This window comes from Gorilla gorilla, chromosome 8 (genome assembly GCF_029281585.2).
Source record: "Gorilla gorilla gorilla isolate KB3781 chromosome 8, NHGRI_mGorGor1-v2.1_pri, whole genome shotgun sequence".
NCBI lineage: Eukaryota > Metazoa > Chordata > Mammalia > Primates > Hominidae > Gorilla > Gorilla gorilla.
The window spans coordinates 77,223,966-77,296,054 of NC_073232.2; positions in this window are offsets into that span (position 1 = coordinate 77,223,966).

Here is a 72,089-nt window from a genome sequence, read left to right on the forward strand (position 1 = left end):
TTCACAAACAGAGTGTTTCCAAACTGCTCTATGAAAAGAAAGGTTAAACTCTGTGAGTGGAACGCACTCTTCACAAAGCCGTTTCTGAGAATGATTCTCTCTAGTTTTTATACGAGGATATTTCCTTTTCTACCGATGGCCCAAAAACGCTTGAAATCTCCACATGCAAATTCCTCAAAAAGAGGGTTTCCAATCTGCTCTGTCTAAAGGAAGGTTCAACTCTGTTAGTTGAACACACACAAATCAACGAAGTTACTGAGAAATCTTCTGTGTAGCATTAGATGAAGAAATCCCGCTTCCAATGAAATCCACAAAGAGGTCCAAATATCCACTTGCAGACTTTACAAACAGAGTGTTTACAAACTGCTCTATGAAAAGAAAGGTTAAACTCTGTGAGTGGAACGCACACATCACAAAGTGGTTTCTGAGAATGATTCTCTCTAGTTTTTATACGAGGTTATAGCCTTTACTACCGATGGCCCCAAAACGCTTGAAATCTCCACATGCAAATTCCTCAAAAAGAGGGTTTCCAATCTGCTCTGTCTAAAGGAAGGTTCAACTCTGTTAGTTGAACACACAGAAATCAACGAAGTTACTGAGAAATCTTCTGTGTAGCATTAGATGAAGAAATCCCACTTCCAACGAAATCCTCAAAGAGGTACAAATATCCACTTGCAGACTTTACAAAGAGTGTGTTTCCAAACTGCTCTATGAAAAGAAAGGTTAAACTCTGTGAGTGGAACGCACACATAACAAAGTGGTTTCTGAGAATGATTCTCTCTAGTTTTTCTATGAGGATATTTCCTTTTCTAACGTAGGCCCCAAATCGCTTGAAATCTCCACATGCAAATTCCTCAAAAAGAGGGTTTCCAATCTGCTCTGTCTAAAGGAAGGTTCAACTCTGTGAGTTGAACACAAGCAAATCAAAGAAGTTTCTGAAAATTCTTCCTTCTAGCATTAGATGAAGAAATCCCGCTTCCAATGAAATCCTCAAAGAGGTCCAAATATCCCCTTGCACACTTCAAAACCAGAGTGTTTCCTAACTGCTCTATGAAAAGAAAGGTTAAACTCTGTGAGTGGAACGCACACATCACAAAGTAGTTTCTGAAAATGATTCTCTCTAGTTTTTATACGAGGATATTTCCTTTTCTACAGTTGGCCACAAAATGCTTGAAATCTCCACATGCATATTCCTCAAAAAGAGGGTTTCCAATCTGCTCTGTCTAAAGGAAGGTTCAACTCTGTGTGTTCAACACACACAAATAAAAGTACTTTCTGAGAATTCTTCCTTCTAGCATTAGATGAAGAAATCCCGCTTCCAACGAAATCCTCAAAGAGGTCCAAGTAACCACTTGCAGACTTCACAAACAGAGTGTTTCCAAACTGCTCTATAAAAAGAAAGGTTAAACTCTGTGAGTGGAACGCACACATCACAAAGTGGTTTCTGAGAATGATTCTCTCTAGTTTTTATACGAGGATATTTCCTTTTCTACCGTTGGCCCCAAAACGCTTGAAATCTCCACATGCAAATTCCTCAAAAAGAGGGTTTCCAATCTGCTCTGTCTAAAGGAAGTTTCAACTCTGTGAGTTGAACATACACAAATCAACGAAGTTACTGAGAAATCTTCTGTGTAGCGTTAGATGAAGAAATCCCGCTTCCAACGAAATCCTCAAAGAGGTCCAAATATCCACTTGCAGATTTTACAAACAGAGTGTTTCCAAACTGCTCTATGAAAAGAAAGGTTAAACTCTGTGAGTGGAACGCACACATCACAAAGTGGTTTCTGAGAATGATCCTTTCTAGTTTTTGTACGAGGAGATTACCTTTTCTAATGTTGGCCCCAAATCGATTGAAATCTCCACATGCAAATTCCTCAAAAAGAGGGTTTCCTATCTGCTCTGTCTAAAGGAAGGTTCAACTCTGTGAGTTGAACACACACAAATCAAAGAAGTTTCTGAGAATTCTTCCTTCTAGCATTAGATGAAGAAATCCCGCTTCCAACGAAATCCTCCAAGAGGTCCAAATATCCACTTGCAGACTTCACAAACAGAGTGTTTCCAAACTGCTCTATGAAAAGAAAGGTTAAACTCTGTGAGTGGATCGCACACATCACAAAGTGGTTTCTGAGAATGATTCTCTCTAGTTTTATACGAGGATATTTCCTTTTCTACCGTTGGCCCCTAATCGCTTGAAATCTCCACATGCAAATTCGTCAAAAAGAGGGTTTCCAATCTGCTCTGTCTAAAGGAATGTTCAACTCTGTTAGTTGAACACACAGAAATCAACGAAGTTACTGAGAAATCTTCTGTGTAGCATTAGATGAAGAAATCCCACTTCCAATGAAATCCTCAAAGAGGTCCAAATATCCACTTGCAGACTTTACAAACAGAGTGTTTCCAAACTGCTCTATGAAAAGAAAGTTTAAACTCTGTGAGTGGAACGCACACATAACAAAGTGGTTTCTGAGAATGATTCTCTCTAGTTTTTCTATGAGGATATTTCCTTTTCTAACGTAGGCCCCAAATCGCTTGAAATCTCCACATGCAAATTCCTCAAAAAGAGGGTTTCCAATCTGCTCTAAAGGAAGGTTCAACTCTGTGAGTTGAACACACGCAAATCAAAGAAGTTTCTGAAAATTCTTCCTTCTAGCATTAGATGAAGAAATCCGGCTTCCAATGAAATCCTCAAAGAGGTCCAAATATCCCCTTGCAGACTTCAAAACCAGAGTGTTTCCAAACTGCTCTATGAAAAGAAAGGTTGAACTCTGTGAGTGGAACACACACATCAGAAAGTAGTTTCTGAAAATGATTCTCTCTTGTTTTTATACGAGGAGATTTCCTTTTCTACCTTTGGCGCCAAAGTGCTAGAAATCTCCTCTTGCATATTCCTCAAAAAGAGGGTTTCCAATCTGCTCTGTCTAAAGGAAGGTTCAACTCTGTTAGTTGAACACACACAAATCAACGAAGTTACTGAGAAATCTTCTGTGTAGCATTAGATGAAGAAATCCCGCTTCCAACGAAATCCACAAAGAGGTCCATATATCCACTTGCAGACTTTACAAACAGAGTGTTTACAAACTGCTCTATGAAAAGAAAGGTTAAACTCTGTGAGTGGATCGCACACATCACAATGTGGTTTCTGAGAATGATTCTCTCTAGTTTTATACGAGGATATTTCCTTTTCTACCGTTGGCCCCTAATCGCTTGAAATCTCCACATGCAAATTCCTCAAAAAGAGGGTTTCCAATCTGCTCTGTCTAAAGGAAGGTTCAATTCTGTTAGTTGAACACACAGAAATCAACGAAGTTACTGAGAAATCTTCTGTGTAGCATTAGATGAAGAAACCCCACTTCCAACGACATCCTCAAAGAGGTACAAATATCCACTTGCAGACTTTACAAACAGAGTGTTTCCAAACTGCTCTATGAAAAGAAAGGTTAAACTCTGTGAGTGGAACGCACACATCACAAAGTGGTTTCTGAGAATGATTCTCTCTAGTTTTTCTATGAGGATATTTCCTTTTCTAACGTAGGCCCCAAATCGCTTGAAATCTCCACATGCAAATTCCTCAAAAAGAGGGTTTCCAATCTGCTCTGTCTAAAGGAAGGTTCAACTCTGTGAGTTGAACACACGCAAATCAAAGAAGTTTCTGAAAATTCTTCCTTCTAGCATTAGATGAAGAAATCCCGCTTCCAATGAAATCCTCAAAGAGGTCCAAATATCCCCTTGCAGACTTCAAAACCAGAGTGTTTCCAAACTGCTCTATGAAAAGAAAGGTTAAACTCTGTGAGTGGATCGCACACATAACAAAGTCGTTTCTGAGAATGATTGTCTCTAGTTTTTATACGAGGATACTTCCTTTTCTACCGATGGCCCAAAAACGCTTGAAATCTCCACATGCAAATTCCTCAAAAAGAGGGTTCCAATCTGCTCTGTCTAAAGGAAGGTTCAACTCTGTGAGTTGAACACACACAAATCAAAGAAGTTTCTGAGAATTCTTCCTTCTAGCATTAGATGAAGAAATCCCGCTTCTAACGAAATCCTCCAAGAGGTCCAAATATCCACTTGCAGACTTCACAAACAGAGTGTTTCCAAACTGCTCTATGAAAAGAAAGGTTAAACTCTGTGAGTGGATCGCACACATCACAAAGTGGTTTCTGAGATGATTCTCTCTAGTTTTTATACGAGGATATTTCCTTTTCTACCGATGGCCCAAAAACGCTTGAAATCTCCACATGCAAATTCCTCAAAAAGAGAGTTTCCAATCTGCTCTGTCTAAAGGAAGGTTCAACTCTGTTAGTTGAACACTCACAAATCAACGAAGTTATTGAGAAATCTTCTGTGTAGCATTAGATGAAGAAATCCCGCTTCCAACGAAATCCACAAAGAGGTCCAAATATCCACTTGCAGACTTTACAAACAGAGTGTTTACAAGCTGCTCTATGAAAAGAAAGGTTAAACACTGTGAGTGGAACGCACACATCACAAAGTGGTTTCTGAGAATGATTCTCTCTAGTTTTTATACGAGGAGATTTCCTTTTCTACCGATGGCTCCAAAACGCTTGAAATCTCCACATGAAAATTCCTCAAAAAGAGGGTTTCCAATCTGCTCTGTCTAAAGGAAGGTTCAACTCTGTGAGTTCAACACACACAAATCAAAGAAGTTTCTGAGAATTCTTCCTTCTAGCATTAGATGAGGAAATCCCGCTTCCAACGAAATCCTTCAAGAGGTCCAAATATCCACTTGCAGACTTCACAAACAGAGTGTTTCCAAACTGCTCTATGAAAAGAAAGGTTAAACTCTGTGAGTGGATCGCACACATCACAAAGTGGTTTCTGAGAATGATTCTCTCTAGTTTTTATACGAGGATATTTCCTTTTCTACCGTTGGCCCCAAATCGCTTGAAATCTCCACATGCAAATTCCTCAAAAAGAGGGTTTCCAATCTGCTCTGTCTAAAGGAAGGTTCAACTCTGTTAGTTGAACACACAGAAATCAACGAAGTTACTGAGAAATCTTCTGTGTAGCATTAGATGAAGAAACCCCACTTCCAACGACATCCTCAAAGAGGTACAAATATCCACTTGCAGACTTTACAAACAGAGTGTTTCCAAACTGCTCTATGAAAAGAAAGGTTAAACTCTGTGAGTGGAACGCACACATCACAAAGTAGTGTCTGAGAATGATTCTCTCTTGTTTTTATACGAGGAGATTTCCTTTTCTACCGTTGGCGCCAAAGTGCTTGAAATCTCCACATGCATATTCCTCAAAAAGAGGGTGTCCAATCTGCTCTGCCTAAAGGAAGGTTCAACTCTGTGAGTTGAACACACACAAATCAACGAAGTTACTGAGAAATCTTCTGTGTAGCATTAGATGAAGAAATCCCGCTTCCAACGAAATCCTCAAAGAGGTCCAAATATCCACTTGCAGACTTTACAAACAGAGTGTTTACAAACTGCTCTATGAAATGAAAGGTTAAACTCTGTGAGTGGAACGCACACATCACAAAGTGGTTTCTGAGAATGATTCTCTCTAGTTTTTATACGAGGATATTTCCTTTTCTACCGATGGCCCCAAAACGCTTGAAATCTCCACATGCAAATTCCTCAAAAAGAGGGTTTCCAATCTGCTCTGTCTAAAGGAAGGTTCAACTCTGTGAGTTCAACACACACAAATAAAAGAACTTTCTGAGAACTCTTCCTTCTAGCATTAGATGAAGAAATCCCGCTTCCAACGAAATCCTCAAAGGGGTCCAAGTATCCACTTGCAGACTTCACAGAGTGTTTCCAAACTGCTCTATAAAAAGAAAGGTTAAACTCTGTGAGTGGAACGCGCACATCACAAAGTGGTTTCTGAGAATGATTCTCTCTAGTTTTTATACGAGGATATTTCCTTTTCTACCGATGGCCCCAAAACGCTTGAAATCCCCACATGCAAATTCCTCAAAAAGAGGGTTTCCAATCTGCTCTTTCTAAAGGAAGGTTCAACTCTGTGAGTTCAACACACACAAATAAAAGAACTTTCTGAGAACTCTTCCTTCTAGCATTAGATGAAGAAATCCCGCTTCCAACGAAATCCTCAAAGAGGTCCAAGTATCCACTTGCAGACTTCACAAACAGAGTGTTTCCAAACTGCTCTATAAAAAGAAAGGTTAAACTCTGTGAGTGGAACGCACACATCACAAGGTGGTTTCTGAGAATGATTCTCTCTTGTTTTTATACGAGGAGATTTCCTTTTCTACCGTTGGCCCCAAAACGCTTGAAATCTCCACATGCAAATTTCTCAAAAAGAGGGTTTCCAATCTGCTCTGTCTAAAGGAAGGTTCAACTCTGTGAGTTGAACATACACAAATCAAAGAACTTTCTGAGAATTCTTCCTTCTAGCAATAGATGAAGAAATCCCGCTTCCAACGAAATCCTCTAAGAGGTCAAAATATCCACTTGCAGATTTTACAAACAGAGTGTTTCCAAACTGCTCTATGAAAAGAAAGGTTAAACTCTGTGAGTGGAACGCACACATCACAAAGTGGTTTCTGAGAATGATCCTCTCTAGTTTTTATATGACGAGATTTCCTTTTCTAACGTTGGCCCCAAATAGATTGAAATCTCCACATGCAAATTCCTCAAAAACAGGGTTTCCAATCTGCTCTGTCTAAAGGAAGGTTCAACTCTGTGAGTTGAACACACACAAATCAAAGAACTTTCTGAGAATTCTTCCTTCTAGCATTAGATGAAGAAATCCCGCTTCCAACGAAATCCTCTAAGAGGTCCAAATATCCACTTGCAGACTTCACAAACAGAGTGTTTCCAAACTGCTCTATGAAAAGAAAGGTTAAACTCTGTGAGTGGAACGCACACTTCACAAAGTCGTTTCTGAGAATGATTCTCTCTAGTTTTTATACGAGGATATTTCCTTTTCTACCGTTGGCCCCAAATTGCTTGAAATCTCCACATGCAAATTCCTCAAAAAGAGGGTTTCCAATCTGCTCTGTCTAAAGGGAGGTTCAACTCTGTTAGTTGAACACACAGAAATCAACGAAGTTACTGAGAAATCTTCTGTGTAGCATTAGATGAAGAAATCCCACTTCCAACGAAATCCTCAAAGAGGTACAAATATCCACTTGCAGACTTTACAAAGAGAGTGTTTCCAAACTGCTCTATGAAAAGAAAGGTTAAACTCTGTGAGTGGAACGCACACATAAAAAAGTGGTTTCTGAGAATGATTCTCTCTAGTTTTTCTATGAGGATATTTCCTTTTCTAACGTTGGCCCCAAATCGCTTAAAATCTCCACATGCAAATTCCTCAAAAAGAGGGTTTCCAATCTGCTCTGTCTAAAGGAAGGTTCAACTCTGTGAGTTGAACACACGTAAATCAAAGAAGTTTCTGAAAATTCTTCCTTCTAGCATTAGATGAAGAAATCCCGCTTCCAATGAAATCCTCAAAGAGGTCCAAATATCCCCTTGCAGACTTCAAAACCAGAGTGTTTCCAAACTGCTCTATGAAAAGAAAGGTTAAACTCTGTGAGTGGAACGCACACATCACAAAGTAGTTTCTGAAAATGATTCTCTCTAGTTTTTATACGAGGATATTTCCTTTTCTACCGATGGCCCCAAAACGCTTGAAATCTCCACATGCATATTCCTCAGAAAGAGGGTTTCCAATCTGCTCTGTCTAAAGGAAGGTTCAACTCTGTTAGTTGAACACACACAAATCAACGAAGTTACTGAGAAATCTTCTGTGTAGCATTAGATGATGAAATACCGCTTCCAACGAAATCCTCAAAGAGGTCCAAATATCCACTTGCAGACTTTACAAACAGAGTGTTTACAAACTGCTCTATGAAATGAAAGGTTAAACTCTGTGAGTGGAACGCACACATCACAAAGTGGTTTCTGAGAATGATTCTCTCTAGTTTTTATACGAGGATATATCCTTTTCTACCGATGGCCCCAAAACGCTTGAAATCTCCACATGCAAATTCCTCAAAAAGAGGGTTTCCAATCTGCTCTGTCTAAAGGAAGGTTCAACTCTGTGAGTTCAACACACACAAATAAAAGAACTTTCTGAGAACTCTTCCTTCTAACATTAGATGAAGAAATCCCGCTTCCAACGAAATCCTCAAAGAGGTCCAAGTATCCACTTGCAGACTTCACAGAGTGTTTCCAAACTGCTCTATAAAAAGAAAGGTTAAACTCTGTGAGTGGAACGCACACATCACAAAGTGGTTTCTGAGAATGATTCTCTCTAGTTTTTATACGAGGATATTTCCTTTTCTACCGATGGCCCCAAAACGCTTGAAATCTCCACATGCAAATTCCTCAAAAAGAGGGTTTCCAATCTGCTCTGTCTAAAGGAAGGTTCAACTCTGTGAGTTCAACACACACAAATAAAAGAACTTTCTGAGAACTCTTCCTTCTAGCATTAGATGAAGAAATCCCGCTTCCAACGAAATCCTCAAAGAGGTCCAAGTATCCACTTGCAGACTTCACAAACAGAGTGTTTCCAAACTGCTCTATAAAAAGAAAGGTTAAACTCTGTGAGTGGAACGCACACATCACAAGGTGGTTTCTGAGAATGATTCTCTCTTGTTTTTATACGAGGATATTTCCTTTTCTACCGTTGGCCCCAAAACGCTTGAAATCTCCACATGCAAATTTCTCAAAAAGAGGGTTTCCAATCTGCTCTGTCTAAAGGAAGGTTCAACTCTGTGAGTTGAACATACACAAATCAAAGAACTTTCTGAGAATTCTTCCTTCTAGCAATAGATGAAGAAATCCCGCTTCCAACGAAATCCTCTAAGAGGTCCAAATATCCACTTGCAGATTTTACAAACAGAGTGTTTCCAAACTGCTCTATGAAAAGAAAGGTTAAACTCTGTGAGTGGAACGCACACATCACAAAGTGGTTTCTGAGAATGATCCTCTCTAGTTTTTATACGACGAGATTTCCTTTTCTAACGTTGGCCCCAAATAGATTGAAATCTCCACATGCAAATTCCTCAAAAAGAGGGTTTCCAATCTGCTCTGTCTAAAGGAAGGTTCAACTCTGTGAGTTGAACACACACAAATTAAAGAACTTTCTGAGAATTCTTCCTTCTAGCATTAGATGAAGAAATCCCGATTCCAACGAAATCCTCTAAGAGGTCCAAATATCCACTTGCAGACTTCACAAACAGAGTGTTTCCAAACTGCTCTATGAAAAGAAAGGTTAAACTCTGTGAGTGGAACGCACACTTCACAAAGTCGTTTCTGAGAATGACTCTCTCTAGTTTTTATACGAGGATATTTCCTTTTCTACCGATGGCCCCAAAACGCTTGAAATCTCCACATGCAAATTCCTCAAAAAGAGGGTTTCCAATCTGCTCTGTCTAAAGGAATGTTCAACTCTGTGAGTTCAACACACACATATAAAAGAACTTTCTGAGAACTCTTCCTTGTAGCATTAGATGAAGAAATCCCGCTTCCAACGAAATCCTCAAAGAGGTCCAAGTATCCACTTGCAGACTTCACAAACAGAGTGTTTCCAAACTGCTCTATAAAAAGAAAGGTTAAACTCTGTGAGTGGAACACACACATCACAAAGTGGTTTCTGAGAATGATCCTCTCTAGTTTTTATACGACGAGATTTCCTTTTCTAACGTTGGCACCAAATCGCTTGAAATCTCCACATGCAAATCCCGCAAAAAGAGGGTTTCCAATCTGCTCTGTCTAAAGGAAGGTTCAACTCCGTGAGTTGAACATACACAAATCAACGAAGTTACTGAGAAATCTTCTGTGTAGCATTAGATGAAGAATTCCCGCTTCCAACGAAATCCTCAAAGAGGTCCAAATATCCACTTGCAGATTTTACAAACAGAGTGTTTCCAAACTGCTCTATGAAAAGAAAGGTTAAACTCTGTGAGTGGAACGCACACATCACAAAGTGGTTTCTGAGAATGATCCTTTCTAGTTTTTATACGAGGAGATTTCCTTTTCTAATGTTGGCCCCAAATCGCTTGAAATCTCCACATGCAAATCCCTCAAAAAGAGGGTTTCCAATCTGCTCTGTCTAAAGGAAGGTTCAACTCTGTGAGTTGAACACACACAAATCAAAGAACTTTCTGAGAATTCTTCCTTCTAGCATTAGATGAAGAAATACCGCTTCCAACGAAATCCTCCAAGAGGTCCAAATATCCACTTGCAGACTTTACAAACAGAGTGTTTCCAAACTGCTCTATGAAAAGAAAGGTTAAGCTCTGTGAGTGGATCACACACATCACAAAGTGGTTTCTGAGAATGATTCTCTCTAGTTTTTATACGAGGATATTTCCTTTTCTACCGTTGGCCCCAAATCGCTTGAAATTTCCACATGCAAATTCTTCAAAAAGAGGGTTTCCAATCTGCTCTGTCTAAAGGAAGGTTCAACTCTGTTAGTTGAACACACAGAAATCAACGAAGTTACTGAGAAATCTTCTGTGTAGCATTAGATGAAGAAATCCCACTTCCAACGAAATCCTCAAAGAGGTACAAATATCCACTTGCAGACTTTACAAAGAGAGTGTTTCCAAACTGCTCTATGAAAAGAAAGGTTAAACTCTGTGAGTGGAACGCACACATAAAAAAGTGGATTCTGAGAATGATTCTCTCTAGTTTTTCTATGAGGATATTTCCTTTTCTAACGTTGGCCCCAAATCGCTTAAAATCTCCACTTGCAAACTCCTCAAAAAGAGGGTTTCCAATCTGCTCTGTCTAAAGGAAGGTTCAACTCTGTGAGTTGAACACACGTAAATCAAAGAAGTTTCTGAAAATTCTTCCTTCTAGCATTAGATGAAGAAATCCCGCTTCCAATGAAATCCTCAAAGAGGTCCAAATATCCCCTTGCAGACTTCAAAACCAGAGTGTTTCCAAACTGCTCTATGAAAAGAAAGGTTAAACTCTGTGAGTGGAACGCACACATCACAAAGTAGTTTCTGAAAATGATTCTCTCTAGTTTTTATACGAGGATATTTCCTTTTCTACCGTAGGCCACAAAATGCTTGAAATCTCCACATGCATATTCCTCAGAAAGAGGGTTTCCAATCTGCTCTGTCTAAAGGAAGGTTCAACTCTGTGAGTTGAACACACACAAATCAACGAAGTTACTGAGAAATCTTCTGTGTAGCATTGGATGAAGAAATCCCGCTTGCAACGATATCCTCAAAGAGGTCAAAATATCCACTTGCAGACTTTACAAACAGAGTGTTTACAAACTGCTCTATGAAAAGAAAGGTTAAAATCTGTGAGTGGAACGCACACATCACAAAGTGGTTTCTGAGAATCATTCTCTCTAGTTATTATACGAGGATATTTCCTTTTCTACCGATGGCCCCAAAACGCTTGAAATCTCCACATGCAAATTCCTCAAAAAGAGGGTTTCCAATCTGCTCTGTCTAAAGGAAGGTTCAACTCTGTGAGTTCAACACACACAAATAAAAGAACTTTCTGAGAATTCTTCCTTCTAGCATTAGATGAAGAAATCCCGCTTCCAACGAAATCCTCAAAGAGGTCCAAATATCCACTTGCAGACTTTACAGAGTGTTTCCAAACTGCTCTATGAAAAGAAAGGTTAAACTCTGTGAGTGGAACGCACACATCACAAAGTAGTTTCTGAGAATGATTCTCTCTTGTTTTTATACGAGGAGATTTCCTTTTCTACCGTTGGCCCCAGGGTGCTTGAAATCTCCACATGCATATTCCTCAAAAAGAGGGTTTCCAATCTGCTCTGTCTAAAGGAAGGTTCAACTCTGTGAGTTGAACACACACAAATCAAAGAAGTTTCTGAGAATTCTTCCTTCTAGCGTTAGATGAAGAAATCCCGCTTCCAAAGAAATCCTCAAAGAGGTCCAAATATACACTTGCAGACTTTACAAACAGAGTGTTTCCAAAATTCTCTATGAAAAGAAAGGTTAAACTCTGTGAGTGGAACGCACACATCACAAAGTAGTTTCTGAGAATGATTCTCTCTAGTGTTTATACGAGGATATTTCCTTTTCTACCGTTGGCCCCAAAGTGCTTGAAATCTCCACATGCATATTCCTCAAAAAGAGGGTTTCCAATCTGCTCTGTCTAAAGGAAGGTTCAACTCTGTTAGTTGAACACACACAAATCAACGAAGTTACTGAGAAATCTTCTGTGTAGCATTAGATGATGAAATACCGCTTCCAACGAAATCCACAAAGAGGTCCAAATATCCACTTGCAGACTTTACAAACAGAGTGTTTACAAACTGCTCTATGAAATGAAAGGTTAAACTCTGTGAGTGGAACGCACACATCACAAAGTGGTTTCTGAGAATGATTCTCTCTAGTTTTTATACGAGGATATTTCCTTATCTACCGATGGCCCCAAAACGCTTGAAATCTCCACATGCAAATTCCTCAAAAAGAGGGTTTCCAATCTGCTCTGTCTAAAGAAAGGTTCAACTCTGTGAGTTCAACACACACAAATAAAAGAACTTTCTGAGAACTCTTCCTTCTAACATTAGATGAAGAAATCCCGCTTCCAACGAAATCCTCAAAGAGGTCCAAGTATCCACTTGCAGACTTCACAGAGTGTTTCCAAACTGCTCTATAAAAAGAAAGGTTAAACTCTGTGAGTGGAACGCACACATCACAAAGTGGTTTCTGAGAATGATTCTCTCTAGTTTTTATACGAAGATATTTCCTTTTCTACCGTTGGCCACAAATCGCTTGAAATCTCCACATGCAAATTCCTCAAAAAGAGGGTTTCCAATCTGCTCTAAAGGAAGGTTCAACTCTGTGAGTTGAACACACGCAAATCAAAGAAGTTTCTGAAAATTCTTCCTTCTAGCATTAGATGAAGAAATCCGGCTTCCAATGAAATCCTCAAAGAGGTCCAAATATCCCCTTGCAGACTTCAAAACCAGAGTGTTTCCAAACTGCTCTATGAAAAGAAAGGTTGAACTCTGTGAGTGGAACACACACATCAGAAAGTAGTTTCTGAAAATGATTCTCTCTTGTTTTTATACGAGGAGATTTCCTTTTCTACCGTTGGCGCCAAAGTGCTAGAAATCTCCTCTTGCATATTCCTCAAAAAGAGGGTTTCCAATCTGCTCTGTCTAAAGGAAGGTTCAACTCTGTTAGTTGAACACACACAAATCAACGAAGTTACTGAGAAATCTTCTGTGTAGCATTAGATGAAGAAATCCCGCTTCCAACGAAATCCACAAAGAGGTCCATATATCCACTTGCAGACTTTACAAACAGAGTGTTTACAAACTGCTCTATGAAAAGAAAGGTTAAACTCTGTGAGTGGATCGCACACATCACAATGTGGTTTCTGAGAATGATTCTCTCTAGTTTTATACGAGGATATTTCCTTTTCTACCGTTGGCCCCTAATCGCTTGAAATCTCCACATGCAAATTCCTCAAAAAGAGGGTTTCCAATCTGCTCTGTCTAAAGGAAGGTTCAACTCTGTTAGTTGAACACACAGAAATCAACGAAGTTACTGAGAAATCTTCTGTGTAGCATTAGATGAAGAAATCCCACTTCCAATGAAATCCTCAAAGAGGTCCAAATATCCACTTGCAGACTTTACAAACAGAGTGTTTCCAAACTGCTCTATGAAAAGAAAGTTTAAACTCTGTGAGTGGAACGCACACATAACAAAGTGGTTTCTGAGAATGATTCTCTCTAGTTTTTCTATGAGGATATTTCCTTTTCTAACGTAGGCCCCAAATCGCTTGAAATCTCCAAATGCAAATTCCTCAAAAAGAGGGTTTCCAATCTGCTCTGTCTAAAGGAAGGTTCAACTCTGTTAGTTGAACACACGCAAATCAAAGAAGTTTCTGAAAATTCTTCCTTCTAGCATTAGATGAAGAAATCCGGCTTCCAATGAAATCCTCAAAGAGGTCCATATATCCCCTTACAGACTTCAAAACCAGAGTGTTTCCAAACTGCTCTATGAAAAGAAAGGTTGAACTCTGTGAGTGGAACACACACATCAGAAAGTAGTTTCTGAAAATGATTCTCTCTTGTTTTTATACGAGGAGATTTCCTTTTCTACCGTTGGCGCCATAGTGCTAGAATTCTCCTCTTGCAAATTCCTCAAAAAGAGGGTTTCCAATCTGCTCTGTCTAAAGGAAGGTTCAACTCTGTTAGTTGAACACACACAAATCAACGAAGTTACTGAGAAATCTTCTGTGTAGCATTAGATGAAGAAATCCCGCTTCCAACGAAATCCACAAAGAGGTCCATATATCCACTTGCAGACTTTACAAACAGAGTGTTTACAAACTGCTCTATGAAAAGAAAGGTTAAACTCTGTGAGTGGAATGCACACATCACAAAGTGGTTTCTGAGAATGATTCTCTCTAGTTTTTATACAAGGATATTTCCTTTTCTACCGATGGCCCCAAAACGCTTGAAATCTCCACATGCAAATTCCTCAAAAAGAGGGTTTCCAATCTGCTCTGTCTAAAGGAAGGTTCAACTCTGTGAGTTGAACACACACAAATCAAAGAAGTTTCTGAGAATTCTTCCTTCTAGCATTAGATGAAGAAATCCCGCTTCCAACGAAATCCTCCAAGAGGTCCAAATATCCACTTGCAGACTTCACAAACAGAGTGTTTCCAAACTGCTCTATGAAAAGAAAGGTTAAACTCTGTGAGTGGAACGCACACTTCACAAAGTCGTTTCTGAGAATGATTCTCTCTAGTTTTTATATGAGGATATTTCCTTTTCTACCGATGGCCCATAAACGCTTGAAATCTCCACATGCATATTCCTCAAAAAGAGGGTTTCCAATCTGCTCTGTCTAAAGGAAGGTTCAACTCTGTTAGTTGAACACACACAAATCAACGAAGTTATTGAGAAATCTTCTGTGTAGCATTAGATGAAGAAATCCCGCTTCCAGCGAAATCCACAAAGAGGTCCAAATATCCACTTGCAGACTTTACAAACAGAGTGTTTACAAACTGCTCTATGAAAAGAAAGGTTAAACTCTGTGAGTGGAACGCAGACATCACATAGTGGTTTCTGAGAATGATTCTCTCTAGTTTTTATACGAGGATATTTCCTTTTCTACCGATGGCCCCAAAACGCTTGAAATCTCCACATTCAAATTCCTCAAAAAGAGGGTTTCCAATCTGCTCTGTCTAAAGGAAGGTTCAACTCTGTGAGTTCAACAAACACAAATAAAAGAACTTTCTGAGAACTCTTCCTTCTAGCATTAGATGAAGAAATCCCGCTTCCAACGAAATCCTCAAAGAGGTCCAAGTATCCACTTGCAGACTTCACAGAGTGTTTCCAAACTGCTCTATAAAAAGAAAGGTTAAACTCTGTGAGTGGAACGCACACATCACAAAGTGGTTTCTGAGAATGATTCTCTCTAGTTTTTATACGAGGATATTTCCTTTTCTACCGTTGGGCCCAAAACGCTTGAAATCTCCACATGCAAATTTCTCAAAAAGAGGGTTTCCAATCTGCTCTGTCTAAAGGAAGGTTCAACTCTGTGAGTTGAACACACACAAATCAAAGAACTTTCTGAGAATTCTTCCTTCTAGCATTAGATGAAGAAATACCGCTTCCAACGAAATCCTCCAAGAGGTCCAAATATCCACTTGCAGACTTTACAAACAGAGTGTTTCCAAACTGCTCTATGAAAAGAAAGGTTAAGCTCTGTGAGTGGATCACACACATCACAAAGTGGTTTCTGAGAATGATTCTCTCTAGTTTTAATACGAGGATATTTCCTTTTCTACCGTTGGCCCCAAATCGCTTGAAATCTCCACATGCAAATTCCTCAAAAAGAGGGTTTCCAATCTGCTCTGTCTAAAGGAAGGTTCAACTCTGTTAGTTGAACACACAGAAATCAACGAAGTTACTGAGAAATCTTCTGTGTAGCATTAGATGAAGAAATCCCACTTCCAACGAAATCCTCAAAGAGGTACAAATATCCACTTGCAGACTTTACAAAGAGAGTGTTTCCAAACTGCTCTATGAAAAGAAATGTTAAACTCTGTGAGTGGAACGCACACATAAAAATGTGGTTTCTGAGAATGATTCTCTCTAGTTTTTCTATGAGGATATTTCCTTTTCTAACGTTGGCCCCAAATCGCTTAAAATCTCCACATGCAAATTCCTCAAAAAGAGGGTTTCCAATCTGCTCTGTCTAAAGGAAGGTTCAACTCTGTGAGTTGAACACACGTAAATCAAAGAAGTTTCTGAAAATTCTTCCTTCTAGCATTAGATGAAGAAATCCCGCTTCCAATGAAATCCTCAAAGAGGTCCAAATATCCCCTTGCAGACTTCAAAACCAGAGTGTTTCCAAACTGCTCTATGAAAAGAAAGGTTAAACTCTGTGAGTGGAACGCACACATCACAAAGTAGTTTCTGAAAATGATTCTCTCTAGTTTTTATATGAGGATATTTCCCTTTCTACCGTAGGCCACAAAATGCTTGAAATCTCCACATGCATATTCCTCAGAAAGAGGGTTTCCAATCTGCTCTGTCTAAAGGAAGGTTCAACTCTGTGAGTTGAACACACACAAATCAACGAAGTTACTGAGAAATCTTCTGTGTAGCATTGGATGAAGAAATCCCGCTTGCAACGATATCCTCAAAGAGGTCAAAATATCCACTTGCAGACTTTACAAACAGAGTGTTTACAAACTGCTCTATGAAAAGAAAGGTTAAAATCTGTGAGTGGAACGCACACATCACAAAGTGGTTTCTGAGAATGATTCTCTCTAGTTTTTATACGAGGATATTTCCTTTTCTACCGATGGCCCCAAAACGCTTGAAATCTCCACATGCAAATTCCTCAAAAAGAGGGTTTCCAATCTGCTCTGTCTAAAGGAAGGTTCAACTCTGTGAGTTCAACACACACAAATAAAAGAACTTTCTGAGAATTCTTCCTTCTAGCATTAGATGAAGAAATCCCGCTTCCAACGAAATCCTCAAAGAGGTCCAAATATCCACTTGCAGACTTTACAGAGTGTTTCCAAACTGCTCTATGAAAAGAAAGGTTAAACTCTGTGAGTGGAACGCACACATCACAAAGTAGTTTCTGAGAATGATTCTCTCTTGTTTTTATACGAGGAGATTTCCTTTTCTACCGTTGGCCCCAAGGTGCTTGAAATCTCCACATGTATATTCCTCAAAAAGAGGGTTTCCAATCTGCTCTGTCTAAAGGAAGGTTCAACTCTGTGAGTTGAACACACACAAATCAAAGAAGTTTCTGAGAATTCTTCCTTCTAGCATTAGATGAAGAAATCCCGCTTCCAACGAAATCCTCAAAGAGGTCCAAATATACACTTGCAGACTTTACAAACAGAGTGTTTCCAAAATTCTCTATGAAAAGAAAGGTTAAACTCTGTGAGTGGAACGCACACATCACAAAGTAGTTTCTGAGAATGATTCTCTCTAGTTTTTATACGAGGATATTTCCTTTTCTACCGTTGGCCCCAAAGTGCTTGAAATCTCCACATGCATATTCCTCAAAAAGAGGGTTTCCAATCTGCTCTGTCTAAAGGAAGGTTCAACTCTGTTAGTTGAACACACACAAATCAACGAAGTTACTGAGAAATCTTCTGTGTAGCATTAGATGATGAAATACCGCTTCCAACGAAATCCACAAAGAGGTCCAAATATCCACTTGCAGACTTTACAAACAGAGTGTTTAAAAACTGCTCTATGAAATGAAAGGTTAAACTCTGTGAGTGGAACGCACACATCACAAAGTGGTTTCTGAGAATGATTCTCTCTAGTTTTTATACGAGGATATTTCCTTTTCTAACGTTGGCCCCAAAACGCTTGAAATCTCCACATGCAAATTTCTCAAAAAGAGGGTTTCCAATCTGCTCTGTCTAAAGGAAGGTACAACTCTGTGAGTTGAACATACACAAATCAAAGAACTTTCTGAGAATTCTTCCTTCTAGCATTAGATGAAGAAATCCCGCTTCCAACGAAATCCTCTAAGAGGTCCAAATATCCACTTGCAGATTTTACAAACAGAGTGTTTCCAAACTGCTCTATGAAATGAAAGGTTAAACTCTGTGAGTGGAACGCACACATCACAAAGTGGTTTCTGAGAATGATCCTCTCTAGTTTTTATACGAGGATATTTCCTTCTGTACCGTTGGCCCCAAATAGATTGAAATCTCCACATGCAAATCCCGCAAAAAGAGGGTTTCCAATCTGCTCTGTCTAAAGGAAGGTTCAACTCTGTGAGTTGAACATACACAAATCAAAGAAGTTTCTGAGAATTCTTCCTTCTAGCATTAGATGAAGAAATCCCGCTTCCAACGAAATCCTCCAAGAGGTCCAATTATCCACTTGCCTACTTCACAAACAGAGTGTTTCCAAACTGCTCTATGAAAAGAAAGGTTAAACTCTGTGAGTGGATCGCACACATCACAAAGTGGTTTCTGAGAATGATTCTCTCCAGTTTTTATACAAGGATATTTCCTTTTCTACCGATGGCCCAAAAACGCTTGAAATCTCCACATGCAAATTCCTCAAAAAGAGGGTTTCCAATCTGCTCTGTCTAAAGGAAGGTTCAACTCTGTGAGTTGAACACACACAAATCAAAGAAGTTTCTGAGAATTCTTCCTTCTAGCATTAGATGAAGAAATCCCGCTTCCAACGAAATCCTCCAAGAGGTCCAAATATCCACTTGCAGACTTCACAAACAGAGTGTTTCCAAACTGCTCTATGAAAAGAAAGGTTAAACTCTGTGAGTGGAACGCACACTTCACAAAGTCGTTTCTGAGAATGATTCTCTCTAGTTTTTATACGAGGATATTTCCTTTTCTACCGATGGCCCAAAAACGCTTGAAATCTCCACATGCAAATTCCTCAAAAAGAGGGTTTCCAATCTGCTCTGTCTAAAGGAAGGTTCAACTCTGTTAGTTGAACACACACAAATCAACGAAGTTACTGAGAAATCTTCTGTGTAGCATTAGATGAAGAAATCCCGCTTCCAATGAAATCCACAAAGAGGTCCAAATATCCACTTGCAGACTTTACAAACAGAGTGTTTACAAACTGCTCTATGAAAAGAAAGGTTAAACTCTGTGAGTGGAACGCACACATCACAAAGTGGTTTCTGAGAATGATTCTCTCTAGTTTTTATACGAGGATATAGCCTTTACTACCGATGGCCCCAAAACGCTTGAAATCTCCACATGCAAATTCCTCAAAAAGAGGGTTTCCAATCTGCTCTGTCTAAAGGAAGGTTCAACTCTGTTAGTTGAACACACAGAAATCAACGAAGTTACTGAGAAATCTTCTGTGTAGCATTAGATGAAGAAATCCCACTTCCAACGAAATCCTCAAAGAGGTACAAATATCCACTTGCAGACTTTACAAAGAGAGTGTTTCCAAACTGCTCTATGAAAAGAAAGTTTAAACTGTGTGAGTGGAACGCACACATAACAAAGTGGTTTCTGAGAATGATCCTCTCTAGTTTTTATACGACGAGATTTCCTTTTCTAACGTTGGCCCCAAATAGATTGAAATCTCCACATGCAAATCCCGCAAAAAGAGGGTTTCCAATCTGCTCTGTCTAAAGGAAGGTTCAACTCTGTGAGTTGAACATACACAAATCAACGAAGTTACTGAGAAATCTTCTATGTAGCATTAGATGAAGAAATCCCGCTTCCAACGAAATTCCTCAAAGAGGTCCAAATATCCACTTGCAGATTTAACAAACAGAGTGTTTCCAAACTGCTCTATGAAAAGAAAGGTTAAACTCTGTGAGTGGATCGCACACATCACAAAGTGGTTTCTGAGAATGATTCTCTCTAGTTTTTATACGAGGATATTTCCTTTTCTACCGATGGCCCATAAATGCTTGAAATCTCCACATGCATATTCCTCAAAAAGAGGGTTTCCAATCTTCTCTGTCTAAAGGAAGGTTCAACTCTGTGAGTTGAACACACACAAATCAACGAAGTTATTGAGAAATCTTCTGTGTAGCATTAGATGAAGAAATCCCGCTTCCAACGAAATCCACAAAGAGGTCCAAATATCCACTTGCAGACTTTACAAACAGAGTGTTTACAAACTGCTCTATGAAAAGAAAGGTTAAACTCCGTGAGTGGAACGCACACATCACAAAGTAGTTTCTGAGAATGATTCTCTCTTGTTTTTATACGAGGAGATTTCCTTTTCTACCGTAGGCCCCAAGGTGCTTGAAATCTCCACATGCATATTCCTCAAAAAGAGGGTTTCCAATCTGCTCTGTCTAAAGGAAGGTTCAACTCTGTGAGTTGAACACACACAAATCAAAGAAGTTTCTGAGAATTCTTCCTTCTAGCATTAGATGAAGAAATCCCGCTTCCAACGAAATCCTCAAAGAGGTCCAAATATACACTTGCAGACTTTACAAACAGAGTGTTTCCAAAATTCTCTATGAAAAGAAAGGTTAAACTCTGTGAGTGGAACGCACACATCACAAAGTAGTTTCTGAGAATGATTCTCTCTAGTTTTTATAAGAGGATATTTCCTTTTCTACCGTTGGCCCCAAAGTGCTTGAAATCTCCACATGCATATTCCTCAAAAAGAGGGTTTCCAATCTGCTCTGTCTAAAGGAAGGTTCAACTCTGTTAGTTGAACACACACAAATCAACGAAGTTACTGAGAAATCTTCTGTGTAGCATTAGATGATGAAATACCGCTTCCAACGAAATCCACAAAGAGGTCCAAATATCCACTTGCAGACTTTACAAACAGAGTGTTTAAAAACTGCTCTATGAAATGAAAGGTTAAACTCTGTGAGTGGAACGCACACATCACAAAGTGGTTTCTGAGAATGATTCTCTCTAGTTTTTATACGAGGATATTTCCTTTTCTACCGTTGGCCCCAAAACGCTTGAAATCTCCACATGCAAATTTCTCAAAAAGAGGGTTTCCAATCTGCTCTGTCTAAAGGAAGGTACAACTCTGTGAGTTGAACATACACAAATCAAAGAACTTTCTGAGAATTCTTCCTTCTAGCATTAGATGAAGAACTCCCGCTTCCAACGAAATCCTCTAAGAGATCCAAATATCCACTTGCAGATTTTACAAACAGAGTGTTTCCAAACTGCTCTATGAAAAGAAAGGTTAAACTCTGTGAGTGGAACGCACACATCACAAAGTGGTTTCTGAGAATGATCCTCTCTAGTTTTTATACGAGGATATTTCCTTCTGTACCGTTGGCCCCAAATAGATTGAAATCTCCACATGCAAATCCCGCAAAAAGAGGGTTTCAAATCTGCTCTGTCTAAAGGAAGGTTCAACTCTGTGAGTTGAACATACACAAATCAAAGAAGTTTCTGAGAATTCTTCCTTCTAGCATTAGATGAAGAAATCCCGCTTCCAACGAAATCCTCCAAGAGGTCCAATTATCCACTTGCCTACTTCACAAACAGAGTGTTTCCAAACTGCTCTATGAAAAGAAAGGTTAAACTCTGTGAGTGGATCGCACACATCACAAAGTGGTTTCTGAGAATGATTCTCTCCAGTTTTTATACGAGGATATTTCCTTTTCTACTGATGGCCCAAAAACGCTTGAAATCTCCACATGCAAATTCCTCAAAAAGAGGGTTTCCAATCTGCTCTGTCTATAGGAAGGTTCAACTCTGTGAGTTGAACACACACAAATCAAAGAAGTTTCTGAGAATTCTTCCTTCTAGCATTAGATGAAGAAATCCCGCTTCCAACGAAATCCTCCAAGAGGTCCAAATATCCACTTGCAGACTTCACAAACAGAGTGTTTCCAAACTGCTCTATGAAAAGAAAGGTTAAACTCTGTGAGTGGAACGCACACTTCACAAAGTCGTTTCTGAGAATGATTCTCTCTAGTTTTTATACGAGGATATTTTCTTTTCTACCGATGGCCCAAAAACGCTTGAAATCTCCACATGCAAATTCCTCAAAAAGAGGGTTTCCAATCTGCTCTGTCTAAAGGAAGGTTCAACTCTGTTAGTTGAACACACACAAATCAACGAAGTTACTGAGAAATCTTCTGTGTAGCATTAGATGAAGAAATCCCGCTTCCAATGAAATCCACAAAGACGTCCAAATATCCACTTGCAGACTTTACAAACAGAGTGTTTACAAACTGCTCTATGAAAAGAAAGGTTAAACTCTGTGAGTGGAACGCACACATCACAAAGTGGTTTCTGAGAATGATTCTCTCTAGTTTTTATACGAGGATATAGCCTTTACTACCGATGGCCCCAAAACGCTTGAAATCTCCACATGCAAATTCCTCAAAAAGAGGGTTTCCAATCTGCTCTGTCTAAAGGAAGGTTCAACTCTGTTAGTTGAACACACAGAAATCAACGAAGTTACTGAGAAATCTTCTGTGTAGCATTAGATGAAGAAATCCCACTTCCAACGAAATCCTCAAAGAGGTACAAATATCCACTTGCAGACTTTACAAAGAGAGTGTTTCCAAACTGCTCTATGAAAAGAAAGGTTAAACTGTGTGAGTGGAACGCACACATAACAAAGTGGTTTCTGAGAATGATCCTCTCTAGTTTTTATACGACGAGATTTCCTTTTCTAACGTTGGCCCCAAATAGATTGAAATCTCCACATGCAAATCCCGCAAAAAGAGGGTTTCCAATCTGCTCTGTCTAAAGGAAGGTTCAACTCTGTGAGTTGAACATACACAAATCAACGAAGTTACTGAGAAATCTTCTATGTAGCATTAGATGAAGAAATCCCGCTTCCAACGAAATTCCTCAAAGAGGTCCAAATATCCACTTGCAGATTTAACAAACAGAGTGTTTCCAAACTGCTCTATGAAAAGAAAGGTTAAACTCTGTGAGTGGATCGCACACATCACAAAGTGGTTTCTGAGAATGATTCTCTCTAGTTTTTATACGAGGATATTTCCTTTTCTACCGATGGCCCATAAATGCTTGAAATCTCCACATGCATATTCCTCAAAAAGAGGGTTTCCAATCTTCTCTGTCTAAAGGAAGGTTCAACTCTGTTAGTTGAACACACACAAATCAACGAAGTTATTGAGAAATCTTCTGTGTAGCATTAGATGAAGAAATCCCGCTTCCAACGAAATCCTCAAAGAGGTCCAAATATCCACTTGCAGACTTTACAAACAGAGTGTTTACAAACTGCTCTATGAAAAGAAAGGTTAAACTCTGTGAGTGGAACGCACACATCACAAAGTAGTTTCTGAGAATGATTCTCTCTTGTTTTTATACGAGGAGATTTCCTTTTCTACCGTTGGCCCGAAAGTGCTTGAAATCTCCACATGCATATTCCTCAAAATGAGGGTTTCCAATCTGCTCTGTCTAAAGGAAGGTTCAACTCTGTGAGTTGAACACACACAAATCAAAGAAGTTTCTGAGAATTCTTCCTTCTAGCATTAGATGAAGAAATCCCGCTTCCAACGAAATCCTCAAAGAGGTCCAAATATCCACTTGCAGACTTTACAAACAGAGTGTTTCCAAACTTCTCTATGAAAAGAAAGGTTAAACTCTGTGAGTGGAACGCACACATCACAAAGTAGTTTCTGAGAATGATTCTCTCTAGTTTTTATACGAGGATATTTCCTTTTCTACCGTTGGCCCCAAAGTGCTTGAAATCTCCACATGCATATTCCTCAAAAAGAGGGTTTCCAATCTGCTCTGTCTAAAGGAAGGTTCAACTCTGTTAGCTGAACACACACAAATCAACGAAGTTACTGAGAAATCTTCTGTGTAGCATTAGATGATGAAATACCGCTTCCAACGAAATCCTCAAAGAGGTCCAAGTATCCACTTGCAGACTTCACAAACAGAGTGTTTCCAAACTGCTCTATAAAAAGAAAGGTTAAACTCTGTGAGTGGAACGCACACATCACAAAGTGGTTTCTGAGAATGATTCTCTCTAGTTTTTATACGAGGATATTTCCTTTTCTACCGTTGGCCCCAAAACGCTTGAAATCTCCACATGCAAATTTCTCAAAAAGAGGGTTTCCAATCTGCTCTGTCTAAAGGAAGGTACAACTCTGTGAGTTGAACATACACAAATCAAAGAACTTTCTGAGAATTCTTCCTTCTAGCATTAGATGAAGAAATCCCGCTTCCAACGAAATCCTCTAAGAGGTCCAAATATCCACTTGCAGATTTTACAAACAGAGTGTTTCCAAACTGCTCTATGAAAAGAAAGGTTAAACTCTGTGAGTGGAACGCACACATCACAAAGTGGTTTCTGAGAATGATCCTCTCTAGTTTTTATACGAGGATAATTCCTTCTGTACCGTTCGCCCCAAATAGATTGAAATCTCCACATGCAAATCCCGCAAAAAGAGGTTTTCCAATCTGCTCTGTCTAAAGGAAGATTCAACTCTGTGAGTTGAACATACACAAATCAAAGAAGTTTCTGAGAATTCTTCCTTCTAGCATTAGATGAAGAAATCCCGCTTCCAACGAAATCCTCCAAGAGGTCCAATTATCCACTTGCCTACTTCACAAACAGAGTGTTTCCAAACTGCTCTATGAAAAGAAAGGTTAAACTCTGTGAGTGGATCGCACACATCACAAAGTGGTTTCTGAGAATGATTCTCTCCAGTTTTTATACGAGGATATTTCCTTTTCTACCGATGGCCCAAAAACGCTTGAAATCTCCACATGCAAATTCCTCAAAAAGAGGGTTTCCAATCTGCTCTGTCTAAAGGAAGGTTCAACTCTGTGAGTTGAACACACACAAATCAAAGAAGTTTCTGAGAATTCTTCCTTCTAGCATTAGATGAAGAAATCCCGCTTCCAACGAAATCCTCCAAGAGGTCCAAATATCCACTTGCAGACTTCAAAAACAGAGTGTTTCCAAACTGCTCTATGAAAAGAAAGGTTAAACTCTGTGAGTGGAACGCACACTTCACAAAGTCGTTTCTGAGAATGATTCTCTCTAGTTTTTATACGAGGATATTTCCTTTTCTACCGATGGCCCAAAAACGCTTGAAATCTCCACATGCAAATTCCTCAAAAAGAGGGTTTCCAACCTGCTCTGTCTAAAGGAAGGTTCAACTCTGTTAGTTGAACACACACAAATCAACGAAGTTACTGAGAAATCTTCTGTGTAGCATTAGATGAAGAAATCCCGCTTCCAATGAAATCCACAAAGAGGTCCAAATATCCACTTGCAGACTTTACAAACAGAGTGTTTACAAACTGCTCTATGAAAAGAAAGGTTAAACTCTGTGAGTGGAATGCACACATCACAAAGTGGTTTCTGAGAATGATTCTCTCTAGTTTTTATACGAGGATATAGCCTTTACTACCGATGGCCCCAAAACGCTTGAAATCTCCACATGCAAATTCCTCAAAAAGAGGGTTTCCAATCTGCTCTGTCTAAAGGAAGGTTCAACTCTGTTAGTTGAACACACAGAAATCAACGAAGTTACTGAGAAATCTTCTGTGTAGCATTAGATGAAGAAATCCCACTTCCAACGAAATCCTCAAAGAGGTACAAATATCCACTTGCAGACTTTACAAAGAGAGTGTTTCCAAACTGCTCTATGAAAAGAAAGGTTAAACTGTGTGAGTGGAACGCACACATAACAAAGTGGTTTCTGAGAATGATTCTCTCTAGTTTTTCTATGAGGATATTTCCTTTTCTAACGTTGGCCCCAAATCGCTTGAAATCTCCACATGCAAATTCCTCAAAAAGAGGGTTTCCAATCTGCTCTGTCTAAAGGAAGGTTCAACTCTGTGAGTTGAACACAAGCAAATCAAAGAAGTTTCTGAAAATTCTTCCTTCTAGCATTAGATGAAGAAATCCCGCTTCCAATGAAATCCTCAAAGAGTTCCAAATATCCCCTTGCAGACTTCAAAACCAGAGTGTTTCCTAACTGCTCTATGAAAAGAAAGGTTAAACTCTGTGAGTGGAACGCTCACATCACAAAGTAGTTTCTGAAAATGATTCTCTCTAGTTTTTATACGAGGATATTTCCTTTTCTACCGTTGGCCACAAAATGCTTGAAATCTCCACATGCATATTCCTCAAAAAGAGGGTTTCCAATCTGCTCTGTCTAAAGGAAGGTTCAACTCTGTTAGCTGAACACACACAAAACAACGAAGTTACTGAGAAATCTTCTGTGTAGCATTGGATGAAGAAATCCCGCTTGCAACGAAATCCTCAAAGAGGTCAAAATATCCACTTGCAGACTTTACAAACAGAGTGTTTACAAACTGCTCTATGAAAAGAAAGGTTAAACTCTGTGAGTGGAACGCACACATCACAAAGTGGTTTCTGAGAATGATTCTCTCTAGTTTTTATACGAGGATATTTCCTTTTCTACCGATGGCCCCAAAACGCTTGAAATCTCCACATGCAAATTCCCCAAAAAGAGGGTTTCCAATCTGCTCTGTCTAAAGGAAGGTTCAACTCTGTGAGTTCAACACACACAAATAAAAGAACTTTCTGAGAATTCTTCCTTCTAGCATTAGATGAAGAAATCCCGCTTCCAACGAAATCCTCAAAGAGGTCCAAGTAACCACTTGCAGACTTCACAAACAGAGCGTTTCCAAACTGCTCTATAAAAAGAAAGGTTAAACTCTGTGAGTGGAACGCACACATCACAAAGTGGTTTCTGAGAATGATTCTCTCTAGTTTTTATACGAGGATATTTCCTTTTCTACCGTTGGCCCCAAAACGCTTGAAATCTCCACATGCAAATTCCTCAAAAAGAGGGTTTCCAATCTGCTCTGTCTAAAGGAAGTTTCAACTCTGTGAGTTGAACATACACAAATCAACGAAGTTACTGAGAAATCTTCTGTGTAGCGTTAGATGAAGAAATCCCGCTTCCAACGAAATCCTCAAAGAGGTCCAAATATCCACTTGCAGATTTTACAAACAGAGTGTTTCCAAACTGCTCTATGAAAAGAAAGGTTAAACTCTGTGAGTGGAACGCACACATCACAAAGTGGTTTCTGAGAATGATCCTTTCCAGTTTTTATACGAGGAGATTACCTTTTCTAATGTTGGCCCCAAATCGATTGAAATCTCCACATGCAAATTCCTCAAAAAGAGGGTTTCCTATCTGCTCTGTCTAAAGGAAGGTTCAACTCTGTGAGTTGAACACACACAAATCAAAGAAGTTTCTGAGAATTCTTCCTTCTAGCATTAGATGAAGAAATCCCGCTTCCAACGAAATCCTCCAAGAGGTCCAAATATCCACTTGCAGACTTCACAAACAGAGTGTTTCCAAACTGCTCTATGAAAAGAAAGGTTAAACTCTGTGAGTGGATCGCACACATCACAAAGTGGTTTCTGAGAATGATTCTCTCTAGTTTTATACGAGGATATTTCCTTTTCTACCGTTGGCCCCTAATCGCTTGAAATCTCCACATGCAAATTCCTCAAAAAGAGGGTTTCCAATCTGCTCTGTCTAAAGGAAGGTTCAACTCTGTTAGTTGAACACACAGAAATCTACGAAGTTACTGAGAAATCTTCTGTGTAGCATTAGATGAAGAAATCCCACTTCCAATGAAATCCTCAAAGAGGTCCAAATATCCACTTGCAGACTTTACAAACAGAGTGTTTCCAAACTGCTCTATGAAAAGAAAGTTTAAACTCTGTGAGTGGAACGCACACATAACAAAGTGGTTTCTGAGAATGATTCTCTCTAGTTTTTCTATGAGGATATTTCCTTTTCTAACGTAGGCCCCAAATCGCTTGAAATCTCCACATGCAAATTCCTCAAAAAGAGGGTTTCCAATCTGCTCTGTCTAAAGGAAGGTTCAACTCTGTGAGTTGAACACACGCAAATCAAAGAAGTTTCTGAAAATTCTTCCTTCTAGCATTAGATTAAGAAATCCGGCTTCCAATGAAATCCTCAAAGAGGTCCAAATATCCCCTTGCAGACTTCAAAACCAGAGTGTTTCCAAACTGCTCTATGAAAAGAAAGGTTGAACTCTGTGAGTGGAACACACACATCAGAAAGTAGTTTCTGAAAATGATTCTCTCTTGTTTTTATACGAGGAGATTTCCTTTTCTACCGTTGGTGCCAAAGTGCTAGAAATCTCCTCTTGCATATTCCTCAAAAAGAGGGTTTCCAATCTGCTCTGTCTAAAGGAAGGTTCAACTCTGTTAGTTGAACACACACAAATCAACGAAGTTACTGAGAAATCTTCTGTGTAGCATTAGATGAAGAAATCCCGCTTCCAACGAAATCCACAAAGAGGTCCATATATCCACTTGCAGACTTTACAAACAGAGTGTTTCCAAACTGCTCTATGAAAAGAAAGGTTAAACTCTGTGAGTGGATCGCACACATCACAAAGTGGTTTCTGAGAATGATTCTCTCTAGTTTTATACGAGGATATTTCCTTTTCTACCGTTGGCCCTTAATCGCTTGAAATCTCCACATGCAAATTCCTCAAAAAGAGGGTTTCCAATCTGCTCTGTCTAAAGGAAGGTTCAACTCTGTTAGTTGAACACACAGAAATCAACGAAGTTACTGAGAAATCTTCTGTGTAGCATTAGATGAAGAAATCCCACTTCCAATGAAATCCTCAAAGAGGTCCAAATATCCACTTGCAGACTTTACAAACAGAGTGTTTCCAAACTGCTCTATGAAAAGAAAGTTTAAACTCTGTGAGTGGAACGCACACATAACAAAGTGGTTTCTGAGAATGATTCTCTCTAGTTTATCTATGAGGATATTTCCTTTTCTAACGTAGGCCCCAAATCGCTTGAAATCTCCACATGCAAATTCCTCAAAAAGAGGGTTTCCAATCTGCTCTGTCTAAAGGAAAGTTCAACTCTGTGAGTTGAACACACGCAAATCAAAGAAGTTTCTGAAAATTCTTCCTTCTAGCATTAGATGAAGAAATCCGGCTTCCAATGAAATCCTCAAAGAGGTCCAAATATCCCCTTACAGACTTCAAAACCAGAGTGTTTCCAAACTGCTCTATGAAAAGAAAGGTTGAACTCTGTGAGTGGAACACACACATCAGAAAGTAGTTTCTGAAAATGATTCTCTCTTGTTTTTATACGAGGAGATTTCCTTTTCTACCGTTGGCGCCATAGTGCTAGAAATCTCCTCTTGCATATTCCTCAAAAAGAGGGTTTCCAATCTGCTCTGTCTAAAGGAAGGTTCAACTCTGTTAGTTGAACACACACAAATCAACGAAGTTACTGAGAAATCTTCTGTGTAGCATTAGATGAAGAAATCCCGCTTCCAACGAAATCCTCCAAGAGGTCCAAATATCCACTTGCAGACTTCACAAACAGAGTGTTTCCAAACTGCTCTATGAAAAGAAAGGTTAAACTCTGTGAGTGGAACGCACACTTCACAAAGTCGTTTCTGAGAATGATTCCCTCTAGTTTTTATACGAGGATATTTCCTTTTCTACCGATGGCCCATAAACGCTTGAAATCTCCACATGCATATTCCTCAAAAAGAGGGTTTCCAATCTGCTCTGTCTAAAGGAAGGTTCAACTCTGTTAGTTGAACACACACAAATCAACGAAGTTATTGAGAAATCTTCTGTGTAGCATTAGATGAAGAAATCCCGCTTCCAACGAAATCCACAAAGAGGTCCAAATATCCACTTGCAGACTTTACAAACAGAGTGTTTACAAACTGCTCTATGAAAAGAAAGGTTAAACTCTGTGAGTGGAACGCACACATCACGAAGTGGTTTCTGAGAATGATTCTCTCTAGTTTTTAAACGAGGATATTGCCATTTTTACGATGGCCCCAAAACGCTTGAAATCTCCACATGCAAATTCCTAAAAAAGAGTGTTTCCAATCTGCTCTGTCTAAAGGAATGTTCAACTCTGTGAGTTGAACACACACAAATCAAAGAAGTTTCTGAGAATTCTTCCTTCTAGCATTAGATGAAGAAATCCCGCTTCCAACGAAATCCTCAAATAGGTCCAAATATCCACTTGCAGACTTTACAAACAGAGTGTTTCCAAACTGCTCTATGAAAAGAAAGGTTAAACTCTGTGAGTGGAACGCACACATCACAAAGTAGTTTCTGAGAATGATTCTCTCTTGTTTTTATACGAGGAGATTTCCTTTTCTACAGTTGGCCCCAAAGTGCTTGAAATCTCCACATGCATATTCCTCAAAAAGAGGGTTTCCAATCTGCTCTGTCTAAAGAAGGTTCAACTCTGTGAGTTGAACACACACAAATCAAAGAAGTTTCTGAGAATTCTTCCTTCTAGCATTAGATGAAGAAATCCCGCTTCCAACGAAATCCTCAAAGAGGTCCAAATATCCACTTGCAGACTTTACAAACAGAGTGTTTCCAAACTTCTCTATGAAAAGAAAGGTTAAACTCTGTGAGTGGAACGCACACATCACAAAGTAGTTTCTGGGAATTATTCTCTCTAGTTTTTATACGAGGATATTTCCTTTTCTACCGTTGGCCCCAAAGTGCTTGAAATCTCCACATGCATATTCCTCAAAAAGAGGGTTTCCAATCTGCTCTGTCTAAAGGAAGGTTCAACTCTGTTAGCTGAACACACACAAATCAACGAAGTTACTGAGAAATCTTCTGTGTAGCATTAGATGATGAAATACCGCTTCCAACGAAATCCACAAAGAGGTCCAAATATCCACTTGCAGACTTTACAAACAGAGTGTTTACAAACTGCTCTATGAAATGAAAGGTTAAACTCTGTGAGTGGAACGCACACATCACAAAGTGGTTTCTGAGAATGATTCTCTCTAGTTTTTATACGAGGATATTTCCTTTTCTACCGATGGCCCCAAAACGCTTGAAATCTCCACATGCAAATTCCTCAAAAAGAGGGTTTCCAATCTGCTCTGTCTAAAGGAAGGTTCAACTCTGTGAGTTCAACACACACAAATAAAAGAACTTTCTGAGAACTCTTCCTTCTAGCATTAGATGAAGAAATCCCGCTTCCAACGAAATCCTCAAAGAGGTCCAAGTATCCACTTGCGGACTTCACAAACAGAGTGTTTCCAAACTGCTCTATAAAAAGAAAGGTTAAACTCTGTGAGTGGAACGCACACATCACAAAGTGGTTTCTGAGAATGATTCTCTCTAGTTTTTATACGAGGATATTTCCTTTTCTACCGTTGGCCCCAAAACGCTTGAAATCTCCACATGCAAATTTCTCAAAAAGAGGGTTTCCAATCTGCTCTGTCTAAGGGAAGGTACAACTCTGTGAGTTGAACATACACAAATCAAAGAACTTTCTGAGAATTCTTCCTTCTAGCATTAGATGAAGAAATCCCGCTTCCAACGAAATCCTCTAAGAGGTCCAAATATCCACTTGCAGGTTTTACAAACAGAGTGTTTCCAAACTGCTCTATGAAAAGAAAGGTTAAACTCTGTGAGTGGAACGCACACATCACAAAGTGGTTTCTGAGAATGATCCTCTCTAGTTTTTATACGACGAGATTTCCTTTTCTAACGTTGGCCCCAAATAGATTGAAATCTCCACATGCAAATCCCGCAAAAAGAGGTTTTCCAATCTGCTCTGTCTAAAGGAAGGTTCAACTCTGTGAGTTGAACATACACAAATCAACGAAGTTACTGAGAAATCTTCTGTGTAGCATTAGATGAAGAAATCCCGCTTCCAACGAAATCCTCAAAGAGGTCCAAATATCCACTTGCAGATTTTACAAACAGAGTGTTTCCAAACTGCTCTATGAAAAGAAAGGTTAAACTCTGTGAGTGGAACGCACACATCACAAAGTAGTTTCTGAGAATGATTCTCTCTAGTTTTTATTCGAGGATATTTCCTTTTCTACCGATGGCCCAAAAACGCTTGAAATCTCCACATGCAAATTCCTCAAAAAGAGGGTTTCCAATCTGCTCTGTCTAAAGGAAGGTTCAACTCTGTTAGTTGAACACACAGAAATCAACGAAGTTACTGAGAAATCTTCTGTGTAGCATTAGATGAAGAAACCCCACTTCCAACGAAATCCTCAAAGAGGTACAAATATCCACTTGCAGACTTTACAAACAGAGTGTTTCCAAACTGCTCTATGAAAAGAAAGTTTAAACTCTGTGAGTGGAACGCAAACATAACAAAGAGGTTTCTGAGAATGATTCTCTCTAGTTTTTCTATGAGGATATTTCCTTTTCTAACGTTGGCCCCAAATCGCTTGAAATCTCCACATGCAAATTCCTCAAAAAGAGGGTTTCCAATCTGCTCTGTCTAAAGGAAGGTTCACCTCTGTGAGTTGAACACACGCAAATCATAGAAGTTTCTGAAAATTCTTCCTTCTAGCATTAGATGAAGAAATCCCGCTTCCAATGAAATCCTGAAAGAGGTCCAAATATCCCCTTGCAGACTTCAAAACCAGAGTGTTTCCAATCTGCTCTATGAAAAGAAAGGTTAAACTCTGTGAGTGGAACACACACATCACAAAGTCGTTTCTGAAAATGATTCTCTCTAATTTTTATACGAGGATATTTCCTTTTCTACCGTTGGCCACAAAATGCTTGAAATCTCCACATGCATATTCCTCAAAAAGAGGGTTTCCAATCTGCTCTGTCTAAAGGAAGGTTCAACTCTGTGAGTTGAACACACACAAATCAAAGAAGTTTCTGAGAATTCTTCCTTCTAGCATTAGATGAAGAAATCCCGCTTCCAACGAAATCCTCCAAGAGGTCCAAATATCCACTTGCAGACTTCACAAACAGAGTGTTTCCAAACTGCTCTATGAAAAGAAAGGTTAAACTCTGTGAGTGGATCGCACACATCACAAAGTGGTTTCTGAGAATGATTCTCTCTAGTTTTTATACGAGGATATTTCCTTTTCTACCGATGGCCCAAAAACGCTTGAAATCTCCACATGCAAATTCCTCAAAAAGAGGGTTTCCAATCTGCTCTGTCTAAAGGAAGGTTCAACTCTGTGAGTTGAACACACACAAATCAAAGAAGTTTCTGAGAATTCTTCCTTCTAGCATTAGATGAAGAAATCCCGCTTCCAACGAAATCCTCAAAGAGGTCCAAATATCCACTTGCAGACTTCACAAACAGAGTGTTTCCAAACTGCTCTATGAAAAGAAAGGTTAAACTCTGTGAGTGGAACGCACACTTCACAAAGTCGTTTCTGAGAATGATTCTCTCTAGTTTTTATACGAGGATATTTCCTTTTCTACCGATGGCCCAAAAACGCTTGAAATCTCCACATGCAAATTCCTCAAAAAGAGGGTTTCCAATCTGCTCTGTCTAAAGGAAGGTTCAACTCTGTTAGTTGAACACACACAAATCAACGAAGTTACTGAGAAATCTTCTGTGTAGCATTAGATGAAGAAATCCCACTTCCAATGAAATCCACAAAGAGGTCCAAATATCCACTTGCAGACTTTACAAACAGAGTGTTTACAAACTGCTCTATGAAAAGAAAGGTTAAACTCTGTGAGTGGAACGCACACATCACAAAGTGGTTTCTGAGAATGATTCTCTCTAGTTTTTATACGAGGATATAGCCTTTACTACCGATGGCCCCAAAACGCTTGAAATCTCCACATGCAAATTCCTAAAAAAGAGGGTTTCCAATCTGCTCTGTCTAAAGGAAGGTTCAACTCTGTGAGTTGAACACACACAAATCAAAGAAGTTTCTGAGAATTCTTCCTTCTAGCATTAGATGAAGAAATCCCGCTTCCAACGAAATCCTCAAAGAGGTCCAAATATCCACTTGCAGACTTTACAAACAGAGTGTTTCCAAACTGCTCTATGAAAAGAAAGGTTAAACTCTGTGAGTGGAACGCACACATAACAAAGTAGTTTCTGAGAATGATTCTCTCTTGTTTTTCTATGAGGATATTTCCTTTTCTAACGTTGGCCCCAAATCGCTTGAAATCTCCACATGCAAATTCCTCAAAAAGAGGGTTTCCAATCTGCTCTGTCTAAAGGAAGGTTCAACTCTGTGAGTTGAACACAAGCAAATCAAAGAAGTTTCTGAAAATTCTTCCTTCTAGCATTAGATGAAGAAATCCCGCTTCCAATGAAATCCTCAAAGAGGTCCAAATATCCCCTTGCAGACTTCAAAACCAGAGTGTTTCCAAACTGCTCTATGAAAAGAAAGGTTAAACTCTGTGAGTGGAACGCACACATCACAAAGTAGTTTCTGAAAATGATTCTCTCTAGTTTTTATACGAGGATATTTCCTTTTCTACCGTTGGCCACAAAATGCTTGAAATCTCCACATGCATATTCCTCAAAAAGAGGGTTTCCAATCTGCTCTGTCTAAAGGAAGGTTCAACTCTGTTAGTTGAACACACACAAATCAACGAAGTTACTGAGAAATCTTCTGTGTAGCATTGGATGAAGAAATCCCGCTTGCAACGAAATCCTCAAAGAGGTCAAAATATCCACTTGCAGACTTTACAAACAGAGTGTTTACAAACTGCTCTATGAAAAGAAAGGTTAAACTCTGTGAGTGGAACGCACACATCACAAAGTGGTTTCTGAGAATGATTCTCTCTAGTTTTTATACGAGGATATTTCCTTTTCTACCGATGGCCCCAAAACGCTTGAAATCTCCACATGCAAATTCCTCAAAAAGATGGTTTCCAATCTGCTCTGTCTAAAGGAAGGTTCAACTCTGTGAGTTGAACACACACAAATCAAAGAAGTTTCTGAGAATTCTTCCTTCTAGCATTAGATGAAGAAATCCCGCTTCCAACGAAATCCTCCAAGAGGTCCAAATATCCACTTGCAGACTTCACAAACAGAGTGTTTCCAAACTGCTCTATGAAAAGAAAGGTTAAACTCTGGGAGTGGAACGCACACTTCACAAAGTCGTTTCTGAAAATGATTCTCTCTAGTTTTTATACGAGGATATTTCCTTTTCTACCGATTGCCCATAAACGCTTGAAATCTCCACATGCATATTCCTCAAAAAGAGGGTTTCCAATCTGCTCTGTCTAAAGGAAGGTTCAACTCTGTTAGTTGAACACACACAAATCAACGAAGTTATTGAGAAATCTTCTTTGTAGCATTAGATGAAGAAATCCCGCTTCCAACGAAATCCACAAAGAGGTCCAAATATCCACTTGCAGACTTTACAAACAGAGTGTTTACAAACTGCTCTATGAAAAGAAAGGTTAAACTCTGTGAGTGGAACGCACACATCACGAAGTGGTTTCTGAGAATGATTCTCTCTAGTTTTTATACGAGGATATTGCCTTTTTTAGGATGGCCCCAAAACGCTTGAAATCTCCACATGCAAATTCCTAAAAAAGAGTGTTTCCAATCTGCTCTGTCTAAGAGAAGGCTCAACTCTGTGAGTTGAACACACACAAATCAAAGAAGTTTCTGAGAATTCTTCCTTCTAGCATTAGATGAAGAAATCTCGCTTCCAACGAAATCCTCAAATAGGTCCAAATATCCACTTGCAGACTTTACAAACAGAGTGTTTCCAAACTGCTCTATGAAAAGAAAGGTTAAACTCTGTGAGTGGAACGCACACATCACAAAGTAGTTTCTGAGAATGATTCTCTCTTGTTTTTATATGAAGAGATTTCCTTTTCTACCGTTGGACCCAAAGTGCTTGAAATCTCCACATGCATATTCCTCAAAAAGAGGGTTTCCAATCTGCTCTGTCTAAAGGAAGGTTCAACTCTGTGAGTTGAACACACACAAATCAAAGAAGTTTCTGAGAATTCCTCCTTCTAGCATTAGATGAAGAAATCCCGCTTCCAACGAAATCCTCAAAGAGGTCCAAATATCCACTTGCAGACTTTACAAACAGAGTGTTTCCAAACTTCTCTATGAAAAGAAAGGTTAAACTCTGTGAGTGGAACGCACACATCACAAAGTAGTTTCTGAGAATGATTCTCTCTAGTTTTTATACGAGGATATTTCCTTTTCTACCGTTGGCCCCAAAGTGCTTGAAATCTCCACATGCATATTCCTCACAAAGAGGGTTTCCAATCTGCTCTGTCTAAAGGAAGGTTCAACTCTGTTAGCTCAACACACACAAATCAACGAAGTTACTGAGAAATCTTCTGTGTAGCATTAGATGATGAAATACCGCTTCCAACGAAATCCAAAAAGAGGTCCAAATATCCACTTGCAGACTTTACAAACAGAGTGTTTACAAACTGCTCTATGAAATGAAAGGTTAAACTCTGTGAGTGGAACGCACACATCAAAAAGTGGTTTCTGAGAATGATTCTCTCTAGTTTTTATACGAGGATATTTCCTTTTCTACCGATGGCCCCAAAACGCTTGAAATCTCCACATGCAAATTCCTCAAAAAGAGGGTTTCCAATCTGCTCTGTCTAATGGAAGGTTCAACTCTGTGAGTTCAACACACACAAATAAAAGAACTTTCTGAGAACTCTTCCTTCTAGCATTAGATGAAGAAATCCCGCTTCCAACGAAATCCTCAAAGAGGTCCAAGTATCCACTTGCAGACTTCACAAACAGAGTGTTTCCAAACTGCTCTATAAAAAGAAAGGTTAAACTCTGTGAGTGGAACGCACACATCACAAAGTGGTTTCTGAGAATGATTCTCTCTAGTTTTTATACGAGGATATTTCCTTTTCTACCGTTGGCCCCAAAACGCTTGAAATCTCCACATGCAAATTTCTCAAAAAGAGGGTTTCCAATCTGCTCTGTCTAAAGGAAGGTACAACTCTGTGAGTTGAACATACACAAATCAAAGAACTTTCTGAGAATTCTTCCTTCTAGCATTAGATGAAGAAATCCCGCTTCCAACGAAATCCTCTAAGAGGTCCAAATATCCACTTGCAGATTTTACAAACAGAGTGTTTCCAAACTGCTCTATGAAAAGAAAGGTTAAACTCTGTGAGTGGAACGCACACATCACAAAGTGGTTTCTGAGAATGATCCTCTCTAGTTTTTATACGACGAGATTTCCTTTTCTAACGTTGGCCCCAAATAGATTGAAATCTCCACATGCAAATCCCGCAAAAAGAGGTTTTCCAATCTGCTCTGTCTAAAGGAAGGTTCAACTCTGTGAGTTGAACATACACAAATCAACGAAGTTACTGAGAAATCTTCTGTGTAGCATTAGATGAAGAAATCCCGCTTCCAACGAAATCCTCAAAGAGGTCCAAATATCCACTTGCAGATTTTACAAACAGAGTGTTTCCAAACTGCTCTATGAAAAGAAAGGTTAAACTCTGTGAGTGGAACGCACACATCACAAAGTAGTTTCTGAGAATGATTCTCTCTATTTTTTATTCGAGGATATTTCCTTTTCTACCGATGGCCCAAAAACGCTTGAAATCTCCACATGCAAATTCCTCAAAAAGAGGGTTTCCAATCTGCTCTGTCTAAAGGAAGGTTCAACTCTGTTAGTTGAACACACACAAATCAACGAAGTTACTGAGAAATCTTGTGTGTAGCATTAGATGAAGAAATCCCGCTTCAAATGAAATCCACAAAGAGGTCCAAATATCCACTTGCAGACTTTACAAACAGAGTGTTTACAAACTGCTCTAGGAAAAGAAAGGTTAAACTCTGTGAGTGGAACGCACACATCACAAAGTGGTTTCTGAGAATGATTCTCTCTAGTTTTTCTATGAGGATATTTCCTTTTCTAACGTAGGCCCCAAATCGCTTGAAATCTCCACATGCAAATTCCTCAAAAAGAGGGTTTCCAATCTGCTCTAAAGGAAGGTTCAACTCTGTGAGTTGAACACACGCAAATCAAAGAAGTTTCTGAAAATTCTTCCTTCTAGCATTAGATGAAGAAATCCGGCTTCCAATGAAATCCTCAAAGAGGTCCAAGTATCCCCTTGCAGACTTCAAAACCAGAGTGTTTCCAAACTGCTCTATGAAAAGAAAGGTTGAACTCTGTGAGTGGAACACACACATCAGAAAGTAGTTTCTGAAAATGATTCTCTCTTGTTTTTATACGAGGAGATTTCCTTTTCTACCGTTGGCGCCAAAGTGCTAGAAATCTCCTCTTGCATATTCCTCAAAAAGAGGGTTTCCAATCTGCTCTGTCTAAAGCAAGGTTCAACTCTGTTAGTTGAACACACACAAATCAACGAAGTTACTGAGAAATCTTCTGTGTAGCATTAGATGAAGAAATCCCGCTTCCAACGAAATCCACAAAGAGGTCCATATATCCACTTGCAGACTTTACAAACAGAGTGTTTACAAACTGCTCTATGAAAAGAAAGGTTAAGCTCTGTGAGTGGATCGCACACATCACAAAGTGGTTTCTGAGAATGATTCTCTCTAGTTTTATACGAGGATATTTCCTTTTCTACCGTTGGCCCCTAATCGCTTGAAATCTCCACATGCAAATTCCTCAAAAAGAGGGTTTCCAATCTGCTCTGTCTAAAGGAAGGTTCAACTCTGTTAGTTGAACACACAGAAATCAACGAAGTTACTGAGAAATCTTCTGTGTAGCATTAGATGAAGAAATCCCACTTCCAATGAAATCCTCAAAGAGGTCCAAATATCCACTTGCAGACTTTACAAACAGAGTGTTTCCAAACTGCTCTATGAAAAGAAAGTTTAAACTCTGTGAGTGGAACGCACACATAACAAAGTGGTTTCTGAGAATGATTCTCTCTAGTTTTTCTATGAGGATATTTCCTTTTCTAACGTAGGCCCCAAATCGCTTGAAATCTCCACATGCAAATTCCTCAAAAAGAGGGTTTCCAATCTGCTCTGTCTAAAGGAAGGTTCAACTCTGTTAGTTGAACACACGCAAATCAAAGAAGTTTCTGAAAATTCTTCCTTCTAGCATTAGATGAAGAAATCCGGCTTCCAATGAAATCCTCAAAGAGGTCCATATATCCCCTTACAGACTTCAAAACCAGAGTGTTTACAAACTGCTCTATGAAAAGAAAGGTTGAACTCTGTGAGCGGAACACACACATCAGAAAGTAGTTTCTGAAAATGATTCTCTCTTGTTTTTATACGAGGAGATTTCCTTTTCTACCGTTGGCGCCATAGTGCTAGAATTCTCCTCTTGCATATTCCTCAAAAAGAGGGTTTCCAATCTGCTCTGTCTAAAGGAAGGTTCAACTCTGTTAGTTGAACACACACAAATCAACGAAGTTACTGAGAAATCTTCTGTGTAGCATTAGATGAAGAAATCCCGCTTCCAACGAAATCCACAAAGAGGTCCATATATCCACTTGCAGACTTTACAAACAGAGTGTTTACAAACTGCTCTATGAAAAGAAAGGTTAAACTCTGTGAGTGGAATGCACACATCACAAAGTGGTTTCTGAGAATGATTCTCTCTAGTTTTTATACAAGGATATTTCCTTTTCTACCGATGGCCCCAAAACGCTTGAAATCTCCACATGCAAATTCCTCAAAAAGAGGGTTTCCAATCTGCTCTGTCTAAAGGAAGGTTCAACTCTGTGAGTTGAACACACACAAATCAAAGAAGTTTCTGAGAATTCTTCCTTCTAGCATTAGATGAAGAAATCCCGCTTCCAACGAAATCCTCCAAGAGGTCCAAATATCCACTTGCAGACTTCACAAACAGAGTGTTTCCAAACTGCTCTATGAAAAGAAAGGTTAAACTCTGTAAGTGGAACGCACACTTCACAAAGTCGTTTCTGAGAATGATTCTCTCTAATTTTTATATGAGGATATTTCCTTTTCTACCGATGGCCCATAAACGCTTGAAATCTCCACATGCATATTCCTCAAAAAGAGGGTTTCCAATCTGCTCTGTCTAAAGGAAGGTTCAACTCTGTTAGTTGAACACACACAAATCAACGAAGTTATTGAGAACTCTTCTGTGTAGCATTAGATGAAGAAATCCCGCTTCCAGCGAAATCCACAAAGAGGTCCAAATATCCACTTGCAGACTTTACAAACAGAGTGTTTACAAACTGCTCTATGAAAAGAAAGGTTAAACTCTGTGAGTGGAACGCACACATCACATAGTGGTTTCTGAGAATGATTCTCTCTAGTTTTTATACGAGGATATTTCCTTTTCTACCGATGGCCCCAAAACGCTTGAAATCTCCACATTCAAATTCCTCAAAAAGAGGGTTTCCAATCTGCTCTGTCTAAAGGAAGGTTCAACTCTGTGAGTTCAACACACACAAATAAAAGAACTTTCTGAGAACTCTTCCTTCTAGCATTAGATGAAGAAATCCCGCTTCCAACGAAATCCTCAAAGAGGTCCAAGTATCCACTTGCAGACTTCACAGAGTGTTTCCAAACTGCTCTATAAAAAGAAAGGTTAAACTCTGTGAGTGGAACGCACACATCACAAAGTGGTTTCTGAGAATGATTCTCTCTAGTTTTTATACGAGGATATTTCCTTTTCTACCGTTGGCCCCAAATCGCTTGAAATCTCCACATGCAAATTCCTCAAAAAGAGGGTTTCCAATCTGCTCTGTCTAAAGGAAGGTTCAACTCTGTTAGTTGAACACACAGAAATCAACGAAGTTACTGAGAAATCTTCTGTGTAGCATTAGATGAAGAAATCCCACTTCCAACGAAATCCTCAAAGAGGTACAAATATCCACTTGCAGACTTTACAAAGAGAGTGTTTCCAAACTGCTCTATGAAAAGAAATGTTAAACTCTGTGAGTGCAACGCACACATAAAAAAGTGGTTTCTGAGAATGATTCTCTCTAGTTTTTCTATGAGGATATTTCCTTTTCTAACGTTGGCCCCAAATCGCTTAAAATCTCCACATGCAAATTCCTCAAAAAGAGGGTTTCCAATCTGCTCTGTCTAAAGGAAGGTTCAACTCTGTGAGTTGAACACACGTAAATCAAAGAAGTTTCTGAAAATTCTTCCTTCTAGCATTAGATGAAGAAATCCCGCTTCCAATGAAATCCTCAAAGAGGTCCAAATATCCCCTTGCAGACTTCAAAACCAGAGTGTTTCCAAACTGCTCTATGAAAAGAAAGGTTAAACTCTGTGAGTGGAACGCACACATCACAAAGTAGTTTCTGAAAATGATTCTCTCTAGTTTTTATACGAGGATATTTCCCTTTCTACCGTAGGCCACAAAATGCTTGAAATCTCCACATGCATATTCCTCAGAAAGAGGGTTTCCAATCTGCTCTGTCTAAAGGAAGGTTCAACTCTGTGAGTTGAACACACACAAATCAACGAAGTTACTGAGAAATCTTCTGTGTAGCATTGGATGAAGAAATCCCGCTTGCAACGATATCCTCAAAGAGAGTCAAAATATCCTCTTGCTGACTTTACAAACAGAGTGTTTACAAACTGCTCTATGAAAAGAAAGGTTAAAATCTGTGAGTGGAACGCACACATCACAAAGTGGTTTCTGAGAATGATTCTCTCTAGTTTTTATACGAGGATATTTCCTTTTCTACCGATGGCCCCAAAACGCTTGAAATCTCCACATGCAAATTCCTCAAAAAGAGGGTTTCCAATCTGCTCTGTCTAAAGGAAGGTTCAACTCTGTGAGTTCAACACACACAAATAAAAGAACTTTCTGAGAATTCTTCCTTCTAGCATTAGATGAAGAAATCCCGCTTCCAACGAAATCCTCAAAGAGGTCCAAATATCCACTTGCAGACTTTACAGAGTGTTTCCAAACTGCTCTATGAAAAGAAAGGTTAAACTCTGTGAGTGGAACGCACACATCACAAAGTAGTTTCTGAGAATGATTCTCTCTTGTTTTTATACGAGGAGATTTCCTTTTCTACCGTTGGCCCCAAGGTGCTTGAAATCTCCACATGCATATTCCTCAAAAAGAGGGTTTCCAATCTGCTCTGTCTAAAGGAAGGTTCAACTCTGTGAGTTGAACACACACAAATCAAAGAAGTTTCTGAGAATTCTTCCTTCTAGCATTAGATGAAGAAATCCCGCTTCCAACGAAATCCTCAAAGAGGTCCAAATATACACTTGCAGACTTTACAAACAGAGTGTTTCCAAAATTCTCTATGAAAAGAAAGGTTAAACTCTGTGAGTGGAACGCACACATCACAAAGTAGTTTCTGAGAATGATTCTCTCTAGTTTTTATACGAGGATATTTCCTTTTCTACCGTTGGCCCCAAAGTGCTTGAAATCTCCACATGCATATTCCTCAAAAAGAGGGTTTCCAATCTGCTCTTTCTAAAGGAAGGTTCAACTCTGTTAGTTGAACACACACAAATCAACGAAGTTACTGAGAAATCTTCTGTGTAGCATTAGATGATGAAATACCGCTTCCAACGAAATCCACAAAGAGGTCCAAATATCCACTTGCAGACTTTACAAACAGAGTGTTTAAAAACTGCTCTATGAAATGAAAGGTTAAACTCTGTGAGTGGAACGCACACATCACAGAGTGGTTTCTGAGAATGATTCCCTCTAGTTTTTATACGAGGATATTTCCTTTTCTACCGTTGGCCCCAAAACGCTTGAAATCTCCACATGCAAATTTCTCAAAAAGAGGGTTTCCAATCTGCTCTGTCTAAAGGAAGGTACAACTCTGTGAGTTGAACATACACAAATCAAAGAACTTTCTGAGAATTCTTCCTTCTAGCATTAGATGAAGAAATCCCGCTTCCAACGAAATCCTCTAAGAGGTCCAAATATCCACTTGCAGATTTTACAAACAGAGTGTTTCCAAACTGCTCTATGAAAAGAAAGGTTAAACTCTGTGAGTGGAACGCACACATCACAAAGTGGTTTCTGAGAATGATCCTCTCTAGTTTTTATACGAGGATATTTCCTTCTGTACCGTTGGCCCCAAATAGATTGAAATCTCCACATGCAAATCCCGCAAAAAGAGGGTTTCCAATCTGCTCTGTCTAAAGGAAGGTTCAACTCTGTGAGTTGAACATACACAAATCAAAGAAGTTTCTGAGAATTCTTCCTTCTAGCATTAGATGAAGAAATCCCGCTTCCAACGAAATCCTCCAAGAGGTCCAATTATCCACTTGCCTACTTCACAAACAGAGTGTTTCCAAACTGCTCTATGAAAAGAAAGGTTAAACTCTGTGAGTGGATCGCACAGATCACAAAGTGGTTTCTGAGAATGATTCTCTCCAGTTTTTATACGAGGATATTTCCTTTTCTACCGATGGCCCAAAAACGCTTGAAATCTCCACATGCAAATTCCTCAAAAAGAGGGTTTCCAATCTGCTCTGTCTAAAGGAAGGTTCAACTCTGTGAGTTGAACACACACAAATCAAAGAAGTTTCTGAGAATTCTTCCTTCTAGCATTAGATGAAGAAATCCCGCTTCCAACGAAATCCTCCAAGAGGTCCAAATATCCACTTGCAGACTTCACAAACAGAGTGTTTCCAAACTGCTCTATGTAAAGAAAGGTTAAACTCTGTGAGTGGAACGCACACTTCACAAAGTCGTTTCTGAGAATGATTCTCTCTAGTTTTTATACGAGGATATTTCCTTTTCTACCGATGGCCCAAAAACGCTTGAAATCTCCACATGCAAATTCCTCAAAAAGAGGGTTTCCAATCTGCTCTGTCTAAAGGAAGGTTCAACTCTGTTAGTTGAACACACACAAATCAACGAAGTTACTGAGAAATCTTCTGTGTAGCATTAGATGAAGAAATCCCGCTTCCAATGAAATCCACAAAGAGGTCCAAATATCCACTTGCAGACTTTACAAACAGAGTGTTTCCAAACTGCTCTATGAAAAGAAAGGTTAAACTCTGTGAGTGGAACGCACACATCACAAAGTGGTTTCTGAGAATGATTCTCTCTAGTTTTTATACGAGGATATAGCCTTTACTACCGATGGCCCCAAAACGCTTGAAATCTCCACATGCAAATTCCTCAAAAAGAGGGTTTCCAATCTGCTCTGTCTAAAGGAAGGTTCAACTCTGTTAGTTGAACACACAGAAATCAACGAAGTTACTGAGAAATCTTCTGTGTAGCATTAGATGAAGAAATCCCACTTCCAACGAAATCCTCAAAGAGGTACAAATATCCACTTGCAGACTTTACAAAGAGAGTGTTTCCAAACTGCTCTATGAAAAGAAAGGTTAAACTGTGTGAGTGGAACGCACACATAACAAAGTGGTTTCTGAGAATGATTCTCTCTAGTTTTTCTATGAGGATATTTCCTTTTCTAACGTTGGCCCCAAATCGCTTGAAATCTCCACATGCAAATTCCTCAAAAAGAGGGTTTCCAATCTGCTCTGTCTAAAGGAAGGTTCAACTCTGTGAGTTGAACACAAGCAAATCAAAGAAGTTTCTGAAAATTCTACCTTCTAGCATTAGATGAAGAAATCCCGCTTCCAATGAAATCCTCAAAGAGGTCCAAATATCCCCTTGCAGACTTCAAAACCAGAGTGTTTCCTAACTGCTCTATGAAAAGAAAGGTTAAACTCTGTGAGTGGAACGCTCACATCACAAAGTAGTTTCTGAAAATGATTCTCTCTAGTTTTTATACGAGGATATTTCCTTTTCTACCGTTGGCCACAAAATGCTTGAAATCTCCACATGCATATTCCTCAAAAAGAGGGTTTCCAATCTGCTCTGTCTAAAGGAAGGTTCAACTCTGTTAGTTGAACACACACAAATCAACGAAGTTACTGAGAAATCTTCTGTGTAGCATTGGATGAAGAAATCCCGCTTGCAACGAAATCCTCAAAGAGGTCAAAATATCCACTTGCAGACTTTACAAACAGAGTGTTTACAAACTGCTCTATGAAAAGAAAGGTTAAACTCTGTGAGTGGAACGCACACATCACAAAGTGGTTTCTGAGAATGATTCTCTCTAGTTTTTATACGAGGAGATTTACTTTTCTACCGATGGCCCCAAAACGCTTGAAATCTCCACATGCAAATTCCTCAAAAAGAGGGTTTCCAATCTGCTCTGTCTAAAGGAAGGTTCAACTCTGTGAGTTCAACACACACAAATAAAAGAACTTTCTGAGAATTCTTCCTTCTAGCATTAGATGAAGAAATCCCGCTTCCAACGAAATCCTCAAAGAGGTCCAAGTAACCACTTGCAGACTTCACAAACAGAGCGTTTCCAAACTGCTCTATAAAAAGAAAGGTTAAACTCTGTGAGTGGAACGCACACATCACAAAGTGGTTTCTGAGAATGATTCTCTCTAGTTTTTATACGAGGATATTTCCTTTTCTACCGTTGGCCCCAAAACGCTTGAAATCTCCACATGCAAATTCCTCAAAAAGAGGGTTTCCAATCTGCTCTGTCTAAAGGAAGTTTCAACTCTGTGAGTTGAACATACACAAATCAACGAAGTTACTGAGAAATCTTCTGTGTAGCGTTAGATGAAGAAATCCCGCTTCCAACGAAATCCTCAAAGAGGTCCAAATATCCACTTGCAGATTTTACAAACAGAGTGTTTCCAAACTGCTCTATGAAAAGAAAGGTTAAACTCTGTGAGTGGAACGCACACATCACAAAGTGGTTTCTGAGAATGATCCTTTCTAGTTTTTATACGAGGAGATTACCTTTTCTAATGTTGGCCCCAAATCGATTGAAATCTCCACATGCAAATTCCTCAAAAAGAGGGTTTCCTATCTGCTCTGTCTAAAGGAAGGTTCAACTCTGTGAGTTGAACACACACAAATCAAAGAAGTTTCTGAGAATTCTTCCTTCTAGCATTAGATGAAGAAATCCCGCTTCCAACGAAATCCTCCAAGAGGTCCAAATATCCACTTGCAGACTTCACAAACAGAGTGTTTCCAAACTGCTCTATGAAAAAGAAAGGTTAAACTCTGTGAGTGGATCGCACACATCACAAAGTGGTTTCTGAGAATGATTCTCTCTAGTTTTATACGAGGATATTTCCTTTTCTACCGTTGGCCCCTAATCGCTTGAAATCTCCACATGCAAATTCCTCAAAAAGAGGGTTTCCAATCTGCTCTGTCTAAAGGAAGGTTCAACTCTGTTAGATGAACACACAGAAATCTACGAAGTTACTGAGAAATCTTCTGTGTAGCATTAGATGAAGAAATCCCACTTCCAATGAAATCCTCAAAGAGGTCCAAATATCCACTTGCAGACTTTACAAACAGAGTGTTTCCAAACTGCTCTATGAAAAGAAAGTTTAAACTCTGTGAGTGGAACGCACACATAGCAAAGTGGTTTCTGAGAATGATTCTCTCTAGTTTTTCTATGAGGATATTTCCTTTTCTAACGTAGGCCCCAAATCGCTTGAAATCTCCACATGCAAATTCCTCAAAAAGAGGGTTTCCAATCTGCTCTGTCTAAAGGAAGGTTCAACTCTGTGAGTTGAACACACGCAAATCAAAGAAGTTTCTGAAAATTCTTCCTTCTAGCATTAGATGAAGAAATCCGGCTTCCAATGAAATCCTCAAAGAGGTCCAAATATCCCCTTACAGACTTCAAAACCAGAGTGTTTCCAAACTGCTCTATGAAAAGAAAGGTTGAACTCTGTGAGTGGAACACACACATCAGAAAGTAGTTTCTGAAAATGATTCTCTCTTGTTTTTATACGAGGAGATTTCCTTTTCTACCGTTGGCGCCATAGTGCTAGAAATCTCCTCTTGCATATTCCTCAAAAAGAGGGTTTCCAATCTGCTCTGTCTAAAGGAAGGTTCAACTCTGTTAGTTGAACACACACAAATCAACGAAGTTACTGAGAAATCTTCTGTGTAGCATTAGCTGAAGAAATCCCGCTTCCAACGAAATCCTCCAAGAGGTCCAAATATCCACTTGCAGACTTCACAAACAGAGTGTTTCCAAACTGCTCTATGAAAAGAAAGGTTAAACTCTGTGAGTGGAACGCACACTTCACAAAGTCGTTTCTGAGAATGATTCCCTCTAGTTTTTATACGAGGATATTTCCTTTTCTACCGATGGCCCATAAACGCTTGAAATCTCCACATGCATATTCCTCAAAAAGAGGGTTTCCAATCTGCTCTGTCTAAAGGAAGGTTCAACTCTGTTAGTTGAACACACACAAATCAACGAAGTTACTGAGAAATCTTCTGTGTAGCATTAGATGAAGAAATCCCGCTTCCAACGAAATCCACAAAGAGGTCCAAATATCCACTTGCAGAATTTACAAACAGAGTGTTTACAAACTGCTCTATGAAAAGAAAGGTTAAACTCTGTGAGTGGAACGCACACATCACGAAGTGGTTTCTGAGAATGATTCTCTCTAGTTTTTAAACGAGGATATTGCCATTTTTACGATGGCCCCAAAACGCTTGAAATCTCCACATGCAAATTCCTAAAAAAGAGTGTTTCCAATCTGCTCTGTCTAAAGGAATGTTCAACTCTGTGAGTTGAACACACACAAATCAAAGAAGTTTCTGAGAATTCTTCCTTCTAGCATTAGATGAAGAAATCCCGCTTCCAACGAAATCCTCAAATAGGTCCAAATATCCACTTGCAGACTTTACAAACAGAGTGTTTCCAAACTGCTCTATGAAAAGAAAGGTTAAACTCTGTGAGTGGAACGCACACATCACAAAGTAGTTTCTGAGAATGATTCTCTCTTGTTTTTATACGAGGAGATTTCCTTTTCTACCGTTGGCCCCAAAGTGCTTGAAATCTCCACATGCATATTCCTCAAAAAGAGGGTTTCCAATCTGCTCTGTCTAAAGAAGGTTCAACTCTGTGAGTTGAACACACACAAATCAAAGAAGTTTCTGAGAATTCTTCCTTCTAGCATTAGATGAAGAAATCCCGCTTCCAACGAAATCCTCAAAGAGGTCCAAATATCCACTTGCAGACTTTACAAACAGAGTGTTTCCAAACTTCTCTATGAAAAGAAAGGTTAAACTCTGTGAGTGGAACGCACACATCACAAAGTAGTTTCTGGGAATTATTCTCTCTAGTTTTTATACGAGGATATTTCCTTTTCTACCGTTGGCCCCAAAGTGCTTGAAATCTCCACATGCATATTCCTCAAAAAGAGGGTTTCCAATCTGCTCTGTCTAAAGGAAGGTTCAACTCTGTTAGCTGAACACACACAAATCAACGAAGTTACTGAGAAATCTTCTGTGTAGCATTAGATGATGAAATACCGCTTCCAACGAAATCCACAAAGAGGTCCAAATATCCACTTGCAGACTTTACAAACAGAGTGTTTACAAACTGCTCTATGAAATGAAAGGTTAAACTCTGTGAGTGGAACGCACACATCACAAAGTGGTTTCTGAGAATGATTCTCTCTAGTTTTTATACGAGGATATTTCCTTTTCTACCGATGGCCCCAAAACGCTTGAAATCTCCACATGCAAATTCCTCAAAAAGAGGGTTTCCAATCTGCTCTGTCTAAAGGAAGGTTCAACTCTGTGAGTTCAACACACACAAATAAAAGAACTTTCTGAGAACTCTTCCTTCTAGCATTAGATGAAGTAATCCCGCTTGCAACGAAATCCTCAAAGAGGTCCAAGTATCCACTTGCAGACTTCACAAACAGAGTGTTTCCAAACTGCTCTATGAAAAGAAAGGTTAAACTCTGTGAGTGGAACGCACACATCACAAAGTGGTTTCTGAGAATGATTCTCTCTAGTTTTTATACGAGGATATTTCCTTTTCTACCGTTGGCCCCAAAACGCTTGAAATCTCCACATGCAAATTTCTCAAAAAGAGGGTTTCCAATCTGCTCTGTCTAAGGGAAGGTACAACTCTGTGAGTTGAACATACACAAATCAAAGAACTTTCTGAGAATTCTTCCTTCTAGCATTAGATGAAGAAATCCCGCTTCCAACGAAATCCTCTAAGAGGTCCAAATATCCACTTGCAGATTTTACAAACAGAGTGTTTCTAAACTGCTCTATGAAAAGAAAGGTTAAACTCTGTGAGTGGAACGCACACATCACAAAGTGGTTTCTGAGAATGATCCTCTCTAGTTTTTATACGACGAGATTTCCTTTTCTACCGTTGGCCCCAAAGTGCTTGAAATCTCCACATGCAAATCCCGCAAAAAGAGGTTTTCCAATCTGCTCTGTCTAAAGGAAGGTTCAACTCTGTGAGTTGAACATACACAAATCAACGAAGTTACTGAGAAATCTTCTGTGTAGCATTAGATGAAGAAATCCCGCTTCCAACGAAATCCTCAAAGAGGTCCAAATATCCACTTGCAGATTTTACAAACAGAGTGTTTCCAAACTGCTCTATGAAAAGAAAGGTTAAACTCTGTGAGTGGAACGCACACATCACAAAGTAGTTTCTGAGAATGATTCTCTCTAGTTTTTATTCGAGGATATTTCCTTTTCTACCGATGGCCCAAAAACGCTTGAAATCTCCACATGCAAATTCCTCAAAAAGAGGGTTTCCAATCTGCTCTGTCTAAAGGAAGGTTCAACTCTGTTAGTTGAACACACAGAAATCAACGAAGTTACTGAGAAATCTTCTGTGTAGCATTAGATGAAGAAACCCCACTTCCAACGAAATCCTCAAAGAGGTACAAATATCCACTTGCAGACTTTACAAACAGAGTGTTTCCAAACTGCTCTATGAAAAGAAAGTTTAAACTCTGTGAGTGGAACGCACACATAACAAAGAGGTTTCTGAGAATGATTCTCTCTAGTTTTTCTATGAGGATATTTCCTTTTCTACCGTTGGCCACAAATCGCTTGAAATCTCCACATGCAAATTCCTCAAAAAGAGGGTTTCCAATCTGCTCTGTCTAAAGGAAGGTTCACCTCTGTGAGTTGAACACACGCAAATCATAGAAGTTTCTGAAAATTCTTCCTTCTAGCATTAGATGAAGAAATCCCGCTTCCAATGAAATCCTGAAAGAGGTCCAAATATCCCCTTGCAGACTTCAAAACCAGAGTGTTTCCAATCTGCTCTATGAAAAGAAAGGTTAAACTCTGTGAGTGGAACACACACATCACAAAGTCGTTTCTGAAAATGATTCTCTCTAATTTTTATACGAGGATATTTCCTTTTCTACCGTTGGCCACAAAATGCTTGAAATCTCCACATGCATATTCCTCAAAAAGAGGGTTTCCAATCTGCTCTGTCTAAAGGAAGGTTCAACTCTGTGAGTTGAACACACACAAATCAAAGAAGTTTCTGAGAATTCTTCCTTCTAGCATTAGATGAAGAAATCCCGCTTCCAACGAAATCCTCCAAGAGGTCCAAATATCCACTTGCAGACTTCACAAACAGAGTGTTTCCAAACTGCTCTATGAAAAGAAAGGTTAAACTCTGTGAGTGGATCGCACACATCACAAAGTGGTTTCTGAGAATGATTCTCTCTAGTTTTTATACGAGGATATTTCCTTTTCTACCGATGGCCCAAAAACGCTTGAAATCTCCACATGCAAATTCCTCAAAAAGAGGGTTTCCAATCTGCTCTGTCTAAAGGAAGGTTCAACTCTGTGAGTTGAACACAAGCAAATCAAAGAAGTTTCTGAAAATTCTTCCTTCTAGCATTAGATGAAGAAATCCCGCTTCCAATGAAATCCTCAAAGAGGTCCAAATATCCCCTTGCAGACTTCAAAACCAGAGTGTTTCCAAACTGCTCTATGAAAAGAAAGGTTAAACTCTGTGAGTGGAACGCACACATCACAAAGTAGTTTCTGAAAATGATTCTCTCTAGTTTTTATACGAGGATATTTCCTTTTCTACCGTTGGCCACAAAATGCTTGAAATCTCCACATGCATATTCCTCAAAAAGAGGGTTTCCAATCTGCTCTGTCTAAAGGAAGGTTCAACTCTGTTAGTTGAACACACACAAATCAACGAAGTTACTGAGAAATCTTCTGTGTAGCATTGGATGAAGAAATCCCGCTTGCAACGAAATCCTCAAAGAGGTCAAAATATCCACTTGCAGACTTTACAAACAGAGTGTTTACAAACTGCTCTATGAAAAGAAAGGATAAACTCTGTGAGTGGAACGCACACATCACAAAGTGGTTTCTGAGAATGATTCTCTCTAGTTTTTATACGAGGATATTTCCTTTTCTACCGATGGCCCCAAAACGCTTGAAATCTCCACATGCAAATTCCTCAAAAAGAGGGTTTCCAATCTGCTCTGTCTAAAAGAAGGCTCGACTCTGTGAGTTGAACACACACAAATCAAAGAAGTTTCTGAGAATTCTTCCTTCTAGCATTAGATGAAGAAATCCCGCTTCCAACGAAATCCTCAAATAGGTCCAAATATCCACTTGCAGACTTTACAAACAGAGTGTTTCCAAACTGCTCTATGAAAAGAAAGGTTAAACTCTGTGAGTGGAACGCACACATCACAAAGTAGTTTCTGAGAATGATTCTCTCTTGTTTTTATATGAGGAGATTTCCTTTTCTACCGTTGGCCCCAAAGTGCTTGAAATCTCCACATGCATATTCCTCAAAAAGAGGGTTTCCAATCTGCTCTGTCTAAAGGAAGGTTCAACTCTGTGAGTTGAACACACACAAATCAAAGAAGTTTCTGAGAATTCCTCCTTCTAGCATTAGATGAAGAAATCCCGCTTCCAACGAAATCTTCAAAGAGGTCCAAATATCCACTTGCAGACTTTACAAACAGAGTGTTTCCAAACTTCTCTACGAAAAGAAAGGTTAAACTCTGTGAGTGGAACGCACACATCACAAAGTAGTTTCTGAGAATGATTCTCTCTAGTTTTTATACGAGGATATTTCCTTTTCTACCGTTGGCCCCAAAGTGCTTGAAATCTCCACATGCATATTCCTCAAAAAGAGGGTTTCCAATCTGCTCTGTCTAAAGGAAGGTTCAACTCTGTTAGCTGAACACACACAAATCAACGAAGTTACTGAGAAATCTTCTGTGTAGCATTAGATGATGAAATACCACTTCCAACGAAATCCACAAAGAGGTCCAAATATCCACTTGCAGACTTTACAAACAGAGTGTTTACAAACTGCTCTATGAAATGAAAGGTTGAACTCTGTGAGTGGAACGCACACATCAAAAAGTGGTTTCTGAGAATGATTCTCTCTAGTTTTTATACGAGGATATTTCCTTTTCTACCGATGGCCCCAAAACGCTTGAAATCTCCACATGCAAATTGCTCAAAAAGAGGGTTTCCAATCTGCTCTGTCTAATGGAAGGTTCAACTCTGTGAGGTCAACACACACAAATAAAAGAACTTTCTGAGAGCTCTTCCTTCTAGCATTAGATGAAGAAATCCCGCTTCCAACGAAATCCTCAAAGAGGTCCAAGTATCCACTTGCAGACTTCACAAACAGAGTGTTTCCAAACTGCTCTATAAAAAGAAAGGTTAAACTCTGTGAGTGGAACGCACACATCACAAAGTGGTTTCTGAGAATGATTCTCTCTAGTTTTTATACGAGGATATTTCCTTTTCTACCGTTGGCCCCAAAACGCTTGAAATCTCCACATGCAAATTTCTCAATAAGAGGGTTTCCAATCTGCTCTGTCTAAAGGAAGGTACAACTCTGTGAGTTGAACATACACAAATCAAAGAACTTTCTGAGAATTCTTCCTTCTAGCATTAGATGAAGATATCCCGCTTCCAACGAAATCCACAAAGAGGTCCAAATATCCACTTGCAGATTTTACAAACAGAGTGTTTCCAAACTGCTCTATGAAAAGAAAGGTTAAACTCTGTGAGTGGAACGCACACATCACAAAGTAGTTTCTGAGAATGATTCTCTCTAGTTTTTATTCGAGGATATTTCCTTTTCTACCGATGGCCCAAAAACGCTTGAAATCTCCACATGCAAATTCCTCAAAAAGAGGGTTTCCAATCTGCTCTGTCTAAAGGAAGGTTCAACTCTGTTAGTTGAACACACACAAATCAACGAAGTTACTGAGAAATCTTCTGTGTAGCATTAGATGAAGAAATCCCGCTTCAAATGAAATCCACAAAGAGGTCCAAATATCCACTTGCAGACTTTACAAACAGAGTGTTTACAAACTGCTCTAGGAAAAGAAAGGTTAAACTCTGTGAGTGGAACGCACACATCACAAAGTGGTTTCTGAGAATGATTCTCTCCAGTTTTTATACGAGGATATAGCCTTTACTACCGATGGCCCCAAAACGCTTGAAATCTCCACATGCAAATTCCTAAAAAAGAGGGTTTCCAATCTGCTCTGTCTAAAGGAAGGTTCAACTCTGTGAGTTGAACACACACAAATCAAAGAAGTTTCTGAGAATTCTTCCTTCTAGCATTAGATGAAGAAATCCCGCTTCCAACGAAATCCTCAAAGAGGTCCAAATATCCACTTGCAGCCTTTACAAACAGAGTGTTTGCAAACTGCTCTATGAAAAGAAAGGTTAAACTCTGTGAGTGGAACGCACACATCACAAAGTAGTTTCTGAGAATGATTCTCTCTTGTTTTTATACGAGGAGATTTCCTTTTCTACCGTTGGCCCCAAATTGCTTGAAATCTCCACATGTATGTTCCTGAAAAAGAGGGTTTCCAATCTGCTCTGTCTAAAGGAAGGTTCAACTCTGTTAGTTGAACACACACAAATCAACGAAGTTACTGAGAAATCTTCTGTGTAGCATTAGATGAAGAAATCCCGCTTCCAACGAAATCCACAAAGAGGTCCATATATCCACTTGCAGACTTTACAAACAGAGTGTTTCCAAACTGCTCTATGAAAAGAAAGGTTAAACTCTGTGAGTGGAACGCACACATAACAAAGTGGTTTCTGAGAATGATTCTCTCTAGTTTTTCTATGAGGATACTTCCTTTTCTAACGTTGGCCCCAAATCGCTTGAAATCTCCACATGCAAATTCCTCAAAAACAGGGTTTCCAATCTGCTCTGTCTAAAGGAAGGTTCAACTCTGTGAGTTGAACACAAGCAAATCAAAGAAGTTTCTGAAAATTCTTCCTTCTAGCATTAGATGAAGAAATCCCGCTTCCAATGAAATCCTCAAAGAGGTCCAAATATCCCCTTGCAGACTTCAAAACCAGAGTGTTTCCAAACTGCTCTATGAAAAGAAAGGTTAAACTCTGTGAGTGGAACTCACACATCACAAAGTATTTTCTGAAAATGATTCTCTCTAGTTTTTATACGAGGATATTTCCTTTTCTACCGTTGGCCACAAAATGCTTGAAATCTCCACATGCATATTCCTCAAAAAGAGGGTTTCCAATCTGCTCTGTCTAAAGGAAGGTTCAACTCTGTGAGTTGAACACACACAAATCAACGAAGTTACTGAGAAATCTTCTGTGTAGCATTGGATGAAGAAATCCCGCTTGCAACGAAATCCTCAAAGACGTCAAAATATCCACTTGCAGACTTTACAAACAGAGTGTTTACAAACTGCTCTATGAAAAGAAAGGTTAAACTCTGTGAGTGGAACGCACACATCAGAAAGTGGTTTCTGAGAATGATTCTCTCTAGTTTTTATACGAGGATATTTCCTTTTCTACCGATGGCCCCAAAACGCTTGAAATCTCCACATGCAAATTCCTCAAAAAGAGGGTTTCCAATCTGCTCTGTCTAAAGGAAGGTTCAACTCTGTGAGTTGAACACACACAAATCAAAGAAGTTTCTGAGAATTCTTCCTTCTAGCATTAGATGAAGAAATCCTGCTTCCAACGAAATCCTCAAAGAGGTCCAAATATCCACTTGCAGATTTTACAAACAGAGTGTTTCCAAACTGCTCTATGAAAAGAAAGGTTAAACTCTGTGAGTGGAACGCACACATAACAAAGTGGCTTCTGAGAATGATTCTCTCTAGTTTTTCTATGAGGATATTTCCTTTTCTACCGTTGGCCACAAAAAGCTTGAAATCTCCACATGCATATTCCTCAAAAAGAGGGTTTCCAATCTGCTCTGTCTAAAGGAAGGTTCAACTCTGTGAGTTGAACGCACACAAATCAAAGAAGTTTCTGAGAATTCTTCCTTCTAGCATTAGATGAAGAAATCCCGCTTCCAATGAAATCCTCCAAGAGGTCCAAATATCCACTTGCAGACTTCACAAACAGAGTGTTTCCAAACTGCTCTATGAAAAGAAAGGATAAACTCTGTGAGTGGATCGCACACATCACAAAGTGGTTTCTGAGAATGATTCTCTCTAGTTTTTATACGAGGATATTTCCTTTTCTACCGATGGCCCAAAAACGCTTGAAATCTCCACATGCAAATTCCTCAAAAAGAGGGTTTCCAATCTGCTCTGTCTAAAGGAAGGTTCAACTCTGTGAGTTCAACACACACAAATCAAAGAAGTTTCTGAGAATTCTTCCTTCTAGCATTAGATGAAGAAATCCCGCTTCCAACGAAATCCTCCAAGAGGTCCAAATATCCACTTGCAGACTTCACAAACAGAGGGTTTCCAAACTGCTCTATGAAAAGAAAGGTTAAACTCTGTGAGTGGATCGCACACATCACAAAGTGGTTTCTGAGAATGATTCTCTCTAGTTTTTATACGAGGATACTTCCTTTTCTACCGTTGGCCCCAAATCGCTTGAAATCTCCACATGCAAATTCCTCAAAAAGAGGGTTTCCAATCTGCTCTGTCTAAAGAAAGGTTCAACTCTGTTAGTTGAACACACAGAAATCAACGAAGTTACTGAGAAATCTTCTGTGTAGCATTAGATGAAGAAACCCCACTTCCAACGACATCCTCAAAGAGGTACAAATATCCACTTACAGACTTTACAAACAGAGTGTTTCCAAACTGCTCTATGAAAAGAAAGGTTAAACTCTGTGAGTGGAACGCACACATCACAAAGTGGTTTCTGAGAATGATTCTCTCTAGTTTTTCTATGAGGATATTTCCTTTTCTAACGTAGGCCCCAAATCGCTTGAAATCTCCACATGCAAATTCCTCAAAAAGAGGGTTTCCAATCTGCTCTGTCTAAAGGAAGGTTCAACTCTGTGAGTTGAACACACGCAAATCAAAGAAGTTTCTGAAAATTCTTCCTTCTAGCATTAGATGAAGAAATCCCGCTTCCAATGAAATCCTCAAAGAGGTCCAAATATCCCCTTGCAGACTTCAAAACCAGAGTGTTTCCAAACTGCTCTATGAAAAGAAAGGTTGAACTCTGTGAGTGGAACACACACATCAGAAAGTAGTTTCTGAAAATGATTCTCTCTAGTTTTTATATTAGGATATTTCCTTTTCTACCGTTGGCCACAAAAAGCTTGAAATCTCCACATGCATATTCCTCAAAAAGAGGGTTTCCAATCTGCTCTGTCTAAAGGAAGGTTCAACTCTGTGAGTTGAACGCACACAAATCAAAGAAGTTTCTGAGAATTCTTCCTTCTAGCATTAGATGAAGAAATCCCGCTTCCAACGAAATCCTCCAAGAGGTCCAAATATCCACTTGCAGACTTCACAAACAGAGTGTTTCCAAACTGCTCTATGAAAAGAAAGGATAAACTCTGTGAGTGGATCGCACACATCACAAAGTGGTTTCTGAGAATGATTCTCTCTAGTTTTTATACGAGGATATTTCCTTTTCTACCGATGGCCCAAAAACGCTTGAAATCTCCACATGCAAATTCCTCAAAAAGAGGGTTTCCAATCTGCTCTGTCTAAAGGAAGGTTCAACTCTGTGAGTTGAACACACACAAATCAAAGAAGTTTCTGAGAATTCTTTCTTCTAGCATTAGATGAAGAAATCCCGCTTCTAACGAAATCCTCCAAGAGGTCCAAATATCCACTTGCAGACTTCACAAACAGAGGGTTTCCAAACTGCTCTATGAAAAGAAAGGTTAAACTCTGTGAGTGGATCGCACACATCACAAAGTGGTTTCTGAGATGATTCTCTCTAGTTTTTATACGAGGATATTTCCTTTTCTACCGATGGCCCAAAAACGCTTGAAATCTCCACATGCAAATTCCTCAAAAAGAGAGTTTCCAATCTGCTCTGTCTAAAGGAATGTTCAACTCTGTTAGTTGAACACACACAAATCAACGAAGTTACTGAGAAATCTTCTGTGTAGCATTAGATGAAGAAACCCCACTTCCAACGACATCCTCAAAGAGGTACAAATATCCACTTACAGACTTTACAAACAGAGTGTTTCCAAACTGCTCTATGAAAAGAAAGGTTAAACTCTGTGAGTGGAACGCACACATGACAAAGTGGTTTCTGAGAATGATTCTCTCTAGTTTTTCTATGAGGATATTTCCTTTTCGAACGTAGGCCCCAAATCGCTTGAAATCTCCACATGCAAATTCCTCAAAAAGAGGGTTTCCAATCTGCTCTGTCTAAAGGAAGGTTCAACTCTGTGAGTTGAACACACGCAAATCAAAGAAGTTTCTGAAAATTCTTCCTTCTAGCATTAGATGAAGAAATCCCGCTTCCAATGAAATCCTCAAAGAGGTCCAAATATCCCCTTGCAGACTTCAAAACCAGAGTGTTTCCAAACTGCTCTATGAAAAGAAAGGTTGAACTCTGTGAGGGGAACACACACATCAGAAAGTAGTTTCTGAAAATGATTCTCTCTAGTTTTTATATTAGGATATTTCCTTTTCTACCGTTGGCCACAAAAAGCTTGAAATCTCCACATGCATATTCCTCAAAAAGAGGGTTTCCAATCTGCTCTGTCTAAAGGAAGGTTCAACTCTGTGAGTTGAACGCACACAAATCAAAGAAGTTTCTGAGAATTCTTCCTTCTAGCATTAGATGAAGAAATCCCGCTTCCAACGAAATCCTCCAAGAGGTCCAAATATCCACTTGCAGACTTCACAAACAGAGTGTTTCCAAACTGCTCTATGAAAAGAAAGGATAAACTCTGTGAGTGGATCGCACACATCACAAAGTGGTTTCTGAGAATGATTCTCTCTAGTTTTTATACGAGGATATTTCCTTTTCTACCGATGGCCCAAAAACGCTTGAAATCTCCACATGCAAATTCCTCAAAAAGAGGGTTTCCAATCTGCTCTGTCTAAAGGAAGGTTCAACTCTGTGAGTTGAACACACACAAATCAAAGAAGTTTCTGAGAATTCTTTCTTCTAGCATTAGATGAAGAAATCCCGCTTCTAACGAAATCCTCCAAGAGGTCCAAATATCCACTTGCAGACTTCACAAACAGAGGGTTTCCAAACTGCTCTATGAAAAGAAAGGTTAAACTCTGTGAGTGGATCGCACACATCACAAAGTGGTTTCTGAGATGATTCTCTCTAGTTTTTATACGAGGATATTTCCTTTTCTACCGATGGCCCAAAAACGCTTGAAATCTCCACATGCAAATTCCTCAAAAAGAGAGTTTCCAATCTGCTCTGTCTAAAGGAATGTTCAACTCTGTTAGTTGAACACACACAAATCAACGAAGTTATTGAGAAATCTTCTGTGTAGCATTAGATGAAGAAATCCCGCTTCCAACGAAATCCACAAAGAGGTCCAAATATCCACTTGCAGACTTTACAAACAGAGTGTTTACAAGCTGCTCTATGAAAAGAAAGGTTAAACTCTGTGAGTGGAACGCACACATCACAAAGTGGTTTCTGAGAATGATTCTCTCTAGTTTTTATACGAGGAGATTTCCTTTTCTACCGATGGCTCCAAAACGCTTGAAATCTCCACATGAAAATTCCTCAAAAAGAGGGTTTCCAATCTGCTCTGTCTAAAGGAAGGTTCAACTCTGTGAGTTCAACACACACAAATCAAAGAAGTTTCTGAGAATTCTTCCTTCTAGCATTAGATGAAGAAATCCCGCTTCCAACGAAATCCTCCAAGAGGTCCAAATATCCACTTGCAGACTTCACAAACAGAGTGTTTCCAAACTGCTCTATGAAAAGAAAGGTTAAACTCTGTGAGTGGATCGCACACATCACAAAGTGGTTTCTGAGAATGATTCTCTCTAGTTTTTATACGAGGATACTTCCTTTTCTACCGTTGGCCCCAAATCGCTTGAAATCTCCACATGCAAATTCCTCAAAAAGAGGGTTTCCAATCTGCTCTGTCTAAAGAAAGGTTCAACTCTGTTAGTTGAACACACAGAAATCAACGAAGTTACTGAGAAATCTTCTGTGTAGCATTAGATGAAGAAACCCCACTTCCAACGACATCCTCAAAGAGGTACAAATATCCACTTACAGACTTTACAAACAGAGTGTTTCCAAACTGCTCTATGAAAAGAAAGGTTAAACTCTGTGAGTGGAACGCACACATGACAAAGTGGTTTCTGAGAATGATTCTCTCTAGTTTTTCTATGAGGATATTTCCTTTTCTAACGTAGGCCCCAAATCGCTTGAAATCTCCACATGCAAATTCCTCAAAAAGAGGGTTTCCAATCTGCTCTGTCTAAAGGAAGGTTCAACTCTGTGAGTTGAACACACGCAAATCAAAGAAGTTTCTGAAAATTCTTCCTTCTAGCATTAGATGAAGAAATCCCGCTTCCAATGAAATCCTCAAAGAGGTCCAAATATCCCCTTGCAGACTTCAAAACCAGAGTGTTTCCAAACTGCTCTATGAAAAGAAAGGTTGAACTCTGTGAGTGGAACACACACATCAGAAAGTAGTTTCTGAAAATGATTCTCTCTAGTTTTTATATTAGGATATTTCCTTTTCTACCGTTGGCCACAAAAAGCTTGAAATCTCCACATGCATATTCCTCAAAAAGAGGGTTTCCAATCTGCTCTGTCTAAAGGAAGGTTCAACTCTGTGAGTTGAACGCACACAAATCAAAGAAGTTTCTGAGAATTCTTCCTTCTAGCATTAGATGAAGAAATCCCGCTTCCAACAAAATCCTCCAAGAGGTCCAAATATCCACTTGCAGACTTCACAAACAGAGTGTTTCCAAACTGCTCTATGAAAAGAAAGGTTAAACTCTGTGAGTGGATCGCACACATAACAAAGTGGTTTCTGAGAATGATTCTCTCTAGTTTTTATACGAGGATATTTCCTTTTCTACCGATGGCCCAAAAACGCTTGAAATCTCCACATGCAAATTCCTCAAAAAGAGGGTTTCCAATCTGCTCTGTCTAAAGGAAGGTTCAACTCTGTGAATTGAACACACACAAATCAAAGAAGTTTCTGAGAATTCTTCCTTCTAGCATTAGATGAAGAAATCCCGCTTCTAACGAAATCCTCCAAGAGGTCCAAATATCCACTTGCAGACTTCACAAAAAGAGTGTTTCCAAACTGCTCTATGAAAAGAAAGGTTAAACTCTGTGAGTGGATCGCACACATCACAAAGTGGTTTCTGAGATGATTCTCTCTAGTTTTTATACGAGGATATTTCCTTTACTACCGATGGCCCAAAAACGCTTGAAATCTCCACATGCAAATTCCTCAAAAAGAGAGTTTCCAATCTGCTCTGTCTAAAGGAAGGTTCAACTCTGTTAGTTGAACACTCACAAATCAACGAAGTTATTGAGAAATCTTCTGTGTAGCATTAGATGAAGAAATCCCGCTTCCAACGAAATCCACAAAGAGGTCCAAATATCCACTTGCAGACTTCACAAACAGAGTGTTTCCAAACTGCTCTATGAAAAGAAAGGTTAAACTCTGTGAGTGGATCGCACACATCACAAAGTGGTTTCTGAGAATGATTCTCTCTAGTTTTTATACGAGGAGATTTCCTTTTCTACCGTTGGCGCCAAAGTGCTTGAAATCTCCACATGCATATTCCTCAAAAAGAGGGTTTCCAATCTGCTCTGTCTAAAGGAAGGTTCAACTCTGTGAGTTGAACACACACAAATCAACGAAGTTACTGAGAAATCTTCTGTGTAGCATTAGATGAAGAAATCCCGCTTCCAACGAAATCCACAAAGAAGTCCATATATCCACTTGCAGACTTTACAAACAGAGTGTTTACAAACTGCTCTATGAAAAGAAAGGTTAAACTCTGTGAGTGGAATGCACACATCACAAAGTGGTTTCTGAGAATGATTCTCTCTAGTTTTTATACGAGGATATTTCCTTTTCTACCGATGGCCCCAAAACGCTTGAAATCTCCACATGCAAATTCCTCAAAAAGAGGGTTTCCAATCTGCTCTGTCTAAAGGAAGGTTCAACTCTGTTAGTTGAACACACAGAAATCAACGAAGTTACTGAGAAATCTTCTGTGTAGCATTAGACGAAGAAAACCCACTTCCAACGACATCCTCAAAGAGGTACAAATATCCACTTGCAGACTTTACAAACAGAGTGTTTCCAAACTGCTCTATGAAAAGAAAGGTTAAACTCTGTGAGTGGAACGCACACATGACAAAGTGGTTTCTGAGAATGATTCTCTCTAGTTTTTCTATGAGGATATTTCCTTTTCTAACGTAGGCCCCAAATCGCTTGAAATCTCCACATGCAAATTCCTCAAAAAGAGGGTTTCCAATCTGCTCTGTCTAAAGGAAGGTTCAACTCTGTGAGTTGAACACACGCAAATCAAAGAAGTTTCTGAAAATTCTTCCTTCTAGCATTAGATGAAGAAATCCCGCTTCCAATGAAATCCTCAAAGAGGTCCAAATATCCCCTTGCAGACTTCAAAACCAGAGTGTTTCCAAACTGCTCTATGAAAAGAAAGGTTGAACTCTGTGAGTGGAACACACACATCAGAAAGTAGTTTCTGAAAATGATTCTCTCTAGTTTTTATATTAGGATATTTCCTTTTCTACCGTTGGCCACAAAAAGCTTGAAATCTCCACATGCATATTCCTCAAAAAGAGGGTTTCCAATCTGCTCTGTCTAAAGGAAGGTTCAACTCTGTGAGTTGAACGCACACAAATCAAAGAAGTTTCTGAGAATTCTTCCTTCTAGCATTAGATGAAGAAATCCCGCTTCCAACAAAATCCTCCAAGAGGTCCAAATATCCACTTGCAGACTTCACAAACAGAGTGTTTCCAAACTGCTCTATGAAAAGAAAGGTTAAACTCTGTGAGTGGATCGCACACATAACAAAGTGGTTTCTGAGAATGATTCTCTCTAGTTTTTATACGAGGATATTTCCTTTTCTACCGATGGCCCAAAAACGCTTGAAATCTCCACATGCAAATTCCTCAAAAAGAGGGTTTCCAATCTGCTCTGTCTAAAGGAAGGTTCAACTCTGTGAATTGAACACACACAAATCAAAGAAGTTTCTGAGAATTCTTCCTTCTAGCATTAGATGAAGAAATCCCGCTTCTAACGAAATCCTCCAAGAGGTCCAAATATCCACTTGCAGACTTCACAAAAAGAGTGTTTCCAAACTGCTCTATGAAAAGAAAGGTTAAACTCTGTGAGTGGATCGCACACATCACAAAGTGGTTTCTGAGATGATTCTCTCTAGTTTTTATACGAGGATATTTCCTTTACTACCGATGGCCCAAAAACGCTTGAAATCTCCACATGCAAATTCCTCAAAAAGAGAGTTTCCAATCTGCTCTGTCTAAAGGAAGGTTCAACTCTGTTAGTTGAACACTCACAAATCAACGAAGTTATTGAGAAATCTTCTGTGTAGCATTAGATGAAGAAATCCCGCTTCCAACGAAATCCACAAAGAGGTCCAAATATCCACTTGCAGACTTCACAAACAGAGTGTTTCCAAACTGCTCTATGAAAAGAAAGGTTAAACTCTGTGAGTGGATCGCACACATCACAAAGTGGTTTCTGAGAATGATTCTCTCTAGTTTTTATACGAGGAGATTTCCTTTTCTACCGTTGGCGCCAAAGTGCTTGAAATCTCCACATGCATATTCCTCAAAAAGAGGGTTTCCAATCTGCTCTGTCTAGAGGAAGGTTCAACTCTGTGAGTTGAACACACACAAATCAACGAAGTTACTGAGAAATCTTCTGTGTAGCATTAGATGAAGAAATCCCGCTTCCAACGAAATCCACAAAGAAGTCCATATATCCACTTGCAGACTTTACAAACAGAGTGTTTACAAACTGCTCTATGAAAAGAAAGGTTAAACTCTGTGAGTGGAATGCACACATCACAAAGTGGTTTCTGAGAATGATTCTCTCTAGTTTTTATACGAGGATATTTCCTTTTCTACCGATGGCCCCAAAACGCTTGAAATCTCCACATGCAAATTCCTCAAAAAGAGGGTTTCCAATCTGCTCTGTCTAAAGGAAGGTTCAACTCTGTTAGTTGAACACACAGAAATCAACGAAGTTACTGAGAAATCTTCTGTGTAGCATTAGACGAAGAAAACCCACTTCCAACGACATCCTCAAAGAGGTACAAATATCCACTTGCAGACTTTACAAACAGAGTGTTTCCAAACTGCTCTATGAAAAGAAAGGTTAAACTCTGTGAGTGGAATGCACACATCACAAAGTGGTTTCTGAGAATGATTCTCTCTAGTTTTTCTATGAGGATATTTCCTTTTCTAACGTAGGCCCCAAATCGCTTGAAATCTCCACATGCAAATTCCTCAAAAAGAGGGTTTTCAATCTGCTCTGTCTAAAGGAAGGTTCAACTCTGTGAGTTGAACACACGCAAATCAAAGAAGTTTCTGAAAATTCTTCCTTCTAGCATTAGATGAAGAAATCCCGCTTCCAATGAAATCCTCAAAGAGGTCCAAATATCCCCTTGCAGACTTCAAAACCAGAGTGTTTCCAAACTGCTCTATGAAAAGAAAGGTTGAACTCTGTGAATGGAACACACACATCAGAAAGTAGTTTCTGAAAATGATTCTCTCTAGTTTTTATATTAGGATATTTCCTTTTCTACCGTTGGCCACAAAAAGCTTGAAATCTCCACATGCATATTCCTCAAAAAGAGGGTTTCCAATCTGCTCTGTCTAAAGGATGGTTCAACTCTGTGAGTTGAACGCACACAAATCAAAGAAGTTTCTGAGAATTCTTCCTTCTAGCATTAGATGAAGAAATCCCGCTTCCAACGAAATCCTCCAAGAGGTCCAAATATCCACTTGCAGACTTCACAAACAGAGTGTTTCCAAACTGCTCTATGAAAAGAAAGGTTAAACTCTGTGAGTGGATCGCACACATAACAAAGTGGTTTCTGAGAATGATTCTCTCTAGTTTTTATACGAGGATATTTCCTTTTCTACCGATGGCCCAAAAACGCTTGAAATCTCCACATGCAAATTCCTCAAAAAGAGGGTTTCCAATCTGCTCTGTCTAAAGGAAGGTTCAACTCTGTGAGTTGAACACACACAAATCAAAGAAGTTTCTGAGAATTCTTCCTTCTAGCATTAGATGAAGAAATCCCGCTTCTAACGAAATCCTCCAAGAGGTCCAAATATCCACTTGCAGACTTCACAAACAGAGTGTTTCCAAACTGCTCTATGAAAAGAAAGGTTAAACTCTGTGAGTGGAACGCACACATCACAAAGTAGTGTCTGAGAATGATTCTCTCTTGTTTTTATACGAGGAGATTTCCTTTTCTACCGTTGGCGCCAAAGTGCTTGAAATCTCCACATGCATATTCCTCAAAAAGAGGGTTTCCAATCTGCTCTGTCTAAAGGAAGGTTCAACTCTGTGAGTTGAACACACACAAATCAACGAAGTTACTGAGAAATCTTCTGTGTAGCATTAGATGAAGAAATCCCGCTTCCAACGAAATCCACAAAGAAGTCCATATATCCACTTGCAGACTTTACAAACAGAGTGTTTACAAACTGCTCTATGAAAAGAAAGGTTAAACTCTGTGAGTGGAATGCACACATCACAAAGTGGTTTCTGAGAATGATTCTCTCTAGTTTTTATACGAGGATATTTCCTTTTCTACCGATGGCCCCAAACGCTTGAAATCTCCACATGCAAATTCCTCAAAAAGAGGGTTTCCAATCTGCTCTGTCTAAAGGAAGGTTCAACTCTGTGAGTTGAACACACACAAATCAAAGAAGTTTCTGAGAATTCTTCCTTCTAGCATTAGATGCAGAAATCCCGCTTCCAACGAAATCCTCCAAGAGGTCCAAATATCCACTTGCAGACTTCACAAACAGAGTGTTTCCAAACGGCTCTATGAAAAGAAAGGTTAAACTCTGTGAGTGGATCGCACACATCACAAAGTGGTTTCTGAGAATGATTCCCTCTAGTTTTTATACGAGGATATTTCCTTTTCTACCGATGGCCCAAAAACCCTTGAAATCTCCACATGCAAATTCCTCAAAAAGAGGGTTTCCAATCTGCTCTGTCTAAAGGAAGGTTCAACTCTGTTAGTTGAACACACAGAAATCAACGAAGTTACTGAGAAATCTTCTGTGTAGCATTAGATGAAGAAACCCCACTTCCAACGAAATCCTCAAAGAGGTACAAATATCCTCTTGCAGACGTTACAAACAGAGTGTTTCCAAACTGCTCTATGAAAAGAAAGGTTAAACTCTGTGAGTGGAACGCACACATAACAAAGAGGTTTCTGAGAATGATTCTCTCTAGTTTTTCTATGAGGATATTTCCTTTTCTAACGTTGGCCCCAAAACGCTTGAAATCTCCACATGCAAATTCCTCAAAAAGAGGGTTTCCAATCTGCTCTGTCTAAAGGAAGGTTCAACTCTGTGAGTTGAACGCACGCAAATCAAAGAAGTTTCTGAAAATTCTTCCTTCTAGCATTAGATGAAGAAATCCCGCTTCCAATGAAATCCTCAAAGAGGTCCAAATATCCCCTTGCAGACTTCAAAACCAGAGTGTTTCCAATCTGCTCTATGAAAAGAAAGGTTAAACTCTGTGAGTGGAACACACACATCACAAAGTCGTTTCTGAAAATGATTCTCTCCAGTTTTTATACGAGGATATTTCCTTTTCTACCGTTGGCCACAAAATGCTTGAAATCTCCACATGCATATTCCTCAAAAAGAGTGTTTCCAATCTGCTCTGTCTAAAGGAAGGTTCAACTCTGTTAGTTGAACACACAGAAATCAACGAAGTTACTGAGAAGTCTTCTGTGTAGCATTAGATGATGAAATACCGCTTCCAACGAAATCCACAAAGAGGTCCAAGTATCCACTTGCAGACTTTACAAACAGAGTGTTTACAAACTGCTCTATGAAAAGAAAGGTTAAACTCTGTGAGTGGAATGCACACATCACAAAGTGGTTTCTGAGAATGATTCTCTCTAGTTTTTATACGAGGATATTTCCTTTTCTACCGATGGCCCCAAAACGCTTGAAATCTCCACATGCAAATTCCTCAAAAAGAGGGTTTCCAATCTGCTCTGTCTAAAGGAAGGTTCAACTCTGTGAGTTGAACACACGCAAATCAAAGAAGTTTCTGAAAATTCTTCCTTCTAGCATTAGATGAAGAAATCCCGCTTCCAATGAAATCCTCAAAGAGGTCCAAATATCCCCTTGCAGACTTCAAAACCAGAGTGTTTCCAAACTGCTCTATGAAAAGAAAGGTTGAACTCTGTGAGTGGAACACACACATCAGAAAGTAGTTTCTGAAAATGATTCTCTCTAGTTTTTATATTAGGATATTTCCTTTTCTACCGTTGGCCACAAAAAGCTTGAAATCTCCACATGCATATTCCTCAAAAAGAGGGTTTCCAATCTGCTCTGTCTAAAGGAAGGTTCAACTCTGTGAGTTGAACGCACACAAATCAAAGAAGTTTCTGAGAATTCTTCCTTCTAGCATTAGATGAAGAAATCCCGCTTCCAACAAAATCCTCCAAGAGGTCCAAATATCCACTTGCAGACTTCACAAACAGAGTGTTTCCAAACTGCTCTATGAAAAGAAAGGTTAAACTCTGTGAGTGGATCGCACACATAACAAAGTGGTTTCTGAGAATGATTCTCTCTAGTTTTTATACGAGGATATTTCCTTTTCTACCGATGGCCCAAAAACGCTTGAAATCTCCACATGCAAATTCCTCAAAAAGAGGGTTTCCAATCTGCTCTGTCTAAAGGAAGGTTCAACTCTGTGAATTGAACACACACAAATCAAAGAAGTTTCTGAGAATTCTTCCTTCTAGCATTAGATGAAGAAATCCCGCTTCTAACGAAATCCTCCAAGAGGTCCAAATATCCACTTGCAGACTTCACAAAAAGAGTGTTTCCAAACTGCTCTATGAAAAGAAAGGTTAAACTCTGTGAGTGGATCGCACACATCACAAAGTGGTTTCTGAGATGATTCTCTCTAGTTTTTATACGAGGATATTTCCTTTTCTACCGATGGCCCAAAAACGCTTGAAATCTCCACATGCAAATTCCTCAAAAAGAGAGTTTCCAATCTGCTCTGTCTAAAGGAAGGTTCAACTCTGTTAGTTGAACACTCACAAATCAACGAAGTTATTGAGAAATCTTCTGTGTAGCATTAGATGAAGAAATCCCGCTTCCAACGAAATCCACAAAGAGGTCCAAATATCCACTTGCAGACTTCACAAACAGAGTGTTTCCAAACTGCTCTATGAAAAGAAAGGTTAAACTCTGTGAGTGGAATGCACACATCACAAAGTGGTTTCTGAGAATGATTCTCTCTAGTTTTTATACGAGGATATTTCCTTTTCTACCGATGGCCCCAAAACGCTTGAAATCTCCACATGCAAATTCCTCAAAAAGAGGGTTTCCAATCTGCTCTGTCTAAAGGAAGGTTCAACTCTGTTAGTTGAACACTCAGAAATCAACGAAGTTACTGAGAAATCTTCTGTGTAGCATTAGACGAAGAAAACCCACTTCCAACGACATCCTCAAAGAGGTACAAATATCCACTTGCAGACTTTACAAACAGAGTGTTTCCAAACTGCTCTATGAAAAGAAAGGTTAAACTCTGTGAGTGGAATGCACACATCACAAAGTGGTTTCTGAGAATGATTCTCTCTAGTTTTTCTATGAGGATATTTCCTTTTCTAACGTAGGCCCCAAATCGCTTGAAATCTCCACATGCAAATTCCTCAAAAAGAGGGTTTTCAATCTGCTCTGTCTAAAGGAAGGTTCAACTCTGTGAGTTGAACACACGCAAATCAAAGAAGTTTCTGAAAATTCTTCCTTCTAGCATTAGATGAAGAAATCCCGCTTCCAATGAAATCCTAAAAGAGGTCCAAATATCCCCTTGCAGACTTCAAAACCAGAGTGTTTCCAAACTGCTCTATGAAAAGAAAGGTTGAACTCTGTGAGTGGAACACACACATCAGAAAGTAGTTTCTGAAAATGATTCTCTCTAGTTTTTATAGTAGGATATTTCCTTTTCTACCGTTGGCCACAAAAAGCTTGAAATCTCCACATGCATATTCCTGAAAAAGAGGGTTTCCAATCTGCTCTGTCTAAAGGATGGTTCAACTCTGTGAGTTGAACGCACACAAATCAAAGAAGTTTCTGAGAATTCTTCCTTCTAGCATTAGATGAAGAAATCCCGCTTCCAACGAAATCCTCCAAGAGGTCCAAATATCCACTTGCAGACTTCACAAACAGAGTGTTTCCAAACTGCTCTATGAAAAGAAAGGTTAAACTCTGTGAGTGGATCGCACACATCACAAAGTGGTTTCTGAGAATGATTCTCTCTAGTTTTTATACGAGGATATTTCCTTTTCTACCGATGGCCCAAAAACGCTTGAAATCTCCACATGCAAATTCCTCAAAAAGAGAGTTTCCAATCTGCTCTGTCTAAAGGAAGGTTCAACTCTGTTAGTTGAACACTCACAAATCAACGAAGTTATTGAGAAATCTTCTGTGTAGCATTAGATGAAGAAATCCCGCTTCCAACGAAATCCACAAAGAGGTCCAAATATCCACTTGCAGACTTCACAAACAGAGTGTTTCCAAACTGCTCTATGAAAAGAAAGGTTAAACTCTGTGAGTGGAATGCACACATCACAAAGTGGTTTCTGAGAATGATTCTCTCTAGTTTTTATACGAGGATATTTCCTTTTCTACCGATGGCCCCAAAACGCTTGAAATCTCCACATGCAAATTCCTCAAAAAGAGGGTTTCCTATCTGCTCTGTCTAAAGGAAGGTTCAACTCTGTTAGTTGAACACTCAGAAATCAACGAAGTTACTGAGAAATCTTCTGTGTAGCATTAGACGAAGAAAACCCACTTCCAACGACATCCTCAAAGAGGTACAAATATCCACTTGCAGACTTTACAAACAGAGTGTTTCCAAACTGCTCTATGAAAAGAAAGGTTAAACTCTGTGAGTGGAATGCACACATCACAAAGTGGTTTCTGAGAATGATTCTCTCTAGTTTTTCTATGAGGATATTTCCTTTTCTAACGTAGGCCCCAAATCGCTTGAAATCTCCACATGCAAATTCCTCAAAAAGAGGGTTTTCAATCTGCTCTGTCTAAAGGAAGGTTCAACTCTGTGAGTTGAACACACGCAAATCAAAGAAGTTTCTGAAAATTCTTCCTTCTAGCATTAGATGAAGAAATCCCGCTTCCAATGAAATCCTAAAAGAGGTCCAAATATCCCCTTGCAGACTTCAAAACCAGAGTGTTTCCAAACTGCTCTATGAAAAGAAAGGTTGAACTCTGTGAGTGGAACACACACATCAGAAAGTAGTTTCTGAAAATGATTCTCTCTAGTTTTTATAGTAGGATATTTCCTTTTCTACCGTTGGCCACAAAAAGCTTGAAATCTCCACATGCATATTCCTGAAAAAGAGGGTTTCCAATCTGCTCTGTCTAAAGGATGGTTCAACTCTGTGAGTTGAACGCACACAAATCAAAGAAGTTTCTGAGAATTCTTCCTTCTAGCATTAGATGAAGAAATCCCGCTTCCAACGAAATCCTCCAAGAGGTCCAAATATCCACTTGCAGACTTCACAAACAGAGTGTTTCCAAACTGCTCTATGAAAAGAAAGGTTAAACTCTGTGAGTGGATCGCACACATAACAAAGTGGTTTCTGAGAATGATTCTCTCTAGTTTTTATACGAGGATATTTCCTTTTCTACCGATGGCCCAAAAACGCTTGAAATCTCCACATGCAAATTCCTCAAAAAGAGGGTTTCCAATCTGCTCTGTCTAAAGGAAGGTTCAACTCTGTGAGTTGAACACACACAAATCAAAGAAGTTTCTGAGAATTCTTCCTTCTAGCATTAGATGAAGAAATCCCGCTTCTAACGAAATCCTCCAAGAGGTCCAAATATCCACTTGCAGACTTCACAAACAGAGTGTTTCCAAACTGCTCTATGAAAAGAAAGGTTAAACTCTGTGAGTGGAACGCACACATCACAAAGTAGTGTCTGAGAATGATTCTCTCTTGTTTTTATACGAGGAGATTTCCTTTTCTACCGTTGGCGCCAAAGTGCTTGAAATCTCCACATGCATATTCCTCAAAAAGAGGGTTTCCAATCTGCTCTGTCTAAAGGAAGGTTCAACTCTGTGAGTTGAACACACACAAATCAACGAAGTTACTGAGAAATCTTCTGTGTAGCATTAGATGAAGAAATCCCGCTTCCAACGAAATCCACAAAGAAGTCCATATATCCACTTGCAGACTTTACAAACAGAGTGTTTACAAACTGCTCTATGAAAAGAAAGGTTAAACTCTGTGAGTGGAATGCACACATCACAAAGTGGTTTCTGAGAATGATTCTCTCTAGTTTTTATACGAGGATATTTCCTTTTCTACCGATGGCCCCAAACGCTTGAAATCTCCACATGCAAATTCCTCAAAAAGAGGGTTTCCAATCTGCTCTGTCTAAAGGAAGGTTCAACTCTGTGAGTTGAACACACACAAATCAAAGAAGTTTCTGAGAATTCTTCCTTCTAGCATTAGATGCAGAAATCCCGCTTCCAACGAAATCCTCCAAGAGGTCCAAATATCCACTTGCAGACTTCACAAACAGAGTGTTTCCAAACGGCTCTATGAAAAGAAAGGTTAAACTCTGTGAGTGGATCGCACACATCACAAAGTGGTTTCTGAGAATGATTCCCTCTAGTTTTTATACGAGGATATTTCCTTTTCTACCGATGGTCCAAAAACCCTTGAAATCTCCACATGCAAATTCCTCAAAAAGAGGGTTTCCAATCTGCTCTGTCTAAAGGAAGGTTCAACTCTGTTAGTTGAACACACAGAAATCAACGAAGTTACTGAGAAATCTTCTGTGTAGCATTAGATGAAGAAACCCCACTTCCAACGAAATCCTCAAAGAGGTACAAATATCCTCTTGCAGACGTTACAAACAGAGTGTTTCCAAACTGCTCTATGAAAAGAAAGGTTAAACTCTGTGAGTGGAACGCACACATAACAAAGAGGTTTCTGAGAATGATTCTCTCTAGTTTTTCTATGAGGATATTTCCTTTTCTAACGTTGGCCCCAAAACGCTTGAAATCTCCACATGCAAATTCCTCAAAAAGAGGGTTTCCAATCTGCTCTGTCTAAAGGAAGGTTCAACTCTGTGAGTTGAACGCACGCAAATCAAAGAAGTTTCTGAAAATTCTTCCTTCTAGCATTAGATGAAGAAATCCCGCTTCCAATGAAATCCTGAAAGAGGTCCAAATATCCCCTTGCAGACTTCAAAACCAGAGTGTTTCCAATCTGCTCTATGAAAAGAAAGGTTAAACTCTGTGAGTGGAACACACACATCACAAAGTCGTTTCTGAAAATGATTCTCTCCAGTTTTTATACGAGGATATTTCCTTTTCTACCGTTGGCCACAAAATGCTTGAAATCTCCACATGCATATTCCTCAAAAAGAGTGTTTCCAATCTGCTCTGTCTAAAGGAAGGTTCAACTCTGTTAGTTGAACACACAGAAATCAACGAAGTTACTGAGAAGTCTTCTGTGTAGCATTAGATGATGAAATACCGCTTCCAACGAAATCCACAAAGAGGTCCAAGTATCCACTTGCAGACTTTACAAACAGAGTGTTTACAAACTGCTCTATGAAAAGAAAGGTTAAACTCTGTGAGTGGAATGCACACATCACAAAGTGGTTTCTGAGAATGATTCTCTCTAGTTTTTATACGAGGATATTTCCTTTTCTACCGATGGCCCCAAAACGCTTGAAATCTCCACATGCAAATTCCTCAAAAAGAGGGTTTCCAATCTGCTCTGTCTAAAGGAAGGTTCAACTCTGTGAGTTGAACACACACAAATCAAAGAAGTTTCTGAGAATTCTTCCTTCTAGCATTAGATGAAGAAATCCCGCTTCTAACGAAATCCTCCAAGAGGTCCAAATATCCACTTGCAGACTTCACAAACAGAGTGTTTCCAAACTGCTCTATGAAAAGAAAGGTTAAACTCTGTGAGTGGATCGCACACATCACAAAGTGGTTTCTGAGATGATTCTCTCTAATTTTTATACGAGGATATTTCCTTTTCTACCGATGGCCCAAAAACGCTTGAAATCTCCACATGCAAATTCCTCAAAAAGAGAGTTTCCAATCTGCTCTGTCTAAAGGAAGGTTCAACTCTGTTAGTTGAACACTCACAAATCAACGAAGTTATTGAGAAATCTTCTGTGTAGCATTAGATGAAGAAATCCCGCTTCCAACGAAATCCACAAAGAGGTCCAAATATCCACTTGCAGACTTTACAAACAGAGTGTTTACAAGCTGCTCTATGAAAAGAAAGGTTAAACTCTGTGAGTGGAACGCACACAT